The sequence below is a fragment of the Dendrobium catenatum genome, unplaced genomic scaffold, assembly GCF_001605985.2.
Source record: "Dendrobium catenatum unplaced genomic scaffold, ASM160598v2 fragScaff_scaffold_1176, whole genome shotgun sequence".
Taxonomy (NCBI): domain Eukaryota; kingdom Viridiplantae; phylum Streptophyta; class Magnoliopsida; order Asparagales; family Orchidaceae; genus Dendrobium; species Dendrobium catenatum.
In genome coordinates, this window is record NW_021319638.1 from 3,499 (window position 1) to 61,722 (window position 58,224).

At 34.5% G+C, this 58,224-nt stretch overlaps 3 protein-coding genes across 10 annotated transcripts in view; 1 reads left to right on the forward strand and 2 right to left on the reverse strand.

Moving 5' to 3' along the window:
• The first annotated feature begins 4,788 nt into the window (after positions 1 to 4,788).
• On the forward strand, positions 4,789 to 32,620 carry LOC110095906 (ubiquitin carboxyl-terminal hydrolase 17). Of its 3 annotated transcripts, XM_020821616.2 has the most exons (14): positions 4,789 to 5,310; positions 7,077 to 8,649; positions 8,741 to 8,829; positions 9,374 to 9,459; positions 9,544 to 9,706; positions 14,768 to 14,888; positions 14,966 to 15,123; positions 16,164 to 16,248; positions 16,376 to 16,588; positions 25,511 to 25,552; positions 25,650 to 25,765; positions 29,619 to 29,724; positions 32,131 to 32,184; positions 32,371 to 32,620. In XM_020821616.2, exons 1-14 carry the CDS (start codon positions 5,000 to 5,002, stop codon positions 32,527 to 32,529), a joined length of 3,276 nt encoding a protein of 1,091 aa, XP_020677275.1. In that variant the 5' UTR covers positions 4,789 to 4,999; the 3' UTR covers positions 32,530 to 32,620. The 3 variants fall into 3 exon arrangements, with proteins under 3 accessions (XP_020677275.1, XP_020677274.1, XP_020677277.1); XM_020821615.2 differs by lacking the exons at positions 25,511 to 25,552; positions 25,650 to 25,765; positions 29,619 to 29,724; positions 32,131 to 32,184; positions 32,371 to 32,620 and adding exons at positions 20,335 to 20,396; positions 20,485 to 21,166 and having other exon boundaries at positions 4,796 to 5,310; XM_020821618.2 differs by lacking the exons at positions 25,511 to 25,552; positions 25,650 to 25,765; positions 29,619 to 29,724; positions 32,131 to 32,184; positions 32,371 to 32,620 and adding exons at positions 20,335 to 20,396; positions 20,485 to 21,166 and having other exon boundaries at positions 5,174 to 5,310; positions 7,045 to 8,649.
• Positions 32,621 to 34,498: 1,878 nt separating this feature from the next.
• Positions 34,499 to 40,460, reverse strand: LOC110095904. 3 transcript variants are annotated; one of them, XM_020821606.2, is made up of 9 exons: positions 40,304 to 40,460; positions 38,117 to 38,297; positions 37,196 to 37,281; positions 37,068 to 37,110; positions 36,918 to 36,974; positions 36,755 to 36,812; positions 36,225 to 36,331; positions 35,091 to 36,050; positions 34,499 to 35,009 (listed from the first exon to the last, which is right to left on the reverse strand). In XM_020821606.2, exons 2-9 carry the CDS (start codon positions 38,261 to 38,263, stop codon positions 34,896 to 34,898), a joined length of 1,572 nt encoding a protein of 523 aa, XP_020677265.1. In that variant the 5' UTR covers positions 38,264 to 38,297; positions 40,304 to 40,460; the 3' UTR covers positions 34,499 to 34,895. The 3 variants fall into 3 exon arrangements, with proteins under 3 accessions (XP_020677265.1, XP_020677264.1, XP_020677267.1); XM_020821605.2 differs by having other exon boundaries at positions 38,117 to 38,308; XM_020821608.2 differs by having other exon boundaries at positions 40,386 to 40,428.
• Positions 40,461 to 42,147: 1,687 nt separating this feature from the next.
• LOC110095905 (GPI ethanolamine phosphate transferase 2-like) overlaps positions 42,148 to 58,224 on the reverse strand; it is a gene marked incomplete at its 5' end in the record, with an annotated part of 20,157 nt that continues 4,080 nt past the window's right edge. The window contains 7 exon segments of one of the 4 annotated variants that reach the window (XM_020821611.2): positions 42,148 to 42,528; positions 43,487 to 43,770; positions 43,891 to 43,983; positions 50,933 to 51,979; positions 52,089 to 52,182; positions 52,276 to 52,507; positions 55,617 to 55,713. In XM_020821611.2, the coding sequence (XP_020677270.2) occupies positions 42,402 to 42,528; positions 43,487 to 43,770; positions 43,891 to 43,983; positions 50,933 to 51,979; positions 52,089 to 52,182; positions 52,276 to 52,507; positions 55,617 to 55,713 (1,974 nt within the window). 4 annotated transcript variants of the gene reach the window in all.

Sequence of the window (58,224 nt, forward strand, 5' to 3'; positions counted from 1 at the left end):
CCAAGTCGACTCTTTAGGCCCGGGTCTGGGCAAAATCGAGGTCAACAATTATCTCTTTTCCTTTCCTAGATCCTTAAAATCAGAAACAAAATCACAATAAGCTACAACTCAATAGGCCATGCATTCTTTTATTAAATATTTTGTTGAATATTTAAAAGTAGTTAAATACAATCTAATAAATCAATGTAGTATTATAATAAAAGCATAATAGTAATCTAATTATTTAAATAATAATATTGACTAGATAAATAAATTGCAATGCATATCATAGAGCATTTCATATCAAATTTTTCATATCGAGATAGAATCTCAAAGAATTATGACCCCTAATGACTCCCTTTTGTACTTATAACACCATAATATGTCTGAAGGCACTAGAATATGACCACCAAAATATGCCTTAAAGGCATCATAATATTTTTTGATACAGATAAAATCTCAAAAAAATTTGGCCCCTTATAACTCTCAATAGATATAATTTAATCATATATGAACATATATCATCACATTATAACAATTAAAGAGTAATTGAGATTACAAAAATTTCAAGCACATAAGATGCCTCCGTCTCGTCTGCTAGGGTTTTCGCCCTTTTAGGGCTTTTGCCCTCGCGTCTCCTCTCTCGCCGTCTCCTTGCCGGCGGTACTTCTTTAATGGCAAAAAAAAAAAAAGCTTGATCCTGGTTTCCTTGCGGGTAAGCAACCTAAATCTTTTAAGGATGCTCTATCTGGTTCCGTTGAATCAAATGATTTTCCGGATTTTCGTATTTCTTCGAATCGGGGCATGCCATCTCTGTGGTTTTCGGAAGAGGAATTTTTGCAACTAGCCAAGCCTTTTGAGTTTGCGTTGGTGGGGAAATTTCCCCTTAAACGTCCTTCTTTAGATTCCATCCGTAGGCTTTTCTTTATCCTTAAATTATCTGGAGAGTTTTTAGTCACTTTGTTGGATCAAGCGAATGTTTTAATCAAGCTTGCCAACGATTTGGATTATGCTAGGGTTTTTGCTCACAGATCTTACTTTATTTATGGCTGTTTTATGAAAGTTATAAAGTGGTCACCGGTTCTTGATTTGTCGGAGGAATCTCCGATCGTTCCAGTTTGGCTTTCTTTACCTGGACTACGTCCCCATCTCTTTTCCTCCCGTATTCTTTTTGGTTTGGGTTCGGTTTTTGGTAGGCCGATACATACTGACAATGCTACGCCTTCTGGATCCCGTCCATCTGTTGCTCGTGTTCTTATTGAAATTGATGTTACAAAATCTTTTCCCGATTCTGTTTGGTTAGGTTCGGAGAAGCTGGGGTATGTCCATAAAGTTATTTTTGAGGGCATGCCTAGCTTCTGTTTATTTTGTAAAGCTTTAGGTCACAAGAAAATGGAATATCCTATACTTTTGTCCAAATCCTCTCCGATTGTTATCCCCAACGCCCTGGACAATCCTCCTGTCCCTGTTTCTACTGAAGTTTTGGTTATTTCTCCTGGTTGTGGTATTTCTGGGAAATTAAGTGATGTTGCCTTAGATCGAGATGTTTTAGATTGTGAAATTATAGTTAATAATATTTCTGCTGATGTGGAGGGTGTTGTTTTGCCTGATGGTGATTGTCGGGCTGCTTCGCCTGACCAGACTTTTGTTTCTCCTAATGCTGCTGTTTTAAATTGTGTTGGTGTCGATGTTGCGCGTGAAGGAGATTCAGTGAATGCTAGGGATGTTGGTGAAAGGCTGGAGAAGGATTTTGATGTTAATTTTGCTTTATCTCCTAATGCTCTGCCTTTTTTTCCACCTAAATTACAGTCTAATTGTGGTGAGGTTTTGCCCGATAATTCTGTAAAAGTGGGTGACTCTATTGGGGTAGTGCCTGGGGCAATTTCTCATGTTCTTAATTTGGAGGTGCCCCAAAAATGCATTACGGTATCTAATAATTTCATTGAAGTTCCTGTTAACGCGGTTGATACGCATTTTGTGGGTAATTTTAGGAGACAGTTCGGGACTGGACATTAGGAACCATTTGAATTGGTTGGATTCATCCGAGGGTGATCCTGGATCTGAATCTGATGGTGATGAATTGCCATCTCCTGATTTCTGTGGTGGATCTGATCCGGGATGCGATTTTACGCTTGTTAATGTTATACCATTTCTTATGTTGGAAATCGTGATAGAGCTCGTTGTAGAGGCAGGGGTCGCCGTAGGCGTTAGTTCTTACTGATGTTAATTTGTTTTGTTATGTGTGGTTTGCTGTTGTGTCGAAGATTGGGCAATGATGGGTTGGGGCTCGCATCATTGCACTTCGCTGGTGGCAACCATTGTTGTGGTTTCTTTCGGGTTTGTTCGGGTTAGCTTTTTTCTCCACCTTTTGGACGGTCCTGGTGGGGTGTTGATGGTGCTGGAAGCCTCAACCACTTACTGAGCCCGCGGCTTATTATAATTTTTCTTTCTTTCTTTTTTTCCTTGCTCTATCTTGTTGTAATGGCTTTTTCCTCTTATTAATATATGTCTCTTTTCCCAAAAAAAAATAAAATCCAATGGTAGAGGGATTGCTGTGGTTAATTTTAAGAAGAAGTGTAGAAGACATCCTGAATGTTTGATTCTAGGGGTGTCAATTCGGGTCAACCCGCCGGGTTCGGGTCGAACCCGCCCGAATGAAAATCAAAAGGCAAAAACGGATTTAATGAAAGTTTATAATGTTTAAACATATTTATATAAAAATAATAATATAATATTAATATAATTATTTAATTTATTAAATTTTAGCCTAAATTCTTTTATATCTTCAAATTCGATAATTAAAATACTACATCATATATAACCAAGTGTATCCAAAATATTCTAAAAAAATCGGTTTACAAATCGGATGCCTATCGGTCGCACAATCCTAACTTATATCGACATTTGTCAATTTTGTTAAGAAAATTTGCTAGTGCCTAAAAATTATGAAAAAAAAAATTATAGTAATTAAAGCACTATATTATATATGTTCTCATAAAGATAGTTTGTGATTTGACTTATAATGACTCTTGAAATAATTTTTTATTATTCTAAGTTAAAAAATTCTTAAAAAAATTTAAGGGTTTTCACTCTTTTCCTCACTCTTTGTGTGTTCATTCCTTAGAGTTTCCAAATGAAAATGAACTCTCCATTAAAATATGTTCTTTTCTCTTTGGACCCCTAATCTTTTATAAAATCATAGTTTAAGTTAAGAAAATCATAGTTTAAATTTAAGTTTTAGTGTTTTTGATATTTCGAGGTTTATTTTAGGATAAATTTCAATTGTTGATTGATTGTTTACAATATATTGATTAAACATTTAAAGCTTTCAATTGAATACACAGTTGTCTTCCTAAAAGGAGTCAAGTAAGGTGTATGAAAGCCTCACATGTTTTAGTATTTTATTGTTAGATTTTTTAATGATTATTTAAGTTTAATATTAATTACTTTTGTTAAATCAAGATCATGAGATTTATTTCATCCTCATTTGGGTAAGTTAATATCATTGTAAGCTTTGGTTACCCGACGATTACCTATTTATTTAAATTTGATGGCTGGCTGTTGATTTTTAATTAATTTAATTTATAGATTACCGATTTATAATATTTATAATTTAACACTTATATTCTGTAAACTCATTTATGACATTGTCACAATGGGTACAAGGACCAATACCTTCTTATGACACATAGGCACGCAGCTAGAGGTGTTCATTGATGGAGTATGAAGCATGATTGTTATTCATATGATTTAATTCATTGAGTTAATTAAATTTTGAGTTTTTTATATTTTATTGAATTTATGAATTTTCCTTGATTATTTTATTAATGAAATTTGACCAAATTTTGACTCTTTGATTTGCTTTAGTTTTTGAGGATTTTATATTTTTTTATAAATACTAGACCCATACATGAATCCAATGCTTTTAAGTTTGTGTGATTTGTTTTTTTTTATAATTAGTTATTAGTTTTACAAGTTCAACATTTTTTATGAACTAAATTTGACTAGGTGTTAATTTTATTTTATTTTACATTAAATTTTAAAGATTTAATATTTTTTATAAATATTAGACCGAGAGATGATTATTTTTCATAAGTACTAGGCCCAGAGTTGTTTAGAGCTCAGAGGAAGAAGAATTACGGCTTAGGAGGCTATGAGTAGAGCGTATTGATTGTATGAGTATTTTTGGCCTTTTCTTCCTAATTCAAATCATGGAGCCTTCACCAAAAGCTGAGACTTATTTTGAGACTTCTTGTGATGTTTGACATATGGTTGGGATCATAGAGGTCGAAAGTTATTTCGGTCTTCAAAAAGAAATCATATATAATAAATATAGAACATGATTTTAGCTTATCTTCATCAATAAAAATTTTGGTCAACATAAATAAAAACAAGCATTTCTCCCTAAGAGGAGAATTAAGGAGAAATAATTTTAACTACTCACTCATGATTATTCATGAAAATCAGAAGTCCTCGTCACCCAACCTCAACTAAACCGTTGCTTTATATATTATAAAATATAAAGTTAATAAATATTTTTTGGAACTATTTACTTAAAAATATAAAATATTTTAGTATTTTCTTAAAGAATGACCGAAAAATAAAATATTTTCACAATTTCAAAAAGTAAAATATTTTCAAATATTCTCTTCATTGTGAATTTTTTTACTTATATAAATATGTAAAATGATGCTTTTTAAAATTTGTTCGAAGTAGGAGTAGACAAAATGGCGTTAGTCGGTCAGCATTTCTTCCTGTTCTGGTTCCGTTTAGTATACAGCGTTCCTTAGGCGCATCGTAACTCGTCCGAAAACGTCTTCACCCGTTCTTTCTCTGATTCTCGCTGTCCCTCGGCATTCATCCACATTTAGCTCCGATCGATCGCGCGGGAAGGATTTCGCTCGGTACGTTCGGATGTGCGGCTTCAGGAGGAGAATCTATGAGGAGATCGCCGGCGAGAGATAAGGCGGTGGCGGTGGATCACAGGAATTTCGACGCGGCGACGAGAGGCGGGGGATAGATGCCCTACCAGTGGAATCCGGGATGGAGCGGCGCGGTGCTCGTGGTTTTCTTTGTATTTTTCCTGGTGCTTGCGCTGGTTGTTCGCCGGAAATGGAGGCTCGCGAGGATCAGGCGTATGGAGGTCATGCGCCTTGTGCGGCTCGCGGCAGCGGAAGCGGAGAGGGCCGAGAAGGAGGCGGCAGCGTTTATATTTTCGGTAGAAAAACCGGTTTCTGTGGTAGACGGAGGGGGAATTGGAATGCAGAATTGTGCTGTCTGCCATAACCCTACCACAACCCGTTGCTCACGCTGCAAGGCTGTTAAATACTGGTCAGTTATGCTATTCTTTGGTTCGTTGTTTGTTATGCGCGGAACTGGGTGTTCTTTAACGTTGATTGTCTGTTGGTGGGGGGAATTTTAAAAGAGAACGGGTGCGATAATGCTAATTAGGGTTTCGATGGGGATTCGATCTTCGGATCTTCTTCCTCGGGATCAGAACGTTGAATTGATTACAATTGGGAAAGGGTATTCTGAGTTGAAATAATCGATTGTATTTGTGGCGCTTCAGTGGTAAAAATAGTCTTTAAATTAAGAAAACTGCGTAGGATCCATATAATTTGTCAAGAGAAATTGTTGCTTCCAATAATTTTTATCTGGTGTTTATTTAGGATTGTGAATTTGACAGTTGATCAATTAATCGATCGAACTTTTTTGACATTTGGTTCTAATTGAAATTGGATCAAAATCAACAAGCAGGCTAACTAGTCATTCCTTGATCACTTGGAGCTAAGGAGCTAACTGGTGGATGAGTGGCTTCATAATTCTCATTTTCCATTTGTTTATGTTGAGCTGCTAAATAATGAGTTAAACATTGTTGAAGCGGAGTAACGCATTAGGTCTATTATGTGATAGAAAAAACCTCTCAAACTTAAGGGAAAATTTTGTAAGATTGTGGTGAGACTTGCAATGCTTTATGGTGCAGAATGTTGGCCAACAAAAGAGAAACATAAAATTAAGGTAAGTGTTGCAAAGATGAGGATGTTTAGGTGGATGAGTGGCTTTACACTTAGAGATAGAATAAGAAATGAGTACATAAGTGAATAAGTTGGAATAGCTCCAGTGGCTGGTAAAATTAGAGAGAATCATCTTAGATGGTTTGCTCACATAAAACGTTGGCCTTCCAATGACTCTATTGGGAGAGTAGATATATTAGATCCGACCTGTTCTAAGAAAGATAGTGGTAGACCTAAAAAAAACTTTGTTAGAAAGTGTTGAAAGTGTTAAAAATGACATTTTTTTAATCAGATTTAAATGAGAATTTGACTCTTAATAGGGCACAATGGAGTTATGGAGAAAAAAAAAGATTCATATAGTCGACCCCGCATAGTAGGATAAAGGCTTGTTGCTGTTGTTTATATTAAATAGATATCATTAATAATTTCTTAATATATCATTACTATTTTTACCATACATCTAACTTAAATTTCTAATCTTTGTCATGCTCAACTTAAATACTTAAATATTAATGACACTCACTCACTCACACACACACACACTATATATATATATAGATACTTTTCACATTCCTCTTAGGAATATTAAGCAAAGGATTTTTATTTTTACACCACCCAAAACCATTTCAAGTGCTACTTACACATCCTAACCTTAATATTACTATTTATTTGCCTTAAATTTGTCTATCTTAAGGGCTGTTACTCTGCAACCTTGTGCAGATTCAAGGTGGGGGCACCAAGTATTTGCTTTTACTGGTTCAGGCCTGCCCCGCTCGAAACCTTTCTTATTTTATGATTTGGGATCAAATCATTTGGAAAAAAAAAAAAAAGAAAAGAAAAAAGAAATAGGACAAAGAGCTAGAATACAAAGGGATAAATTGTAAATAAAACTTAACTCTATTATAATTGATGAATCAAATGATAACCATGTGTAATGCAGCCAAGCATCCTAGAAAGCTTTATGTATGTTTTGTTAGTTAACTGCTTGACATGCAAAAGGATGAATGCTTCTTCATTGACTACAGTTTCTAAATAAATCTGTACTATCCAGGTACTCAGTGTTTATTTCCTGAATCATTGCAGCTCTGGGACCTGCCAAATCACTCACTGGAGACAAGGACACAAGTATGAGTGCCATCCTCCGCTCATTTTTGAGCACTATAAAGGCCAACCTAATGTCTCCGATTTGAAGGGAGTGGAAAATGAAAAACCTGAAATGAGTGGAAATGGCTTGGGGATTGATGGAAATGGTCATACTGCCCATGATGGTTTTAGTATTGCTCAAAGTATTTCTAATACGGGTGTGGCGCAATCTGAACCTTCTGTCTTGATTGACAGAAGGTTGGATATGGAAGTAAAGCCAAATGATACTAAAGGCCGAGCTAATATCTCGAATTTGATGGGTGTGCAAGATGAAAAGCCTGAAATTAGTGGAAATGGCTTGGGGATTGAGGGAAAGGGTCATGCTACCAGTGGTGGTTTTTATGTTGACCAAAGTGTTTCTAATACGGTTGAGGCACCCTCTGAACCACCTGTCTTGGTTTTCAGCAGGTCAGATATTGAAGTAAAGCCAAATGATGCTAAACGTTTGGAAACATTTTCCACAATGCCCGTGTCTTCAGAATCTAATATAACTTCAAAAGTCCACAGTGAGAATGGAGAGGATGGAGAGAAGCATTTTATGAATACCTCTAAGAAAGGTTCAATAATTGATCCCTTATCTTCTAGCTTGTCCACAATTTCTGGTCGTGTGGAGATGCTTGATAATGCATCTTGTAGTGAGGGCCTCCCAAGAGGACAGCATGCTGATGCAAATGCTCATGATAGACTGGATGAAGTTTTTCCAGGTAGTTATCCTGATAGACACAAAACTTCAGTTACTGATTCTGGTCAGCCGAACCTACCGACATTTCCACATACTACAACTACTGCAGGCTCTTTGAGTTATGCATCTTTCTCAAGTGACTTACAGCCACATTTAACGCATGTAAACCATGAAACTGAGTTCAAATTGAGTGCTCCTTCAAATATGAATTCTCCTAGCCCTGATAAATCTATAGATGCTAGGATAAGCAAAAATGCTAGAGAATTTAGTCCTAGTGGCTTAGGTTCCATCAACAATAACAATTCCAAGACTTCCAAATTTTCTGAAAATTATTGTGAAGGGCGGGGAGAAACACTTGATTTGACTGCAGCTGCTGGTTCTACTGAATCACAAAGCTGTCATAACATTCATCTTCAGCTGGATTCTAGGCTGCATTTTGAGGTGGATGTCAAACTTTCTAGCATGAAATCTTGTTCTGCAGCAACTAATGGAGGAATATCTGACTTTGGAGAAACAGTGAGTTTAGTCATTGGAAACTCCGGCGAAGTTGCGAAGGAGAGTAATAATGAGCAGTTGAAATCTTCATCTCCTAACTATCTTAAGGATCATCTAGTTTCTGCAGGTCATAGTAAATCCTTTCAAAGAAGTGGATCACCAAAGGTTGAAAACATTCCTCCAGTCAGTGATAAATCATTAAAGGCTGATGGTTCCTTACCTAATGGTAAGATTACTTCGAGGAAAGCTGCTCAACTAATTTCACCATCATCTTCACTTTCAAGGCGTAGTCAATCTGGACTTTCTAACCATGGACATGGAAAGTACGACTACAAGGTGCTCATACGTTGGCTATATTATTTATTAAATATTGTTTCTTTGTTTATCTTTGCATTTTGATTGCTAGTATCATTCCATGTTGCACCAGATGCTTTTCCCTTATGATAACTTCATCAGGCTTTACAACTCTGACAAGGTGGAGATGCACCCTTGTGGGCTGGTAAACTGTGGAAATAGGTACTTGATTCTTTAATTTAAAATGTTTTTACCATGTTACTTGTGAGCGGGTGAGAACGTGGATTTAGAACACTATTTAGGTTGTCTTCTTTATGATATGGAGTTTATGGGCCCAAATCATGGAAATAGTGTCTTTGCAATGTACTGGTAATGCTACACGCTCAAACCCTTCCTGGATCTTCTATTGACTAGAGCATTTGAGATAAATATTTGCAATGCAACAATTGCACTTATTATTCTCTTCTGTTTTCATTTGTCTTCAATCAACTGTCTTTCTAAGCTGTACTTCCCTAGTGTTTCCTTTTGGTTCTGGGTTTCAATTGTTTGTGTTAACCTGTATGGTTTCTTCCAACCTCCTGCAGATATTTAATTATTATGTGTGAGAAAAATAGTTTGGAGTCTAATGTAATTATCACGATCCACCAAATTGCCAGTAATGCTTTCAAGATACTGAAAGCTATGTGGACTGATATGCTGCTTGACTAGTATCGTTTACCCGATGTAATCACTGTTGGTGCTGATGTGTGTTTTTGGTTTATTGCAGTTGTTACGCAAATGCAGTGCTCCAATGCCTTGCATTTACCCGTCCACTTGCTGCATATATGCTTGAAGGGTTCCATGCTAAGGCTTGTGAGTTTCTGCGATCTTTCTATAGTGCTTTACTTAAATTCCTATTTTTAATATTATCCTAAAACATCATCCACTTTATAATAGGTCCAAAGGTTGGTTGGTGCTTTACATGCGAGCTTGAAACTCTTTTAATTAAGGTAAAGCAAGGGAAGTCTCCGGTATCCCCAAATGGAATAATTTCTCATATACACGACATTGGAGGCAATTTTGGTCATGGGAGGGAAGAAGATGCCCACGAATTTTTAAGGTGATGTTCACAATTTAGTAGTCTGCATTCTTCCACCACAGAAATTTTTTTTTTCCATTAATGAATTCCACTATATATATACACATACAATTTATCCTCTTAAAAAGAGTGTCTATTTTTCTTGTTTTGCCATCTACTGAATTATAGAATCTTCAAACTCTAGTTTATGTTGCTGATTGTGATTTATAATATAAGATTTAAATGTGGATTGAGTTTTAGTAATTTTTCTGATGATTTAACTATTTAAATTTTTTTAGGATAATCAGATGAATTATAGAAACTTTTTAAAAATGTAATTTTAGCAATATATTTTTTGATCAAAATTATCTAATATATGCAATGTATCATTAACAACTATGCATTTGATTATGGGATATTTGAAGCCCCTTAGACCTTAAAGTAGTAATCATCTTCGTGTGCAATCTGAAATCAGAGCCATCCATTGTAAAATTTTGATGCATCCAATTGATGATCAAATAATGAATGATTTTGATCTTGCATTTGAAGATCAAATAATGAGTTCTGGTTTACCTTTCAGTGCATGACCTTTAATACTTAATTGTCATTCACTTCAGTGTGGCCATTCTTTAGAAAGCTTGCGGTTCAAATTGTCCCAGTGTTATGTTCAATGAGAAAAAAAGACTAAGTGAAGGAAACATGACATTATAATGGTGCATTATAGGCTTTTGTTCTGCTAATTCCGGTTTAGTTTTCATTTCATGGCCTTTAAAACTTGTTTGTCACTCACTTCAGTGTGCTCATTGTTGAGAAAGCTTGCAGTTCAATTTGTCCCAGTGTTATGTTCAATGAGAAAAAATGGACAAAGTGAAGGGAACATGACACTATAATGGTTGATATATGTTTGAAGCTACATATCAGAGCTGCAAATTTTTACAGTTTCTTATCATGGATTATTTGTTACTTCTCCAGTACTGAGTATATCATCTTATCGTAAAAAACCCCCAATTTTCTTAAATAATATGTATCTATAAAATTGTAACACTTTTAAATAAGTTACATAGTTATCCTAGTTTCTCAATCAGGACTTGGGTGTAAGTTTGAGAAAGGGAGAACTTAATTGACTAGAGATGTAAAGAGTTTTTATCACTTAATTATTTCATTTTTTATGAGGTTAAACGTGTTGTCTTAAATTAAGTGTATTAAGACATTAAGATGAGAGAATGAGAGGATAAAGGGGTTAGAATGGGATGATTGGGAAGGTGGGAAGATTCATTTTTTCTAAGAAGAGAGGAATTTCAGGAATGAGAGAGAGAGAGAGAGAGAGAGAGAGAGAGAGAGAGAGAGAGAGAGAGAGAGAGGACTTGTTTCTCTTTGCTAAGGAGAGCTTTGTTAATATTAATCACAATGGGAGATTTTTAGAGAAAAATGATCTACTGTTGAAGGAGAGAAAATATTAACAAATGCATGATGGAAGAGAGGAAAGTAGTGCTTCGTAGTGAAAAATAGAGGAGGAAGTGATGCCCGTATATTTAGTGACAAATTTCTTCTAGAGATGATGTTTTATTTCTCCAAATTCTGAAAGCAGCCCTAGTGAGAAGAATGCTATTGATATACACAATGAGTATCATTATGCTAGAGAAAGAGGGTAAATAAAGATAAAACGATCAACGATGCTACTTTGAAGTCTGATATAATCAAAAGTTTTATAGAGTTTGTTGGACCAAGCGGGAAATTTTTGTTTTAACCGATACATGGAACTTAACAATGGTGTAGGCATTAGAACTATAGAATAAAGTGGAAAATCAGGTAAAATTGTGTTAAATTATGGAGTAGTTAGGGTAAGCTTTGTGAAAGGTGGCATTGATAGAGACATAGAGTTGATATAGATATTATCGTAACATCGATAACATTTTTTTTATTATGAGAATAGCCAATAAAGATACACTTAATTGCATGAGAGGAAAGTTTATCACATCTTGGACATAAAGAGCATAAAAACAAATGAATTAGAAGACAATAGGAGTATGAAGAAAAATAGTGTCTGTGGATAATTGTTTAATCAACTTAAATAAAAAAAAAGAAAAGAAAAATAGTGTATGTGGATAATTAATAGAAGGGAGGAGCACTACTATGAACATTAGATGACACATGATTGGTCAAGGGTTATGAGAATGGCATCTTTCCAAAATTTTCGTGGACCATTGATGCAAAAAATTAAAGTACATGCAATATTGAGGAGATGTTCAGCTACACAATCTTGTTGTGATGCATAAGGGCAGGATGAATGAGGTTCAAAAAATTAAATTTGTATTTTGATAAAATTACTTGAATACAAATACAACTTCTGGTTGACACTTAGCATATAAACCTAGTGACCCTAGTTTAGTCATTGATAAATAAATGAAATGGTGAAATTCCGAATGAGTGGACAAAGGAGTTAGTCCTTTGGCGTTTGAATGAACAGAGTCAAAAGATGTGCTCTACACCAAGATGATGTAGAAACATGAGAGGAGGCTTGATGATGTTTGCTACATTCATAAACTTGATATTCAAATTTGAAAATAAAAGAAGGAACATGATTGAAACCTTGGATATTGCATGAGGATACCTAAACAATGATTCCACATTTAAGGTGTAGTGGATGAGGACAAGGTAGTGGAAGCAACATCAAATATGATCGTAAATTTCTCCATCAATCTTCTTCTTCTCCGTGCCGAGATACTATAAACATAATAAGAATGATAAAAAATTATGAAATAATTATGTGGATTATTAAGGGAATATATTAAACAAAGATTACAAGAGATTGTGGATCATAGAAAATATTAACTAAAGTCAAGGTGGGATGGATGTATCCTTTTCTTGAAATATGAGAGGGTGATCTGTCGAAAACAATGACAGGTAGGATGGATGCCGTGTTGAGTGATGAAAATAATTTTTGGATACCTATTATATAGGACTACACGCCATAATCTGAATCATAAGATGTATTAAAATAATTAGCTGCAGCAGAACCATAAGAGAAAATTACACGAGAGCCTAAAGTGGTCCATTATGAATTTTGTAGCAGTCGATCTTATTATTTTTCGAAAAGAGAGATCAAACTCTAGTACTAGTGAAATTAAGAGGGAAAATAGTGGAGACAAGTTGCGTTGCTGGAGGATAGCTAATGACAAGCCAGCCATGTGATTGATTATTTAACAATATTGACAAGGTGGAATAGAGTTGAGACTATGACAACAACCACTACAACCAGCATGAACATGATCACCCTGACTACCCCTTGTTCATATGACAAGATTAGTCTCATTGTGATTAGAAGAAGGCGTAGCAGGTAACTCAATGACTTGTAGAACCTTGAGAGAATAATGGAGATGTTTAATACAATAGAGTTAACCATTAATTGAGCTTGTAAACATTGATGCTGACTAGAGAGAAATTTTATGACGAGAAACTTTTTATTTTATTTTTTCAAGTGGTCATAGTGGTTGTAAAGGGGAACTATTGAAGTTCATCCCATTTACCTTTCAAAATGTTGTAATACTCTTGAATAGATTTTTCAACCTTTTTTCAAATAGAATATATTATAGTAGAGGGTGTATAACCTAGAAATGTTATTAAGCTGAAAGTTTAAAGTAGGTGAAATAAAAAAAGTGTCACATCTATTTGATAGTCTTCTAAAACATGATAGTAGAAGTAATAGCAGGTTCAAGGCTATTGAAAATCCATGTAAGATCAACATAATTAGAAACTCTCCATCTGGTGTATTTAATAATGTTGTTTATTTGATAGGTAGAGAGTCTAGATGATGAAGTTTTTCATGAAATCCTATGAAAAATAGTAGGTCCAAGGCTACAAGAGATATTTTATGCAATTGAGTTTGATACTTGTACCAATAATTGATGAGGATTTCACTTTCAAGAGAGTTGTAGAGCCATTGGTAGACACTACAAAGAGAAAAGGGGAGAATATGATAATGATTTAATCAATTGTACATCAAAGTGAAGGCATTGTGCAGTGTGAGCATAGATAGGCTTATTATGCTCATCAAGTGAAAGTAGCAAACACATTGGCACGCAAAGCAGACAAGCAGGGAGATCATATAAGCACAAAGTCGAGCGTATGAGTGAGCACTTGAATGAGTGTGTTTGTGGATGAGCAAGCGAGGGCTAACGTGGATGAAAATGAGGGTGGGTGTTTAGTGGGAAATAATGATCAGGCTAGTAGGGATGGGGGTGAGTATTGTGGCCACTGGCGGTGAGATTAAGAATGCTAGAAAGAGGGGGAGAGAGGAGGGGTTACAGTCAAGATGAGTTAATTTTTCTTTCACATCATGTTATAGAGATTTTTTTAGTATCCCATTGGCGGAATACAAGGGCCTCTATATAGACAAGTAAGAACAAAAAAGTGAAGATAATAAGAAGGATAATATTCTTAGTTTGGATGATATATTACAATTAAAAAGTAATTTGTCAATATAGCATTTTTCTATGATAATATACACCTTTCTATTTTTTCAAACTTTCCCTCCTAACCACAAAACACATTTTCCCTCGTCCACCATTCTCTCTCTCTCTCTCTCTCTCTCTCTCTCACTCTCTCTCTCTCTCTCCTAACTACACAACACTTTTGTACAATAATACAAACCTTTCTATTCTCTCAAGCCATCCCACCCTCTAACTAGACATTTCTCCCTCTTGCCATAGGCCTCGATGACTTTTACAAGACTTTAGATTTTAATTATTTCCACGACCCTCTCTCGCTTTGTGGTAAAAATCTCTTTCCCTTTACCTTTGTTATGTTCCTAAAGTTTAGATTTTAAACATCAGACCTATTGATTGCTGAGCTACTTCTTAATATCCTGGCTATCTTGAGTTTGCTCATACAATACCAGCTTTGATTACAGCAGATTACTTTCTGCGATCATTTATTTAATATGGCCAGCCCATCTCTGTTCTTGTAGGATCATCTACTTTTGCTATATGATCATGGAAAGAAAAACTTTCTTTTGATTAATATATGCCCTCTTTGTAGGTAAACTAACTCAATTATACTTTTTGAAGGCCATTGTTAATGTTTTTTGTCAATCATTTTTGGCAGATATTCGATTGATGCATTGCAGTCTGCATGTCTGAAGGAAGCTGGGGCAAGCATTGTAGGCGAGTTAGCTGAAGAAACCACACTTATACAATTAATATTTGGTGGATACCTCCGTTCTAAGGTCTAATATTTTTTTGGAATGCAAATTGTTACTATTTTGTTATTCCGGGAAAGCTTTTGATTATTATAGTCATGCAGATAAAATGCATGAGGTGTCAGGGAAAATCAGAGCAACGTGAGCGGATGATGGATCTCACTATTGATATACATGGTGATATTGGGACCCTTGAAGAAGCTCTTGCACGTTTTACAGCTAGTGAAGTTCTGGAGGGAGATAACAAGTACAAATGTGGAAGGTTTGTTTGCTCTTTTTTTTGCTCCGAATATTTATTTCATACTTTTGATTCATTTGTTTTTGAATTTTCTCATAAGCTTTTAGGATTTGAAGCGTGAATAGTTGATGAATTGACCGGTCTTTTACCACTTAGTTGGGTTTTTAACAAAAGGTTCCACCAATTGAGGATAATGTGATTTTTTTTGGTGCACATAGTCTCAATGCCATGTTGCGTTTGTAGAGAGCTTGCTCCTAAGATTTAAAATCTGTTTGCCAAGTCACCATGGAGGCAACCCAAATGTTGGACCAGGGACCAAAAATTGTTGACCCGAGCATATTTTTTTGGCTAAAATAATGTACGACAAAAGCCTTCTATTGCATAAGCTCCTCTTATGTTTTTTATCACCATGGAAACACGCTTCGAGAACAGCTCGTTCATCTTTTTATAAGTAACTGATTTTCTTTTATACATCGTATGCCAATAGCATCACAACAATGAAGAAATTCTGTTTGCTAAGAAGTGAACTTTCTCTCATTGAGAAAAGTCTGGTTATCCACAAGAAGAAATTAGTTAATGCAGTAAAATAAATTATGTTGTTAGTTCATCACTTTTTGATAAAAAGAGCACATTCATTGTCTTCCCCATGGAAATTGGACGGACTTCATTTTTTCTGAGAAAGTCTGCATAAACCACATGCCAAAAATATTCAGAAGCTTGAAAGTTGATTTTTGCATTTTGTTGATAAACAGTTATATTCGTACTTTCCATTGAAAACATAAACCAGATGTGCCTTGCTAGTGTTCATATTCTTTTTATGTAACGTTTTGGCCGCTTGTGTGAAAAAAATCCTCGTCTTTTTATGATATTTATGTACCAGTCAGCTTTTTGATTTTGTAATTTATAAAGCTGTAATTATATTCCTATGTCAGTTCCTTTAACGTTTTTATTTTATTATATCTTCTGATAAATGCACCATGTAATTGAACGACTTCACATTCTTTAGAAGTTTCACCTTCATTGAGTAGCAATTTTTTATTTTTACCCTCATCTTTGTTTATCAGATGCCAATCTTTTGAACGAGCTAAAAAGCAATTGACAATTTTGGAGGCCCCTAATGTGCTTACAATTGCTTTTAAGAGATATCAGGTACCTGGTGAATGTAAATGTACCCTTAGTCCTGATTTTTTGTTCCCTAGGACTGGATGTGATATTTGTTAGGTTAATATAAGATTGTTATTTGCCCTGACAATCTTGCCTTTCTTGTGAACTTCAGTCTGGCAAGTATGGTAAGCTGAATAGGATGGTTCGGTTCTCCGAGTACTTGAACTTGGCTCCTTATATGAGGGGTTCTGATGACAACTCTCCAGTTTATAGGCTGTATGCTGTTGTGGTTCATAGTGGTCAGGCGAATGCAACTTTCTCGGGTCATTATGTGTGCTATGTAAAGAATACACAAGGAAAGTGGTTCAAAGCTGATGATAGTGTGGTAAGTATTTTATTTTCATGCTTCTCTGTTATTCCTTGTTTAGCTTAAAAATTTTAGTTTTCTTAACTGCATACACGTGGTTAAGCAATTGCATCATTAATTTAACCCTATAAGAAAAAAGCTAAAGATGTTTGGGATATCCTCCTGTTTTCCACTCTTCGGAATATCTATTAGAAGGAATTACAGTAACTCTAGCTAGGATGATAAAAAATCTATTTCAATATTTTATCTCAAATGTAATTTTAGTAATAATAGATCTAGTGGTTGAATTGTGGCTTTGGACGATCAGGTAATTAATAAGACTACATGTTTTAGATATATTGGATCTATTATTCAGAGTGATGATGAACTAGACATGGATATTATTAGTATAATTCAAGTTGAATGGTTGAAGTTGAGGAATGCAACAGGCTTGTTGTGTGATAGGAAAGTCCCCCTCAAATTTAAGGAAATTTTTTATAAGATGGTAGTGAGATCTGCAATGCTTTATGGTGCAGAATGTTGGCCATTAAAAGAGAAGCATAATATTAACCTAAGTGTTGTAGAGATGAGGATGCTCTGCTGGATGAGTGGCTTTACTCTTTAGAGACATTATACAAAATGAGCATATATGAGAAAAGGTTGGAGTAGTTCCAGTGGAAGATAAGATTATAGAGAGCCGTCTTAGATAGTCTGGTCACATTAAACAACGATATTCTGATGACCCGATTAGGAAAATAGATATATTAGATTTGACTTTTGTTAAGAAATGTAGTGACAAACTTAAAAAGACTTGATTAGAAAATATTAGAAATGACATTTCTTTATTAGATTTAGATGAGAATTTAACTCTTAACATGACACAATGGAGAAAAATGATTCATATAGCCGACCCCATAGTATGATAAAGGCTTGTTGTTGTTGTTTTAGATTGACTCAAGGGTTCTAAATTTCCTGAAAACCCTTGTGACCTTTCTATAGTTATTATTTGATTTTCATTTTTTATTTGTTTCTCTAGATTGATTGCTATATTTGTGAATGAGAAGATTTGTTGCCTAACTTAAAAAAAAATCATCCTTTTAGGAGAATTGGTGAATTTTTTCTGACAACTTAATACTCCGGTTAGGTTGTAACCTACGGTAGGCAGCTGTGATAGTTTTTTCAGCTAGGAGCCAGTCAATGTCTTGACTAGTTGTGGTACAACACCCTAGAATTTAAGGTCCAGGATGACTTCTTGATAAAAGTTATTCCGAGTGAAAATTTATGTACCCAACATCGATTATTAGTTTTGGACTTTAAGATAAAGGGGCAGATAATAAAAAATAAAGTAAAATGATATTCTAGGATTAGATGGGGGCATTTAAAGAATATTAACAAAAATAATTTTGAGAGTAAGATTTTAGATCTTAAGATATTATCTGTGCATGAGGATGCTAATGTTATGTAGAAAAAAGTGGCTAGTGATATTAAGAATATTGTAAAAGATGTGCTTGTAGTATCAAAGGGAAAAACTCCTAATAGTAAAAATAGTTGGTGGTGGAATCCAATTGTGCAAGAAAATATTAATAATAAGAAGATATGTTATAAAAATTGGTTTAATTTTAAAAATTCTAATAATTGGGAAAGATATAAAGAGGCTCGTAAGGAATCTAATAAAGCAATATGCGATGCGAAGACCTTAGCTTTTAGTAATTTATATAATAGATTAGATACTAAGGATGTAGAAATATATATGTATAAGTTAGCCAAACATAGAGATAGGAGTAGTAAGGATTTAGTTCAAGTGAAGTGTATTAAGGATGAAGATCAAAAAATACTTTTCTTAGAAGATGATATTCAACAAAGGTGGATGAGATATTTTGCTAAACTTTTTAATGAAAATTGTGAAAATAAGATAGACTATATTTCTCAAAATCAATTTGGATTCATGCCGGGTAGGCCAACTATGGAAGCCATACATTTATTAAGAGGTTTGATGGAGAAATATAGAGAAAATAAGGAGGATCTACATTTTATCGATTTAGAAAAATCATATGATAAAGTTCCAAGAGAAGTGCTATGGAGAGTTCTTGAAAAGAAATGAGTTAATAATGCTTATATTCAAATCATTAAAGATATGTATGTAGGAGCTATTACTTGTGTTCAAACACAAGGTGGTTTGACCAAGTATTTCCCTATTTCGGTTGGGTTACATCAAGGATCTGCCTTAAGCCCATATCTTTTTGCTTTAGTCATGGATGTTCTCACTAGACATTTGCAAGAGGATGTACCTTGGTGTATGCTTTTTGCTGATGATATTCTTCTTGTTGATAAGACTAGAGAGGGAGTTGAAAGTAAACTTGAATTATGGAGGTCAACATTAGAGACTAAAGGTTTTCGCTTGAGTAGATCTAAAACGGAATATATGGAGTGTAATTTTAGTAGTAATAGACCTAGTGAGGGTATTGTGACTTTGGGCGATCAAGTCATTAATAAGAATACACGTTTTAGATATCTTGCATCTATTGTTCAGAGTGATGGTGAAATAGATGGGGATATTATCAGTAGAATTCAAGTTTGATGGTTAAAGTGGAGGAATGCATCGGGCTTGTTGTGTGATAGAAAAGTACCCCTCAAACTTAAGGTAAAATTCTATAAGATGTTAGTGAGTAGGGGTGTCAATTTTTGACACGAACCGAAACCGACCAGGAAAAATCCGGGTTCGGGTCAACCCGAACCCGAAACGGGTCGAGTTCGGGTTCAACAAATCAACCCGTTTTAAAAATCGAATCGGGTTCGTGTTGACCCAGCAACCCGAAATTGCCCCGAAAGTGACACGAAAACTCATATTTGACCCGAAAAATTCGAGATTGACCCGTTTTTTACCCGAAAATCGAAGATTGACCCGAAAACTAGCAATTTTGGGTCAACTTCGGGTCATTCGGGTCAGGTCGACCCGGACCCGAATCGGGTCGTGTTTGGGTCCGGAAACCTGACACGTTTTTAAAAATGGGTCGGGTTCGGGTTGACCCGAATATTGCCGGGTCAGTTCCGGGTTCGGCGAACTCGGAACTGACCCGTTGACCCGAATTGACACCCCTAGTAGTGAGGCCTGCAATGCTTTATGGTGCTGAATGTTGGCTATTAAAAGAGAAGCATAATACTAAGTTAAGTGTGACAGAGATGAGGATGCTCAGGTGGATGAGTGGCTTTACCCTTAGAGATAGGATACGAAATGATTATATATGTAAAAATGTTGGAGTAGCTCCAGTAGGAGATAAGATTAGAGAGAGTCGCCTTAGATGGTTTGGTCACATAAAACGACGGCCTTTGAATGACCCGGTTAGGAGAGTAGAGGTATTAGATTTGACTTATGTTAAGAAAGGTAGAGGCAGACCTAAAAAAGCTCGGTTAGAAAATATTAGGAATGAACTTTCTTTATTAGATTTAAACGAGAATTTGACCTTTAATAGGACACAATGAAGAAAAAGGATTCATGTATTCGACCCTACGTAGTGGGATAACGGCTTGATGTTGTTGTTGTTGTTGATGATGATGCCTTCTTGATAAAACATCAATTCAGCAAGTAAAGATGAATAAACCTTGGTTTATATTCAATAATTGTTGTCCCTTCTTTATGTTCCATACCACCTAAATAGTCTACTTCACTCTTGCCAAATTATATAGATTTCTGCCTTGGCAAAAATATTGATCTCCTCTGTGATTCGTTCTTCTTCCTAAAAAATGTCGTGGCTATGAACCTGTCTTCGGCCAACTTTTATTTGCAGGTAAAAGAAGTGGATCTTCAGAAAGTCTTGTCCCAGGGTGCATACCTGCTTCTCTATGCCCGGTAAACTCAGCTTCTTTTCACCGCTTTTGAAAATCAACCCACCCTTCTTACAGAGTCTGATAATAACATCAAATTAATCTTCTTTTAGGTGCTCTCCTCGTGCCCCAAGCTTACTAAGAAAAGAAATGGCGAAGAAGATCAAATCCAAGGAACTCATAGATGTTCCTAATTCCACTACGAGATCTAGCTCAATGTTCTTCCACCCAGGAAACAAAACCAACCACAATCACACTGGCCTTCATGATCTATTCGATGAAAGATTCCGGCGCCCTCCTAAGGTGGATTCGTCGAGCGACATATCGTCGCTTTTCAGCTACTCCGACGAGGGTTCTTCGTGGAGCACAGAGAGCACAAAGGACTCTGCCACCTCAGACGATTTCGCCGACTCTTCATTTAGTGAGCCGGGCTACATGAACAGTCCTCGGAGAGTTTCGGTTTCATCTGATGCAAGTTCTTTGGATTTAAAGGTGGACAGGGACGGTGGAAACGTTGGAGAAAGTGGGTCTGAGGGCAGAGAGAGCCCATCCTTTTTGTATTCCATTAAGCACTACAGAAACTTAACAGAGCAGCTTAGCAGTAGAAGCAACACTGATTGGGTTAACTCCAGTGAGAGAAAATCCAATGTATTATTTAGAAGAACCGGTGGGGATAGGACAGCCCAAACATTTTATTAATCTGTTTTGGGCATTGTAATAAGAGTAGTTGTATTAATTTTATATAGCTAGTTCAAAGTAGAAATTACAGCCATCTTTATCGTTGCATTTTCCCAACTGCAATCCAGAATTTAATCTTACAGGTTCGGCACAAATACAGCGTACAGAAAGAAAATGTCAAGCTTTTATTGTAATGGGCTGTTTGAGATGGCTCTATATGTCTTGCATGAGGTTGTTGGTGCTATATGTAAGATTAGATGCAGAATTGGTATGATAAAACTTAAGCTTACGTATGTGTCGTGGGTATAATAAATTTGACGGTAGCTTTTTTGATAGGTTTGGTTATGATATAATTTTAGGTTCGGTTGGGGATTAATTATTCTTTGCGGATGTCGAACGTTATCCGAAGATCAATTAGAATGCATCACGTCTAGGGGTGCAACCGAGCCAAGCCGACTCGGGCTCGACTCGTTAACGAGCTCGACGAACCGAGCTTATCGAGCTCGTGAGTTGAGCTCGAACATGAGTTCGAGCTCGAAAACATGGCTGCTCGACTCGATGGCTCGTCGAGTAGCTCGAACACGATCAGCGACGGACGCGGGTAGCAACAGACGGAGCAGTGACAGACGTGGGTAGCAACTTTGCCGATCAGCGATGCGAGCAACGACGGACGATCAGCGACGCGAGCTCCTCCGGCCAGCGACGCGAACACAGGGCTGCTTGACGCGACGCGAACATAGGGCTGCTGGACGAGATCAACGATTAGAGCTCCTCCGGCCTTCTCCGATCAGCGACACGAGCATCGTTGCGCGAGCAGCGACGCACGAGCAACGATGGACACAGACACGTGAGCTAGTGCTCGACGAGCTTTTTTTTTTTTCTCTGTCGAGTTGAGCTCGAGCTCGACTTTTGAGCTCGACTCGAGTTCGAGCTCGAGCTCAGCTCGACATTTGACAGACAAGCTCGGCTCGAACAACCCTCGAGCTCGACTCGACTCGACTCGTTTGCACCCCTAGTCACGTCAGCTATGTACTCGGTATCGCGGCTCGGTACCGCTTGGTACTGTAGTTTGGTGTTGTTGACATGATGTATTCTGTTTAATCTCCGATCAGCGTTATGTGAGATCTTCGCTCATAATAATTTCTCAAATCATAGTTTTCTTATCGTTTTTTAAAGTGATTTTTTAGTAAAAAAAAAATTTCAACTAAAATTTTTTCATTAGAAAATTGCATGAAAATTGTTGCAAATGAAATTTTAGTTTAATAAAATTTTAAGTAGTTAATCAGATAGGATTATGATAATTAGATTATAAAATAAAATTGTAAGGTATTACATGCACCCATAGTAGAATGGCAGTTGGAAAGGTGAACTTAGACTGGTCTTAATCGCCTAATTCATTTATGTCGGCAAGGATAAAAAATTATTATTTTTATATTATTTTGTTTATAATGAATTCAATGTTAGGTCTTGTAAATGAATTTTAAAGTTTAGATGAGTAATAAATATGTATCTTAATGATTGTGATTGTTATTAGTAAATATTTCAATTAGGGCTGTAAGTGGAACAAGCCGACTTGTGAGTCTGTTTGGACGTAACTCGATAAATAATTTGTTAATAGAGCTTGATGAGTTAACGAGTCTATTTTGAGCTAATCTTGATTTGATTAGTTAGCTTGTGAGTCATTTAAAAATATTAAAATAAAATATACTTAAAATATATAGATAATCAAAATTATATATATATATATATAATTATTAAAATATTTAAAAATCATCTTACTTTTTTATATTAAGTATTTTTTTAATCATTTTATTATAATAATTATCTAAATTATAATTATTTTTTCTCTTTCATAATAAATAAATCGACTTGTTAAAAATAAAACTGGACTCTTAATCCTAAAACCGACCAAACTATGTTAGTATATATATAGGAAATAAGAAAACATAAATCTCGGAGCATAATAGGCCACATAGTAAAGTACAAAAATGCTAGAACCGTCTCATGAAAATGGCGGTACGATTACCCGCTTGGCTCTTTTCCCCGGCGACGGCAAAAGCTGAGAGCACCGCGAAGCTTTGCATCTCTGCCGTGAGCGCCGTAGGAGAGAGAATCGTCCGAGCAATGTCATCGCCGCCTCCAGCTTCTTACACGACTCTAAAGGAAAGAGCAACTTGCGAGCGCGAGATCAAGCGAAGCAAATTCATTGCCATCGCAGCACCAATCTCCGACGAGCGTTCCGCTCATTCCTTCCTCTCCGAGGTCTTCCCTCTTCATTTCATTTCTTTAAGTCTTCATTCTTGTTATGGTTTGAGCATTCTGGAATTAGGGTTAATTTAATCGAGGACATAAGAGGACGTTGTAGCTGTTGTTTGTATAAGTGGCTAAAGCTTTTGCTTTATGTTTCACCTCATCTGACTGGGAAGAAGTGCTCCGATTATAAAGCTAAATTACTGGCATGCAAAATGTGGTTTTTTCTCTCAATTTAACTGCACGCACACAATGAAGCAAAACAAACGAAAAACAAAAAATTCCAAACATGAATTGTTTCATATTTTATGTTTAAGAATAATCATATTCTGGGATCTTAGCTCGCAAAAGAGAAGAAGGTATGTTTAATCGTCATTAAAAAATACAAGACATACTATGAAGCAGCAACAATACGAGAAATATGTTTCAGTGCCATCTACATGCCCTAATCATACCAAAAGACGTGAAAACCAAAAATAATCGGAGTGAACAACCTAATGCAACTTCTTGTTGAAGCTTGCAGGGCAGGGTAATGGATAGCAGTGTCCTGCCTTAATGTCCTATTAGAGCAAGATTAGTACTTAAAAAGTTCTTGGGCCTGAGGAGATTGCTCTTTACCTTTCAGATTTCTTAAAACTGGCACTTCGTTCTATTCATAACTGATTTAGGAGCTTGTATGGGATTTTGTAGGAGACTAAGTTAATTTAAATTTAGGGCCAGTTCGTGGAAGTTTTTCCATTTTATGGACATTTCTTCATGATTTTACTTTATTATAATTCTACCGCGTGATTGCCTGTCAGAGCTTTTGCTCATAAATCTGGTTCCATATGGTGTGTAATTATTGCATTAAAGGAAGATTTAAGTACTTAACTTTTAGGCTGCCATGTCAAGTGTTGTTTTATGGTTCGTTTGATTGGGGTTTTCACGTTACACACTAAGAGTCTTCATCTTCATGCTAGCTGCTAATCCTCAACACCACTCACACAGTGGGAAAAGAAGGAGAGATCCAAGGGGAGGCCGACCATTGAGGTTTTTAAACTCATATTTTCTTATTATTCATCTATTTATAGTAGATGGTACTTTTTTACATATAAGTCTATTACAGATTTTACAACCTACTACAACAAGATAGTGTAACTTATAATCTAAAATCGTTCTAAATTTATCATGATAATTGAAAACTTTTATATAAGCATATATAATAAAATGATCACATTATCACAACCTGAAAACCTAAGTTGGCATAGTCAAGTTCGGTCCTTACTGAGATGCATCAGTTGTGCTTTGTTATATTAGTCATTAGAAGCACTTCTGCTCTAACTGATTGATGAATGTGAAGAGGATTGGGGTGGGGCTTATGTTGTCTCGTCTTTTGCCTTTTGAAGCTCTTAATTATCTTCATAAATAATGTTTGGCCAGAAGTGTTAGCCTTGAAGGAAAGATGAAAGATGAACGTTGGGTTCTTCATGAAAGGGTGGGTTCTTCGTAATATACTTGGTGTTCCCTATGTCCGATTAAATGCTTTAGTGGTTACTAGCGTTGTGAGCACCTATTATTTGAGGTAGTAGAACCTCGTATGCAAATATCTTATTTTCTTTGCTTAAGCTCAATACTATTGACTACTAGTGAGAGAACCTTTCTTTGAGGTTTTAGGCCACTTTCTATAAACATACTGTTTTAAATGTTCGAATCTCAGTTTTTCTTTGGGTTTAATGTTTTTTTGGGTTTTCTGCTATATTACACCATTAGTTATGTGCTGTTTCTGTGCTGGTTTGGATTAATATGTTTGTTGTGGCATTTACGAAATGATCTTTAAATTTTTTATTCAAATCAAGTAAAATATGCTTATTTTACATTGGCATAGTTTCGTTTGTCATGTTTCCTGATGTGGAGGGACTTATATCAACAATTCTGGATTCTACCTTATGGTTTGGGAAAGATAAAGCCAGAGTGAATCATTAAACACTTCCAAAAGAAATTTTTGGATAGAAAATTAATTCTCCTTAAAAAATTATAGCATAAAAGAGCTTTTAAAGTAATTCTAATTGAACCGACTTTTGCTTGATATAAAGACTGGTTAATGCCATGCCTCTTTCTCTACAATTGAACCAGTTTATGCTGTTTTTGTTTATATATTCTGCTTTTGGATTCAGGAAAACTGAATGCAGTTAAAGAGATTCTGACATCCGTTACGGTTATTTTTTAACTTAGGTCCAAGATCTACGAGCTTCTCATAATTGTTGGGCGTACAAGGTTGGCTTCCTACTCCTTTCCTAGAATAATGTTTTTATTGAAGCTTAAGCCTTTTCTGTACTTCTTTCATTTTTAATGAACATGCTTGTTCACAAAGCTGGGAGATCAATATCGCAGCAATGATGATGGTGAACCATCTGGTACTGCTGGCAGACCAATATACTCAGCAATAGTCTCCTCCGGAGTTGATATGGTGATGGTTGTGGTTATCAGGTGTAGTATTTTTCTAAGTATTTTTTGTAGATATCTCCCCTATCTACATTTTAAAACAGATTAGTTTCAAGTCATTATCAATTAGGGATATTTACGTACATAACATCAAAATCTTATTTATTTGTAAAACTAGCCCCCATGTCATTACTTTGAACTACTAAATCCGTGATTTTTTTACCTAACACTTGATCGAAATAAAAAGTATGGGCTAATATCTTATTGTGAATTTTGGCATTTGGATAAGAAATGGAAAGGATGATGATGTTAGTTTCATAAATGGTCAAGATTTGAGTGTCATATGAAATTGTCTCATCAAGTATGGATAGTAATGTTGCTATTCTTTAAAATGATTGACATTTGCACATATAAAGTGTCATGCTCCATTTTGATCCCTCTCTAGTCAACCTTGAGGCGTAACATAGGCATACAATCAAGGCAGACATTTTTTTTTCATTAACATCTCTCCTGATTTTTTTTTTCAAATTAGTATCAAGTGAATAGAAAGTTAATTTGACTAAATTATCATAAAATATATCTCATCCTTTAATAGATTTATCATACTCATTAATATGAAAACATGATATTTAAATCATCAAAGTATATTATAAAGCTTCTAATAATTTCATAGAAAATTTATACATATAAAAAATCTTTAATTTACAGCATGTATATTCTTTACTGTATTACATTCCAAAATTGTATATTCATCTATGATACTAAGATACAACAAAAAGTAGGTCATCTGCCTATGGTCCCATCTATTGATTTTCTTTTCATAAAAAATGGTTATCATAATATACGAATAAAAGCCCAAAATAGTCTCACAACTTTTTGTAAATGTTAAATTTTGTTTTAGACTATCATGATGACCCAATTTAGTTCTCCAACAATTAGAAAATATCTCAATTTGATATCAAGGCCAAAAGTAATAGTTAAATTAACCTCAATAGTTAAATGTGAGAGCATTTTGAGTATTATGGTGTAGGTGAGATACTATATTTTTTGTTACTTATCATATTAAAATAAATACAAAAATTATAATGGATGTTAACCAACTAAATAACAATAGTGAATAATTAATAAATTTGATTAACTTCCATTATGATTTTTATATTTATTTTAATATGATAAACGATAAAATGTATAGAAATAATAATGTAATATCACATACATACTAATATTTAAAATGCTCTCACATTTAACTTTTGGAGTTTACTTTAATTGTTAGTCTGTTACTTTTCCTTGAGACTAAATTAAAATATTTTTAAATAATCGGGGAACTAAATTGGGGCATTATGAAATTTGATACTAAATTAGACATTTAGTAACAGTTGGGAGACTATTTTGGGCTTTTACTCTATATTATATGATGAGCTAAATGCTTAATGGGATAAATGATTTAAATATAAGGTTCAAATATACAAGAAATAAATAATAATTAGCATGCTGGTCTTCCTAATTATCATAACCATTTTTTATTATAGATAAAGCTAGTTTAGTGCAGTGATAACTTTAAATAAAAAATTGTTTTGATGCTTAAATTAAAAAAAACTTAATTCTAAGCAAGGATCATGAATATCTGTAAGAAAATAAAACGCATTTGTCAAGTGTTAAATAATGAAGTGCACTCTACTAATTAATTATTTACATCACTTCTATTTTCATTTTAATTATTACTCATTTATTTTTTTGAAATATAGTATAATACATTTAGGTTTTTTGCACATTTATATTATTAAGTTGTCACCTAACGTGTTGGCCTTAACAACCGCTGATAAAATTTGAACAATCCAACATTGCAATTATCAATGGCCCCTCGATCTCAATGTTGAACCTTATAGTATCAACTTGCAAGTATTGAAAGTCAGGAACTCTTTTTTTTTTTTTTTTAAATTTAGCCTCATCTTGTTAGAATTTTTTTCTCTTCTTGCACAGGTTATCATAGGTTCTCTATCTCACATGACATGAATTTTCGTTAGCTTCTTTCATTTAATATCATTATCAATATTTAAAATTACTTAACATTTGATATTCATTTGTTATCAATTTATCTGTTCAACATGCATCAAAGATAAACTTGATGTGGAAAAGTCAAGATCCATGTACTTAAATTAATTTTACAATTTATTAAATAATTTAATGAATTGAGTTTAAGTAAAAATATCTTAATTTATTTAAAAGTTGTTCTATTAAAATTTATTAGACTTATTAATAGTGTCATGTCATACTCAATATGAAGAAATATCTATTTGCATGCATATGTTAGTTTAATAAAATCATAGAAATTAATAAATATTAGGTCTAAGACCTCTATAATAGAAGTTGAGTATCTTATCTGAATTGTATGATCTTCTTTAGAATAAATTTCCTGATTTTCGTTGCTTTGATGTTTTGTTTTTTTATAAACAGTCTAATTACAATAACTTTCTTAATTTAATACAAAATTTAAATTAGTAACTCAAGGTTAAATCAATTAACCTTAAATAATAATCTTACCTCAGAGTTATTTCTCCCCATTCAAGCTTTAAATCCTCTCAGCTTGAATCCAAACTCAATTTACGAAAGAAATATTAAAATAATATGTTTATCTTCCGATTCTCTTTTTTTTTTTTTTTATTTGTTGTCCTTTTTTTCTTCCCTTCTCCTTTCTCTGTTTTTTTTCTTTATTATTTGTTTACCTACCCGAGCTCCCCTTATCTTCTTTTCTTTTCCACCTCCAGCCACTGTTAGGGGGAGTGGTGATAAGGATGATAGGGATATGTTAGACTGGTCCAGCCGGTCCACACGGGACCAACTCAGGCGTTTTTTTTTTTTTATTTGTTGTCCTTTTTTTCTTCCCTTCTCCTTTCTCTATTTTTTTTCTTTATTATTTGTTTACCTACCCGAGCTCCCTTATATTCTTTTCTTTTCCACCTCCAGCCACTGTTCGGGGGAGAGGTGATAAGGATGATAGGGATATGTTAGACTGGTCCAGCCGGTCCACACGGGACCAACTCAGGCGGACAGAGGCGGAACTCTTCCGCCTCTCATGTATGCCGCTAGAAACTGCCGGGTCTAAGGGAGCTTTTTGGGAAGGATTTTTTGGGGAGTTAGGAGGGAAATTTGAATGTATGGACTATTTAGAGATTTCCTTTTGAATTGTATGCATTAAATAGTTGATTTTCCTAGGGTTAGGGCATATTGAATTTGGCTGAAATTTGAGATCTTATAGGATTTCTTTGGGCTCTAGCGGCATCTAGAGATTTGGGAGAGATCGATCCTCGTCTCGAATAGAGGATCAATTGTATCTTCTTATTTTCTTCCGTAGTTTGTTTTCTTGCAATACAATTATTGTTTATCACTGATTTTTCATTGGAATCGTGGAGATTTCTCGCTGTTTTTGCTCTCTTGATAAGATTTACTTGAAATCTTCAAGTGTTTCTTATCAGGATATAGAAATAAGTATAATTTAGATTATAAGTGATAGTTATATAAATTAGTTTAATGCTGTCTTTAAGTCAGAAACCCCATTCCATCCTCCATTCATTTGCATCTCCCTGGCCGCATGTGCTGCTTATTAGAAATGGCCAAGTTGACTGGTGAATTGTATAATAATTTAGTGAACAACAACTTTAATTAAGCTTTAGGCTAAATAATTAAATGAATGAACTAATTGTATGAAAGCTATTATACTAATATCTTTATGTAAGCTTCTATATATTAAAATAGTTGATATTAAATGTAGAATACTAAAAAAATAATCTTGACTATTTTAGGACGTATGAAAAATGGGATATAATTTTTTGGGGAAATTTTAATTTTATCTATTTAAAAATTTGAGTTTTACAATTGAAATTTTGGATATTACATATAGGTATTTTGGTGGTATAAAACTTGGAACTGGTGGATTGGCTAGAGCTTATGGTGGCGTTGCTTTGGACTGTCTTAAAGGTGCTACAACTTGTTTTGTTAAGCCAAAGGTATTGACTTCATGCTCATTCTTAATTCTCAAGTTCTGCGTATGTTTCACTTCTTAAATCGTCTTATGCTCTTATTACCTAAGCTTTTCAGAGTGGCAAATGAAATCATGAAAATTTGAAGTCACAGCAAAGTTGATGTGATGAAATGGTTAAATTGTGTTAAGAAGATTGTTATGGAGTTCTAGATAAGTCTATTAATTGATTCAATTAATTATTAGTCTTGAGTGTGAAGCTCCGAAATCACATATAGCTAGAACTTTCCTTAATTATTGGTCTTGAATGTAAAAATTAGCGAAGAGAAGAGAGAAAGCTATAAATGTTATTTTGGGATATTAGTATAAATGTTATTTTAAGATATATTAATAGGGAGTGCCACTAGGAATTTTTTTCTATGAGCAAAATTGATAAAAAAAATTAAAGTTGAGATAACTATAAAGAAAGCGCCAAAAGTACAACTTTAATTTCATAAGAGATATTGATGCAGAGGCTCATAGGAGGAAGAAATAAAGTATGCGTAAATCAATGAAACAGACATTTGAGAGCAAAATATTCTTCTTCTTCATGAAATTAGGTGGTAGATCTATACTATAGGCATTGTCAATAATCTTGTGAAAAATTGGAAATGTATTCATACAACAGATTTCGCACAAGTGATATATTTCTAAAGCTTTCTTCCCCAGAGTATATTATCGGATATGCAAATTCTATAACAACAAAATTCATCTGTGGATCCATTATAGCACCAAAAGATATTAGAATGTCACATTCACATCAATCAAAAATCTAGTGAACAATAAATAAGAACCTTGCAGAAACTAGCATATATAAACTATTAAAAAGGTTCTTAATCTAACATTAATGGATCTAAAAGCTAATCAAGCTGCACAACAAACAAGATGGTCTATGCAGTGCATTTCAGGAGGATTTACAAGCAAGACAATCCAATTAAGTAGAAATGAAAGAAAATTGGAATTCAAACTGATCATATTATGTAATATTTGGAGCTTGGCAACGGCCTCATGTGTCATGAGCATGCGTTTGTGGGCACAACAGCTATCTAAAACGAGCGTTGCTCTTTCCTTCCACAGCCTCATGATTTGTTATCACATGAAAAAACAAATATAATCATTAACCCAAAAAAAAAAATCTCAAGCTGATGATAAAATAACTACTGAATCCATCTGAAGAGGGAATTCTCGCCTTGGATCATAATTGTTGTCATGATCTGAATCCGAAATATCATGAATAGAAGTTGGAGCTCTCCTAGGAATTTATCTAGGTCAGGTTGGCGCTCTTTGCGCCGTTGTAGCTGCCGAATCAGTAGGGCGGATTACTGGGTTGGTAGTCGCCTTGATATGCCATATTTCATTTCGCATTTCAGTTGAAAAATGAGAAAAACAAAGATGAGTTCATCCAGTTGTTTGGAGGTGTTTTGTTGTGTTGCCCCCTAAAGCTTTCAACCTCCGATCGTCGTCGGGCGTAAGGTGTTTGCTTCCTTCTACCATCACATCGGATTGCTAGCTCTGATATCAAATTAATGCAGAGGCTCACAGAAAGAAGAAACAAAGTATGAGCAATCAATGAAATAGTAATTTCAGAGCAAATTATTCTTCTTCTTCATGACCCGTGCTAATATATATATATATCAGTATTACTTAGTATACTAGTGATTACTTAGTAAGGAGAGTAGAAAATAAAAAGGTAAGTGCCGTGTTGTTAACAGAAAAGGAAATAAGCAGTAGTGGTAGTGGAAAGTGAATTAGTAGTATAATGCTCTGCAGGGTCATTGTAGTTCGCATCAGATGCCTATTGTGATTTAGTAAGCAATGGGCAATATTAAAGTCATATAGTTAAATGATCATTTTAATGAAATCATAAGACTCGACAGAATGCCAAATAGTCAAAGAATAAGCATTTTTCTATAATTATTTAAGATTGAAAGAGATGTTTAAGATTTTGATAATTACAATATAATTGAACTCTCAATTGTTGCGATGAAGTTATGCATTATATGATTGAACAAATGAGAAGAAAAAGCATGTTGGAATTACAGAATCAATCTGACTGAATTCTTTCATGGTGATCTATTGTGAAGTTATGCATTTGTGGAGGTGATTTTTGTGTCTTTTTTTTTTGACAGTCAGGGGATTCGAGCCCGGGTGAGAGATGGGAGGAATTTCTTCTGTCGATCACTCGGCTACAGACCCGATCTCGTTATGTCAAATTTAAACTCATGGAAAATAAAATTAACATCTCATACAATACGAAACTCAAACGAATGAAAAGGATTCATATACCAACCTCAAATCACTGGAATAAGATGGTGATGATGATAACAATGAGAGAATTTTACACAGAGCCATGATCATATTTTTTATTTTTATTATTTTATCATTCTTATCGCAGGTTCCCCTTGGCATGGAGGTGCCATTTGAATTAGTAGGACCTGTGTATCATCAGGTTTGCATCTTCTCTGATTCAGCAATGTTCAACTATTTATCAGAACTGCTTCAGAGAAAGTTTTCATTCAATTAAGATAAAAAAGTAGAAAAAGTCTAAACCTGCTTATATAATTTTTAAGATTTTGTTACAATTATTCTGCCATGTATTTCTTCTACACTCTTTATGCCATGATATATTTCACAGCTGCAGTCTTTCCATGTTGAAGATATCAAACAAGACTATGATACTGGTAAAGATGGTTTCACTATGCTTACTTTTAGAGTAGATCATGAGAAGATTGAGGATTTAGAGAATGCCATAAACTCCACATGCAGCAGGAAAATAGGCTTCTACAAACAGTAGTTCTGAAATCTACATGATTTTATTTTTTAATTGGGCATCATGTATTTTTTTAGAAGGTCGATCTGTAATAATTGATAGGTTACATGACCCATTTTATGCGAACTTTGTTATATGCAGGGGCGGAGAGAGGGGGGCCTAAGGGGCACGTGCCCCCTCCGAAATTTAGAAAAGTCTGTATCAGGCTCTTCCTGCAAGCGATTTTCAAAAAAAAAAAAAAAAAAACTTGAATGAAATTTGTAAATATATCTTCATATAGTATATTGATTCTTTATAATATATAAAAACATTAAAGTGATTGATTGAATCTAAATATAAAAATCAGTTAAAATAAGGATAAAATTGGGCCGCCCATTCAAAAGTTTTTGGCTTCTACATCGGTCATGTATGTTTTGCTGTCCCGTTTCCTTAGGCCTATGTGCAAGACAATTGTTATACTCACACAAATTTTGTTATTGTTTTAAGTATCTGAAGCTGTGCGATAAAATTAGAAAGTTTGAAGGTGTTTTGGGCATTATACATTCTTGTAGATATGACAACTTATTAAAAAAAATTGTACTAAAAGCTTGTTAAAAAAAAAAAAATTCATCCTAAATAAAGCCTTAATTACTATTGGACTAGTAAATTACTTGTTAAAAATGATATATAAAATTTATTATCAAATAAAAATGTGACTACAATCAATAAAATTAAATTATTATAGCCGTTAGGGGTGAAATTGAGTTGGGTTGATCAGGCAGGCCTAAAATTAAGAATTGGAGATTTTGATCATGACTACAGTGGAGCCCAAAGCTCATTGGAGTAAAATCAATTAATTTTATAAATTAATTACTTACCGATATTATTTATTTATTTTTTAAATTTGTGTTGTGTTCTCAATCGTCATTTTGAGTTTGCCACTCACTCATAAAATTGCTAAATTTGATGAGTTAGCCAATTACTTTAGGGATTTAGAGCCTTAAATTTCTGTTATAAGATTTCAACCATCATTATTCATTAATAATGATATCAATAACTTCATATAGTTAAATTTAGATGTATAAATTATAAAATGTGGCTTAATCTTTCTCAACAATTAAGCCCTAAAATACCTTTTAAAAGTTAGGATAAATATGGACTTATCAATTAATTATATTTTGGATATGCTAATTGAGAGTATAGCACATTTTTAATTAAGTAGAAAGATAGTCATATTTTGTAAATGTGAAAGGATTAAGACAACTAGAACAATAAAAATTAAAATTTCAGGCATAATATCCATAGCCTCGCCTCATAAAATTATATATTCCCTTTCAATTGATCTTGTAAACAAAAAAAAAAATTATAATACTCGTTTGTGTTAGCCTTCCTTCCAATGACCAGGTTAGGAAAATAAAAGTATTAAATTTGACTTATGTTAAGAAAGATAGAGATATATCTAAAAAGATTTGGTTAATCCATATTAGAAATAAGAGTTTGACTTTTAACATGATAGAACTTAGAAAAAGTCAAAAAGAATTCATGTAGTCGCCCCTATATAGTGAGAGAAAGGCTTGATGTTGTTGTTATTATTGTTGTTAAATTTAAAAGCAAATCCAAAGGTATTCAAACTCATCCTAATGCAATTTATATCAAAATATACATGCATATTTTTATTTTGTGCACATTATTAGTGTACATATAATTCATTTAAACACATTTTAATATTAAGATTCATAAAGAAATCATGAAAAGCACATTGCTTAAGATAAACTATGAAAAATAAAAAATCATGCCCATCAATCAATAATAAAAATTTCAATGCATCTGATGGTCAACCGTGTGATCTTTTATTTCATGGAAATCTTTTATTTGGCTCATTAGTAAACAATCCAAGCTTAACCAATGTTTTTCTAATCCTTAACAAACTTGGTGTCCTTTTGTGTTTGGTTTGAGCATTAATGAAAAGAACTGAACAAGATCAAAACTCAACTCATTTGCACTTACCACACAGTAAAATAGTCACCAAGCTACTTTACTCCATAAACAGAAAACTTTCTTCAGAAATAGAAATAAAAACATCTACAGACTCTATCAACCAGACTAGTTGAATCTACCTAATTAAGTTGACAGCCAGAAAATGATTCATTCAAGGTTGGCTTAAGTTCCTTGCAAGTGCCAATGCAATAAAAACAAATTTGAAGAAGACCTAATAGTCAAAAGTTTATCAGCAATTTGCAGGATCACAGGAACTTAAAACATTCATCTGGACAAAACCAGACACCAGAAATACAAAAGTCACAACCATATATGATGCAAAACCCAATACTTGGATATGATTGATCTATGATTGGAGATAATTTTGATCTGCTAACGGTTTTTAGTCAAATTTCTGTTGGTATGTCAGGAAGTCATGGCAGCAAGGACCTGATCAATCCATTTCTGCAAAATGGGGAACCTAAAGGAGCAATTAAGCCAAGACTTTGCATGACCTTCGTACATCGCGGGCTCAGGAAACATTTAGTCTGAGTAGGTTATGAAAATGAATATGGATCACAGCTGAATCATCAAGCAGAACGAGTAATGGGAAGGGAATTAGTACTTACAGTGTTAGGACTAGCCTTTTTCTCTCCTGAATCACCATGTTCGACAACTTTGCCTCTTTGATCTCCATTAATTGCCTCCTCTGTCTCACTGGGCTTCTTTGCCTCATCTTGTTTTGCAAAATTTGAAGGAGATTTCTCATCCCCGTTCATTTCCTTGAAGTAGCTCTCCGTTCGGTGCACGCCATTGATTCCTTGAATTTCATTATTTGCTCTCTCCACCACATTTGGTAATTGGATGTCAGTATCTCTTGTCCTCTCATTATTGTCACACTCAAAATCTCGAATTTTGTTGAGAGGGTCTCCATTGCTGAGTACTGTTCCATTTGGCTTTTCTACATCACTTGATCCAGCAGTTCTGTCTTGAGTATCATCTATAGCTCCATCTGTTATGTGTACCTCAGTATCTGTATTCTTCACTCTTCTTGGAACATGTCGCTTCATTTTTTTTATTACAGAAGTTTTCTTCCTAGAATTGTCTATATATTCAGTATTTTCAGGACACCTTTCCATCCCTCTACTTTTCAATGCATCGTATCTAGCCTTTTCAGCTACTTCTTTAACAATCTTTGCCACTAACTTCTTGATGTCTTTAACATCTGAAAATTCAATCTGAGCATTCTTGTTTACATCTAGATTCCTCCCGCAATCTTGTTTCACACATCTTGATTCAGATGCCTTATCAAGGACATTCAAAGTTAATTTCTCCTTGGTATCTTTATGTCCTGAACTCCTTAAATCCTTTTTATCAAATGAACTGACTGCAGAAGCCCCGCTATTTAAATTCCCTGTATAATTGGACACTTCAATCTCACTTGTTCCATCACTTCTTGCTTTAAATGTTTCACTCCTAGTCCTCCGTTTTGTGATTCCAACTTCTGACGTTTTAACAGCATTCATGCCTTCACTCTTCACAACCTTAACTTGTTTTGCAGCTTTTGGATTATTTGAAGAACCAACAAGCTGAGAGCAAGTTTTGCAATTAGGACAATTATTCCGCATTCATAACAACAAATATCATTTTGTATAGCACATTATGTGGAAAAAATAAGGTCTGACTATTTATACTGACCTCATTGGGGAGGACAATAGAATACCTAAGATAATAAGATTGAAATGAGCCAAAAGAAAACTCACAGGAGAGTTGTCTGCTATCATGGTTCTCTTTAATTTTCCTTTTCTTTGCCCTTTTCCTCCAGAAGCTTCATTTTTCTCTTTCTCTATTTCTGCAATTTCTGTAGTTTCTGCATCATTACACATCACAGTTTTTTATTTTTATCTAGGTAAAAAGATAAAAATTATTTCAAACAAACCACAACTCCTAGCCAAAATTAAATATTATCCACAGCCAAATTAATTTTCCTTGCATAGAAAAAGTTAGTGCAAGGAACTTTTCAGGAATTGTTCTCTCATCAATTTTTTTGATCATGGTAAGGCGTGCATTTAATTCCACAATTGCTGATCATAATCCATTAACACCTATCCAAAAATCATATTATAAATCAGACAAGTAACTTTACAATGAAGGAATAAAAAGCAAAATAGAACTTTATAATCATGGTATTTTTTTCTTCCACATGGAGAGAGAATATCAGAATCAATCAAAATCTATATGCACAAATAGTTAAATGTTTCTATAAAAAAAAATTACTTTTAAGATGACTGACCTTTTGATTCAGAAACTGTTGCCACAGACTGGCCACCAGATTTCATGCGAGTTATATCCTATGAGCAAGAAGTTAACCAACATTTTTGAAATAATCAGGATGCATGATCCAAACTGTAAGATGAATGGACACCTCAAATTATGAAGGAGAAATAAAGCATCACCTCCTCCAGAGTTCTCATAAATAAATCTCTGTTACTGCTCTTTTCTTGACCAAAAATCTGCAAAGCGCAATGAAATCATGCAACCAGATTAAAAAAAAACAAAGTAAAACGAAAACATGTAGATGGATGAAGAGCCTCAATTCAACTCACCTTCTCAATCTTCGAGACACAGTTTGCAGGATCCACGTACATGCTGTAGAGCAACAAATTCTTATTATGATTTAGTCTTAAAAAAATTCATCAATAAAGTGCAGCACCTAATGCAAAATGTAACTTACTGCTCAAAACTTCCATATAGCCGAACCAGAATTTCATCATTCTTTATCTTTTTGGGTTTACAAGACACACATTTCTCATCAGCCACCTTAAAAAAATGAATTTAAAAAAAAAAACTGCTAAAAGTTAATAAAAGAGATGACAAAACATCGGAAGTCTCTAAAACAAAAATGGAAGCATCACAAGATTACGCATTTTCATTGTTCCAATAGGATAGTAAATAATAATGTCACCTTTCATAGGGCACATTATGTTCAAATTTCTTTATTCATTTTCATCTAAAGCTTTATTTGAACTTGAATATGGCCTGACTTTAAACAATTTACCTGAGCTAAGCTAACCTCACCAGATAACCAAATGTTAGTCATGATTATCCATAACAAATCAACATAATTCAATTAGAATGTATAATCAATGCACTAATATTCAAATATTAACAAAATTAGAAAATAAATTAAATAGAATTAACTAACATATTCCACATAAAATACATAAGAAGAATATAGGTTTTATGCAAACATAAATTAAAATTAAATAATCTAATAAATAAGCATTAAATGAGCATTTTACAGAACTCAAATTGAGTTACTTATTAACAAAGAAATATGTTCAAAAACATAAATAAATAGCTATGCTCAAGCTAATTGATTATGTTGCTAGGCTTCTTAACTAATGTTCAAGCTTATTCGATTAAGTGAGCAAACATAAACAAGCATGATGCCCTTAGTCAAATAATTATCATTATCGAGCTTTTCATTGAGTGTATTGATTCGTCTACAGCCAGTCCTCAGCGAACAAAAAAAAAACAGAAAGTCCTTGTTTCCGTACAAAATTTGTAAAAATAAAAAACTATAGGAACTACCTTAAATAGTAAAAATCAACTAACAGAGAAGATGGCTGTAAAATCATTGACCACAGCATACCTGCAAAGGCCACCATGACCCGCCATTGATCCTACTCCATATAATATCCCCCTGCTTGAACTGTTGTACCAACAGATTAGCCATACATTCAATGGGTTCTTCACCATTGCTAGAAGGGTTACTACTACGTAAGCATCTCCCACTCATATTTCCTATTCTCAAAGCAGTCAAAAGCAGTCACCTGAAACCATCCTATCATTCAAAACTATTATAAGACATATAATAACACAACTTTGAGCAAATGAGACCAGAAGTAAAGGCTCCTTGCGTCAATTCCAATTCCATTAATGTTAGAAACAAAGATAACACCGAGTAGATACCATCAATCTGAAGAGCAGAAGGGGACCCAAGATACCTTGGCCATAAGTTATGAAAAAAGAATTGAAGAAACTAAATTTAACACCACATACAAAATACAACACAAATAAATAAAAAGAATTAATAATTGCAACTCTAAATAGTTGGAAAAACGCTAATGATTTAAGATGCTGATAGATTGAAAGAAAATCAACCAAATGCACAAGATGAAGAAAGAGGATATCTCTCCCTACAAGGTTAACGACAGAAACTACAAAATAATGGCTCAAAGAATATCTACAAATATTATATGTCATGCAATTGAATGAAGCGTTCAGCAAAAGGAAAATTATATAAGTTATCAGAAAGAAGCTTCTTAAGCATGAGCTCAAAGACATGGTTAACAGTTTCGAGTCAATCATGCCAGTTTACCAAAAGACTGGGAACAGTGAAACCAAATGTAAGGTACAGAGCTTAAAGCATTTTTGGGTCTTCTGTCAGAAACCTGATAGGCTGTTGCATTAGCTAATTATTGAATAAGAGCAGACCAATAATATAAGCTTCAAAAAGTTAATTTACTTATTTGTCGGTTTGTTTGAAGGAAAAAAAAGACTTCAACACATTAGAGATTAACCAGCTATCTCTTTTACTTGGGGAAAGTGCCGGGTAAGTATAGGTAACTGATAAACTAGCTCGGTGTGACTCTGGATTGTGCATGTTGCAAGTATGTTAAGTCACATAAAGCGGCTTGTAAAAACACAATTAAGAGCGCTATAAGGCTCAGTTCACAATAAACTGAGCGCAAACAATTTACTCTGCTCGCGATTACAAGGCTCATATATCCAAGTTAGTAATGTCACATGCATTTTGCATAGACAATAAAGATAATGTGGCCAACTGTGATAATTGTAACTGAAGGCATTTTCGATGAGGATTTGAGTATTCTATGGCTCTACATTAAATCTTATTATCCCAGATAAAATAATTTTATCCATAAAAATAGTTCTAGTGGACAAGAAATGTCTAGGTTTCTATGATTATAATGACATTTTAAGCATCAGAGGAAATGGCATTATAATGCATGCAATAATTCAATTACATATAGCAATTGAAAAAAGAAAATCCTGTGGAAAAAGGGCCAACTCACATGAAACTTGAGCAAGATCCAATTCATTATCTGTCGCTGATGAAACTCTCATCATTCTTATTTGAAATTAAGTACAGTGGTAAGAAAATTTAATTTCTGTAAATTTTCTTCACAAACTCTCATCCTTACAATATTTTGGTCGGCCCCTTTTACATGTTGTACTCAGCTATAAAACATAAGACACTTTAACTCGATCAAATCCCAAATAAATGTTATGTAAGACTTTAAGATTCCTTAACCCTCCACTCTCTCAACCACTTTCTATTGCCATATTCATTAATTGACTTGCTAATTTATGATATCTTAGAATCCAGGCTTTCCTAAACCCTAAACCATTTTGTCACTCAAAAGTCTGAACACGTGAACGAACCTAAAAACTTTTCCACCTAAAGATGCGATCGCCAAAAGCCTAAACAAAACAAGAATAAAATGAAGAAAAGATAACTTAAAAACTCGCAAGGCGCGCATTTCCCTTCCTTCCACCGTTTATATCACATGCCAAAACCTACTTCGAAAAAGAAGAAGAAGAAGAAATGTCCATAACAGATATCATTTACGGAATGAAATATAACAATTATAGAATCCAAAACCCCAAACATTTCAAAAAAATGCGAGCAGAAGTGTGGAAGAACAACAGAAAATCTGAATATAAAAAGGACAAAATAATGAAGATTTTACAAAATATCAAATACGATGAAAGGATTTAAAAAATGGATTAAGAAAATAGTAGGAATAAAGATTACCAAGAAGAATCGATTATCAAAACGTGAAAATAAAGCAGGAATTCTCAACTCTGAACGCATTTAAGAGGCGTAAGTGCGTAACTGAGCATCGGTGCTGCTCCATCCCTTCATCAGACTGGTCTCGATCATCGAGTACACTACCCGATAAACGGCTCGTTTATCTTGGGGTTTGAAAGGAAATATTTATTATTCGAATTAACTTTTTATTTTCCGAATCCGTAAAAAAAAAACGTATATTATAATAATAAATAATTAAGGGATTTAAAAATTGTAATATTTAATTATATTTAAATTTTATTATTTATATCCATAATAGCCGTTGAAAATGCTTGGCGAAGACTACATCGTCTAGATTTATGAAAGTACACAATAGATTAATATATTTTTTACAAAACTATATATTTATTATTTATTTGAAATATACCCTCACAAATTTGGACGCATTTTATGTCCGGATCCCGCACATAATAATCTTTCATTTCGTTGAGCCCATCCCTCACGCCGCCAGTATCCCTCCACCCATTGATGCTCTCATCATGAGGTCTGTCTTGTCGAGATATATTGAAGCGCTTACTATATGTTGTTATATGATTTTCTTTCTTGAACCTATTGACGCGAAAGCGCTCCAACAAAAATTCTAAACCTCGCAAGTTATGAATCCAAGAGTAAGCATTGGCTATTCCATGTGGTGCTGAAGAAGGGCCCAATCATGTGCTATACGAAATCCGACCATATTTGCTAATTCTTTGTGTAAGTTATATTTGTTGTAGATGGTAAAATTTAGTTGTAAAATATATATATGTTATTATTTCAAAATACAATTCATATAATTTTACTATTTATCTAATATAACATTGTTAGTAAAGGTTAGCAAAGTAGCTGCAAGAGGAGAGAATCATGCCGAGGGTACCGCGGTCGATACCGAGCGCCCAGTGATGTGGCGCTTTTTTATTGGTCTCTAGGCACGTTCAGTGTCTGGACACAATAATCAATCCTTCAAAGAAGATTTAAAAAAAAAAAAAATCAGATGGAGCAAACTTTATAATCATTCATTCAATCCATTATATATTTATATTGCAAGCAATTATATAAAATATTGCAAGTAAATTGAAAGAAAAAAATAATATTATTAATGATAAATAATTCTTCTGGATTTACGGAGCAGTAAGCCCCAGCCCATCAACATCAAAAATACTATTATCATGTGTCAGATAAATTTTTTTTTTTTAGTAGATTTAGGCTTCGTTTGGAACAGCTTTTTTTCTACTTCTTAAAGCATTTTTTAATAAAAAAATTAAATTTTATACTAAAAAGCTGCTTTAAGAAGCAGCAAAAAAGCTGTCTCAAACAAAACTTAGATTGTAAACTTTGGCACAACATATATAAGCTTCATATTTAAAATTTATTGATAAAAAGTTAAGCTCTCAACCAACGAACTTTTATTTGGTCTGGTGAACGTACGTAGAGCTACGTTCGGCTGGCACTAAGATCGCAGGCACAAAACGAGAAATACCGAGCAAATACCGAGCAATACCAACAATAACGAGAAATATCATTATGTGAAGACAAAATACAGAACAATACCGAGCAATACCGAAAAATACTGAGTTTTTTTAGAAAAACTCGATATTTGTTGGGATTACTCGGTATTGCTCGGTATTACTCGGTATTGGTCTTCACAGAGCGGTATTACTCGTTATTACCAAACAATACCTAGCAATACCGACCAAATATCGAGCAAAAACCGAGTAACAATCCTCTGACAGAACGTAGAGCTACGTCCGGTCAAAGGACGTAATAAAAGTTTCTCAACCAATAGACTAAGATGAGCATTGAGCTGGATATGATAATAAAATTGGGATCTATGATACCTACATCTTTTGATATTATTGGCACAGCATAGATTACAATTCAACATTATTAAATCCAATTTGCAATTTAAATGAGAAAATAGAAAACTTTGTACTGACTAGGATTAAATAGCTGCTTGATTTTCCTCCAGTCCATCCAATGTATATAAAAAAAGGCATGCAATGCTATAATAAGTGAAAAAACATTATGTATTCAAAATTGCTGTAGTGCTGCAACTGTTTGGATGCTACGAATTTCCAAATTTAAGCAGCTTTGCCCTGAAAAAGAATACAGTGCAGGTATAGACCACTGTGACTGTAACCACATATAACCCAATGTAAACACTAACTGTTCCAGCACAAACATAGAGATACCTGCAACCATTAAAGTTTCTAATTTTTAGCAAGTTACAGGACTTCCATACAGGAAATATAGAAGAAGAATGTGAAAAAAGAAATCAAATAACATCAAACCAATAACTCTATAACCAAAGGTATCAAAAGACTACAAATCTAGAACTCATAAATTGCAGGTTCTGATTCCACTAAATAGAATCAATTAATACAGCTGATGGCCGGTAGAAATGCAAGTTCTTGAGCTCAAAGTTTCTTTATATCCTATTGTTAGCTTTCAATGTAAACATTTCATCATTCTGTAGCCTAGTATTGAGGTACAGTCTATAGGGTAGTGAGCTTAATATATGTAAATGATGCATTCTTAGAAAAAATAAATGCAAATTCAATCTTAGATATACCATTCTATGGATATATTATAGTAAAAGTTTAAAATAATCCTCCGACTATTGATAAATGTGCAATTTAGTCCAAGAGTTTCGCATTGTCCCATTTTAATCCCTCAACTATTAAAAATTGAGTCAATTTAATTCCAGAGCCTAAGATAAAAGTTAAAGTTAATTCCAAATTTAATTATATAGAGTATTTTAAGTATTACAAGTGAATATGATATTACATTGCTTACATTACTCAATTTTATCATTTAATAAATTATAGTATATAGTTAATCTGGTACATAATAAAAGGTGAATAAATAAAATACATTAATGAAAGCAATATAATCTCATATTCACTTGTAATACCTAAAATATCCTTCATATTTAATTTTGGAGTTAACTTTAACTCTTATTTTAGGCTCTTGGACTAAATTAGCTCAATTTCTAATAGTTGAGAGACTAAAATGGGGCAATGCGAAACTCTGAGATTAAATTGGATATTTATCAAAATCTAATCTTCAATTAGCAATTATATAGCTCACAAGCATAATTCTACAAAGGAAAAATTGCATTAGTTCTCAAAAGAGAAGTTACCAACTTACTTGGGAGAGAATACGCTCCAAACAAACAAATGGTTTCTCATAACCAACAATATAAGGGTGAATGTCGTCAAAACAGCAGAGTTAAGGACCAAGGGAAGCAAACAAGGAAAAGCAATCATTAGGTTGAGTAGCTGGCTTAGGTCGGGTCTCTCATGCAGGGAAAGAGAAACAATGTCCTTTGTAGAAATGCACACCAACATGCTTAGATACGATAAAATTGGAGATGAAAAGGTTATAATGAACATCAGTACGCTTGGAAATATTATTGAGTAGCTTGAGATGCCCTGGCCATGGTAGAGGATGCACAGTGATCAAAATCATAGCTTGAGATGAAAATCACTTTTAGAGAAAATAGCCACAAATTGACCGCCGCTTAAAATTGAAAATAAATTGAGGTCGCTTACTATGAAAGCTCCAGCAACATCGATAGTAGCTAAAGTATTGCTATTTCCCAGATAAAAATGGCCGGCCATTCCTAAGAAGTACACGGCAGCAACCTGTGGATGATGAAATAGAACAGGCTAAATATTACAGAACTGCAAACAGTAAATGCAACAAAAGCTAACTGTAAAAGCATGTCATCATGATCACATAGATATTACACAGATGATGAAAAAAGTTGGTCAGGTATAACAAATCTAAAGGCAACATTAAAACACTAAACTTACTAGTTTTGTATAAAAATTGTGAAAAACAGATGTAAACCATTGGATTCTTCTCACTGCATACATAATTTTTTCAGCAAAATGGCCAAAATTTAGCATATAGCCATTTCACAGCCACTGGGCCTTAATTCCTCAACATGATAATCATTACTTGTTTATTGCCAAAGGACATACTTAATGTTCTAAAGAGTGTCAAGCAAATTGATGTGAAACCAAACATGCAAGGATGATTAGATTAAGGAATTTGCACGCTTAATATTTAGAGCACAATAATTATATCTTTATATTGATTTTGAACGACAATATAAAACACAAAGTGCGGTGACATAAGCTTAGGCTAAATCACATGTGTAGGAGTTAAGACCGTAAAACAATCAATTAGTCTAACATTGCATACATGGAAAGTTTCAACAAGAAATCCCTAGACTAACAATGAGATTAATACTATTAAGGATCCCTCACACAACTCTATAATTTACTAGGCTTTAGTGGAGGAATAACACAAATCTTAGTTAATCAATTAAATTCCACAATTGAAAGTAACGAGGAAAATAAAGAGTGAGGGAAAGAGTTCACCGAAGGTAGCCGGCGACGGATGGATTGGTTGACGTCCCACGATCATCCACAATCCGGTTGGAAGGTGTTCCTCAATTGACGGTGTCAACGTGAAGATGATGCGTTCAATGTAGCTTTCCACGGAGTCGTCGACGTCCAAATTGAAATCGAAGAATGGAGATCGGAGAATAACGGTCTGGTCCAGAGAATCCTCTACGAACCCATGATCAACATCCAGGTTGGCCATGCATGATTGTCTAAGAGAGAAAGTAGAGAGTGAGAGGGGTAAGTGATTGGGTAGGTTCGGCCAAGCAAAGGGGAAGAAGAAAAAAGTGTTAAATCTGAAAATAATTTCATATCTAGTGAGTAATTAGAGAGTAATTTCCTTGAAATTTGAATTTGAAACGAGTGGGAATTAGGAGGGAAAGTGGGGATGAGATTGAATTAATTAGATCATTAATTTATGAGGCCTAATTAATTAGAGAGAGGGGGGAAGGGGCCGGCCAAGAAGAGAGGACAGAGAGAGGGGTTAGGCATGAAGGAGGTGGGCCCAAGCAATTAAGGGGATTGAATACTTAAATCTGAAATTAATTTCAGATTTAGGTTAATTGGGGGGTTTTCCTAAATTAAAGGAGGAGAATTTAAGAAGAGTTTTGAAACTCAAATATTTTGAATTTGAATTTAATTCTCATCCTAAATTAGTGGGGCTAAATTAAGAAAGCATTTATGGTGGATTCGAATTCAAAAGTTTGGAGAGAATTATGTGGCCGGCGACTATTGTGGGGGAGAAGAATGTGGCCAGCGGCTTTAGGTGGTGGAGCAAGGGGCCGGCAGGTGGAGGCTTCAAGCCGGCAACCAAGGGCTTGGGCTTGGGCTAGGTAACTTAGATTCACGAATTGAGCACTTTTCTAATATGGATTATGTCAATTTAGGAAAGAATTCAAAATCAGATTTTGAGTATTTTGAGTTGGATTTCCCTCCTAAATCTTCAAGCTCCACTTTTGGAAAGAGGTAAGACAATCAATTTTGGATCCATGGGAGGGGAAGGCCAGCTGTTAGGGTTTGGGGTTTGGGTGGCGTTTGGCTGAGGAAGGGGTGTGAGTTAAGTGGAAGGGTTCTTGTTGAGGTTGACTGATGGCTTGAGGACTTGAAGTGGCTAGCGGGTGTTTGGGGAAGAAAAACTGACCGGATGTAGGGGAAAGAAAGAGACGATAAGAAAATACCACGAGTACTAACCGCGAGTCCCGAAATCTACAGGTGATTGACGGGTGATGTGTGACCCTCTTTTAGGTTTTTTCCTCTCAAGAACTCACAAAGAGATCAAGAACAATAAAGCTGAAATTTTTATTCATATTCATTATTAACCCATAATACAAGAGAACTAGCCTATAAATAGGCCTCATGAAAAGAAAAGAAACAATGACTAAAATGCCCTTCGGGCTACAATGCCACATGACCACCCCTAGGGGTAAAATGAGAAAAACAGAAATATAAAATAAACTAGTACATAAAACATATAAAAAAAAAATAAACTTCAGATCGTAGCCGCTGATCTCTGATGTCCTCATCACAAATTAATTTTAAAAAAAAATCAATTTTACTACTACTCACCAGCCCAAGTCCTATTTCACTGTTATGTTGTAGATCCTAATATTTTACCCTATATATGTAAGCAAAATTAGGTTTCGTTTTCAACTTTTGTACTAAAAAACTGTTTTAAGAAGCAGTAAAAAAGCCGTTCCAAACCAAGCCTTAGTCATGAGAATCACCAGCCTAAGTCATGTCATTTGTAGGTCATTTCACTTTTAACCAGTATTTATGTTTTTTTTTATTCAGGTGATTTTTAAAATTTAGCCTTGACTGCCATAATTTTTTTTATGAAGTGTGGGTGGGGTGCACCGTCTTTAAGTTCGTATGAAAGGAAATAGGATTGCAATTTTCTATAATCAAATCATAATAAAATCTACAGTATAGCAACATAATGCAACCATCAATTGAGAGAACCTATATAAAATCTGTGTTTTTTATATTGATCTTCTTTTTTTTTTTCTTTTTAGGGAAATAATAATGTCGAAATTAGGTACTGCCAATTACCCGAAATAAAATCATATCATGGGGCAGACCAACCCAAGTTACCTTCAAAGGACTGAAGCTTTAACGGTATGAAAATGGGAAAAATAAAGGTTATTTTCCCATAAGCTATCATCAGCGTTGCAGAATCAAAGAAACATGAATTCCCAAAAAAAGGAAAGGTAACTCAAAGTGATAATGCACTTCCCTAAAGATTCTCGTATCTTTTCCAGTCAATATTGAATATGAATTAAGCAAATGCCCTCGTATGCATCACTTCTTCTGTTAAAGGTAAAACGCTTTAACTAACTGAAGTGGATAGCAGAAGCATGTCCAGCACAAATGCATCACAACATTTAACAACGAAGTCCAGCAATATTTTCTTAGTATATCATGTTGGAAATGCTATTGTAGTCAGTGGAAATCAAATGAAGGATACAAGAAATGAAGTAAACATCTTCTTTCAATGGCATTTAATGTCAATATACAATGTACTACAGTCAGAAGAAACTATTTGCATATTGAAATAATCGTTACTAAAGGATAATATATTAGGTTATTGATGGACTGGCCGATTTGAATGAGAGGGAATTAGAAAGTTTCCTAACCAAGAGGGAGCTGTATGAAGGTTCTTAATCAAAGGAAATTAATTAGAACATGTTTCCTAATGGAAGAGAGCATATTTGGGGCTGATTTAGTGGGGATTAATTAGAAAATATTTTTTAATTGAAGATGACTGATTTAGGAGCTACTTTGGAAGGGGATTAATTATGAAATATTTCTTAATTGAAAAGGGCAGATTTGGAGGCTGATTTGGAGGGGATTAATTAGGAAATGTTTTCTAATTAAAGAGAGTAGATTTTGGGGTTGATTTTAGGGTGGATTTGGGAGGAAAATAATTATGAAAATATGAGGGAATTGGGGGAGGGCTATTTGGGTATTTGTTTTTTATTGTTTGCTTTAAGTAAGTGATTTTCCTAGGGTTAGTGGTATGTGACGTTTGCTGAAATTAAATTGTTCCTAGGGTGTTTGGGCTCTAGCCGGTGGCTATAGATTTGAGAGAGCCGAATATTCCTCTCCAATTGAAGATCCACTTGCATCTTGTCTTTTATTTCATAAAACTTTCAATAAAAAAGAATTCCTGATTTTCTAGTCATTGGTTTTTTGAAATTGTAGAAAATAGATTTCAGTCAAAGCTTTTGCTAAATTTCTGCAAGCATTTCCTTTCAAATTACTATCATAGTAGTTTCCTGGGCTAAAATAGAAGTCTTCTTCTTTGATTTCTACTATGTTTTCTTCTTCGATCTTGTTTTTTGTTTTCGGAGGCCAAATTTGCATCTAAGTTGTTTTTTTGTTGTTAGAGACTAGATCTTGGTACCCATGGCTTAAAATCTAAAATTTTGGATCTCCAAACTCAATTTTTTTATTTCAAAAGTCAAACTTCAGCCGTCCATGAGAAGATCAATGTAAAATTTTCCATCTTGGAGAAAATGTTGAAGAAGTTGCTCGAGCGCCAACCCAAAAGAGAGGATGGGGAGGTGAAAATTTTGGAGGAAAAAGAGTACATGCCAACTTTGGAACAATTCCAAGGAAGAGAAAGGGGGGAGGAGAGGGATTTTTTTGTGGAGCTGTAGAGTTTGGAAGGAGAAGAAGAGGGGGAGAAGATACCATACATGGTTCAACATCTCCTACAGCAATATCGAGAGGTGTTCTAGCCAATTCAAGGGTTGCCTCCTCCGCGGGAACACGAGCATGCCATCATTTTGAAGGAAGGAGTTTCACATATCAGTGTTCGTCCATACCATTCTCCCCAAATCCAGAATGATGAGATTAAGAGATTGATCATAAAGATGTTGTAGGTAGGGATCATTCAGACCAATGACAGTCCATCTTTTAGTCTAGTGCTATTAGTCCAGTGCTTCAGCAACAGTTTCCTTGGTTCCACCTTGAGGACAAGTTGACACTTTGGGAGGGGGTATTGACGGATGGCCAATTTCGTTGAGAGGGAATTAGAAAGTTTTCTAGTCATAAGGGAGTTGTTTAGGAAGGTTCTTAATCAAAAGAGATTAATTACAAGTGTTTCCTAATTGAAGAGAGCATATTTGGGGGCTGATTTAGAGGGGATTAATTAGAAAATATTTCCTAATTGAAGATGGCTGATTTGGAGGGAATTCATTAGGAAATATTTCTTAATGGAAAAGGGCAAATTTGGTGGTTGATTTGGAGGGGATTAATTAGGAGATGTTTCCTAATTGAAGAGGGTAGATTTGGGGGCTAATTTGAGGGCTGATTTGGGAGGAAAATAATTAAAAAATAGGAGGAAATTAAGGGAGAGCTATTTGGGTATTTATTGTTTATTGTTTGCTTTAAGTAAGTGATTTTCCTAAGGTTAGGGGTATGTGATGTTTGCTGAAATTAAATTGTTCTTAGGATATTTGAGCTCTAGCTGGTGGATAGAGATCTGGGAGAGTCGGGTCTTCCTCTCCAATTGAATATCCACTTGCATCTTATCTTTTCTTTCATCAAACTTTCAATAAAAAAGTATTCGTGTGTGTTCAATTCCTGGTTTTCTAATCGTTGGCTTTTTGAAATTGCTGAAATCAAATTTCAACCAAAGCTTTTCCTAATTTTTGCAAGTACTTCCTATCAAATTGGTATCAGAGAAGTTTCCTAGGCTAAAATAGAAGTCTTCCTCGTTGATTTCTATCGCGTTTTCCTCTTTGATCTTTTTTTTTTATGTTTGGAGGCCAAATTTGCATCTAAGTTGTTGTTTTTTGCTGTTAGAGCCTAGATCTTGGTACCCATGGCAAGAAGAAAGGTATAAGTGTTGGAGGGAGAAATCAAACAATTGAAATCTAAAATTTTGGATCTTCAAACTCAATTTTTAGAATTCAAAAGTCAAATTTCAGCCTTCTATGAGAAGATCGATAAAAAAATTTTCCGTCCTTGTGACGATGTTGAAGAAGTTGCTCAAGGGCCGACCCAAGAGAGCGGATGGGGAGGTAGAAATTTTGGAGGAAGAAGAGGAGATGCCACCTTTTGAGCCACTTCCAAGGAGGGGAAAGGGGGAAGGAGTGGGATTTTTGGTGGAACTGCAGAGTTTGGAAGGATGAGAAGATACCAAACATGGTTCAACCACTCCTACAGCAATATCAAGAGGTGTTTCAACCAGTTCAGGGGGTTTCTAGCCCCGCGGGAACAAAAGCATGCTATCATTTTGAAGGAAGAGGTTTCATATATCAGTGTTTGTCCGTACCGTTCTCCCCAACTCCAGAAGGATAAGATCGAGAGATTGATTAAAGAGATGTTGGAGGCAGGGATCATTTAAACCAGTGATAGTTTATTCTTTAGTCAAGTGTTATTAGTCAAAAGCTTCAGCAACATTTTCCTTCATTTTACCTTGAGGACAAGGTGGCACTTTGGGAGGGGAATATTGATGGGCCAGCCAATTTAATTGGGAGGGAATTAAAAAGTTTTTCAATCAAGAGGGAGCTGTTTAGGAAGGTTCTTAATCAAAGGGGATTAATTAGGAGATGTTTCCTCATTGAAGAGAAGATATTGAGGGCTGATTTAGAGGGGATTAATTATGAAACATTTTCTAATTAAAGAGGGCTACTTTGGGAGCTGATTTAGAGGTGATTAATTAGGAAATATTTCTTAATTAAAGAGGGCATATTTGGGGGCTTATTTGGGTGCAAATTTGGAGGGGATTAATTAGGAAATATTTCCTAATTGAAGAGGATAAATTTGGGAGCTGATTTGAGGGCTGATTTGGGAGGAAATAATTAGGAAATATGAGGGAATTGGGGGAGGGCTGTTTGGGTATTTGTTGTTTATAGTTTGCTTTAATTAGGTGATTTTCCAATTGGGATAGCCAGATCTTCCTCTCCAATTGAAGATCCACTTGTACCTTGTCTTTTCTTTCATAAAACTTTCAATAAAAAAGTATTCTTGTGGACTCTACTCCTGATTTTCTTATCATTGGTTTTCTAAAATTGTTGAAATAAAATTTCAGCCAAAACTTTTTTTAAATTTCTGCAAGCACTTCCTATCAGTTACATTAGCCAATTTTTAGTTTGATTCGGCTTGCATGGCAGAAAAAGTCAACATAAAGTGAGGGAGAGAGAAAGGGAAGGAGAGAGAAATCTAACCCAACCTCAACCAATTGCCGGTGATGTCCGCTAGCTGAAAAATAAATTATGCAGGCCATTGTTTGCACAAAAATCAGCAACATAGGGATAGCATTAACTGGCTGTTGCAGAAGAAGCTGTAAAATACACCAGGATGAGGCATAGATTACTCCAACCACGTAAAGTGAGTCTTGTATTCCCATTAAAACACCATCAGTTTTCACAGCACTGGAATGAGAATCTGAGTGTTCTTGAAAATTAAGAGGTAATATCCAAGGTGAAAGTATGAATGTTCCAAACACTAAAATACCAAAATTGAAATAAAATATCTGAGCAATTGAAGTGGAACGATTTACTGGCTGATTCTCAATGATATGCAGTAGAACTAGAAATCCCAACACTACAATGCCAAAAGAAGCTATAAGAACATATCTAGTCCTTGATTTTAGTAAACTAAGGGCAAACAAGCTTAGCATCATGACCAAGAGTAAAGATGTTATCTCAAAGGCCTTCATGCAGGAAGAACTGGTTTGCTCAAGCCACTTTGATATATCAGGAAGATGCGCCCAGTTTACACCTCCTTGGTGCCAACCCCGCAGAATCCTTCCACAGATCAGAACAATCAGTAAAGAATATATCCGGAAATAAGTGTGCAATGGTTTCATCAAAATCACACGGGCGGTATATTTGGCAACACTAGTATGAGTTATCTGCGACTGATGCAAATCAAGCTTTCCGTCTTTCTTCATTTCAACTGAAACCGTCTGTTGCTCCTTGAGAAAAGATAGCATGGTCATGTAGAAAAGGATCAAACACATAGTAGATGACAAGAAGTGCCATGTGTATTGCTCTTCCTCCACCATGGAGCTTGCACCAAGACTGAAAATATGAAGAAATGTTCCAACGGAAACGAAAGTCTCATCCAAATGCCAGACGCAGCTACAGTTTTTCAAGGCTGAACCAAATTTTCTTTCGGTACCATGGTCTTTGAATTGGAGTAACAGAAGGTAAAACAATAAAACAGATGACAACAGCAAAAGGACAACGCCAGACAAAATCAACTTGATAGGTTTCTGCACAAATTTAAGCCCAATTCATTTCATTCTAATATAGGTCAGAATAAGAGCATAAAAAGTTTATAGAATCGTAGAAAACTCAGAAAAAGTAGACACAGAAAATTACATCAGTTGCTCTATGTGACAACCACTCGCTCCCATATCTTAAAAAATCATAATATGATGCAACAGCATTATACGAGTTGGTGCTATTCTCTGATCTGCAAGCAAAAAAAGGAATTCTAAGATACCAAAAAGGCCGATTACAATGAAAATTTATTCATGATTATTGAAAGAGAGATGTCTTGTCATACCTCCCACTGGAGTCACGCTCACTAAGTTTCCAAAGAGTATGAGCAGCCATAGCTTTTGAGTACAAATGATGCAACTTCTCTTCGATATTATCAAAGTATTCATTAGATTGCACAACTTGGCCACCACTAGCACCTTCTCTCAGATCTCGGCAAAGTAAATGAGGCAAATGCACTTGCAGCAATCGTAGCAATTGCCAGGAATTCAGTTCTAAGGCCCGCAATTTATGCTCGTCTGTAATAAGAAAATCAACTGATGTAACATCATGTAGTTTAATATAATTAGAAAAAAAATCAACAAAAGGTATAAAATCAAAAAAGAGGAATTCAATTAACCAGTACTGATTAAGGTCCATTTGGAGTGGCCGCAACTTTTTATAAAAGTAGTCATAAAATTATGGAGAAAGCAAATTTTTTTTAAAGCTGACGTAGCCATCATAAATATTTTCTTTCTTGACAAAGTCAAATAACAGCTATCTGAATTCTGAAAGCTACCACACTACCAAACCTGGTTATAGAAAGTAACTTCCTGCCACAATTTTTTTCCGAAAAACAATAAGAAAATAATAACCAAACGAAGATGTGACAGCAGTCTCACAAACATAGAGGTGAGAAAGCTGCCTCAAATAGACTCTAGATCTCTACATTGGTATCTTTTTTCTATATGTTGTCTCCTAAAGAGTGTAATAAATTCTGATTCAACCATACTGAGGTCATTTATGACATTACTTCCTCTATTTTCAAATATGCTACACAGGCTCATTATACTCAACGGAAAAAAAAAGAGCTTTTTCAAGAGAATATGTTCAGTTATTGCTACAGCTGAACAGTTGAAAAATTATGACTCATCATTAATGAAACTAAAACATATAGTTGATGCTTTTAAATAATCATATATTTATTAACAATATTCAAGCGTTGGTCTTTTTGTCCAGTACTTGCATGAGGATTATGAACCATTACTTCTGACCTTTTCTTCGAAATTTTCTTATTGTTTATTTGGTGATATTTTAATTTACAGAAAGATTGAAGATGATCTTTTTTTTTTTCAAGATGATCATTTGATGCATCATAAGAGAGCATTTGGGGTTTTGCAATTAGGAAAAGAAGATAAGTTTTATTATGCTTCCTTTGTGATTTTTTAATATTTTATGTATCTGTAGATGAATTGTTTATTATTTTGATAAGACCAAAGTGATTAATGATTTTCCAAAATCTACTAATATGCATTATATTCAGGGTTTTTACAGTTTGACTACTTTTCCTAGACGATTACAAAAGGGTTTAGTATCATCCTAGTTCCATTTACTAATTATTTGAAGAAGGTGATATTTAGATGGACTAAATGCACTTCTTATATTTTTATTGAGATCAAAGAAAACTTGCAAATGCACATAAGCTTAAGTTGTCTGATTTTAATTAGGTGTTTGATGCTTGTTGTGATGCATTCGATATTGAAATTGGAGTTGTGCTAAGTCAGGTAAGTTAGCCCTTATTAAATTAGGAATGACGTGTGAATGCATACTTTAGTGAGAAACTAAAGGAAGATATTATCATAGAGATGTACTGATTATAAAGTTAATGATTACAAAATGTCTTGACAATGTTTCTAATTCTCTTATTTGAGAATATTCCTACAATTAATTATTTCTCATTTTATCATTTATATTTTCCTATATATAGGCACCGATTTTATTATGAGATAACCAAACCTTTTTTTTCCATCAAATATGATATCAACAAAGGGTTCCTATTTATTACAAGCTGGTCTCCACCACCCCACTCCTCACCAACAAACCCTCTCGCTCGAATCCCCTGCCACACACCACATCAGCTCCCAACACCTCTCCAATACCAATATATATGCTACGATCACATATGCTCGCACTTATGAAGCCCCTACGCGTCCCGCTTCTGCTCCATATTTCTTTTCAAATTATATTTCTCTAGAACTTTACATAAGGTCCAATGATTAATCACGTTCATTTAAAACATTGACTAAAAAAAATCAATCTAAACTATGAATCTGATTGCTACAGTTTTGGACATGGGCGGAGGGAAGGGGGGGCAAGGGGGGGCACGTGCCCCTTCTAAAAAAAAAAATAGCTTAGAACCACCTTTTACTGGACATGCAATGCTTTACTGGACGTGCAATGCTTCAGCCGTAAAAAAATGATCATCTAATAATAATTATTAAATATTAAATTATCATCCAATTATTGAATTATTTTTGCACTGCTAATGATCTAATTAATTATTGTGAATGATTTTGTTTTTCCTAGCTCTATTTGCATAATGAAAATGTTGCGGCCGCCGCGCACTCATGACAGCGCACCCAACCAAATATATATTGTGTATTATTGATTTAGCTAAAGATAAAACTGAAAGCCTAAATGGACTTAAAGTTGATTGTTTTAGTGGCTTAAAAGAGCAACAAATTCGTCAACGAGAAAACCTGCTATAATTTTTGTAATTTTTCCTTTTAAAGTTATTTATTAATCCATAGAAGCCACCAACATTATTTTTTGGACACATGAAAAGCATCAATAGTTTGTTTTCCCTTTTACTCCTCTCTCGCGATTCACGAGTCACGATCTCGAGCACGGCTTTCGTTAGGGCACCCCCTGAACAAAATTTCTGGCTCCGCCACTGGACTTTTGGATGTGGTTCTTAAATTAATGAATCTAGATACTATGCAAGCCTAAAACCTTAGAGCAATCTATCATATATTTTCTTATATATTTTTATCAAATTAGATGAGCTTTTTTAAAAAAAAAATTAACTTTCTTTAATTGCGCGTGTAATGTCGCATTCAAACAGGGATAGACATAGCTTTCATGCCATTTACTAAAATCAACACAGTGAATACATTTTAAGGATGTTTGAGGTTGTGGGATTAGTGAAGAAAGTTGGGAGAAGAAAAAATTTTGTGAGTTCTTGTAATCTTTTATTCTCTAGAAAGAGTTTCTTTTTTGTGATCAAAAATTTGGGTCCCTCCCCAAATTTTTGATTGCATCAATATTGAACCAATATAAGAAGGTAAACTATATATATGTTTCTCACCTACCAAAAAATTTAATGTGCTCTAAATATCAAATAAACGTGCATTTAATTTGAACCTTATTGAAAGACTAAACAAAATGGAGACGCAAACTATTAACATAACATTGGAACCATTCATCTAGTATTTTTTTTCTGTACGAAGAAATGATATCTAAATTCATAAAAAAAACATATTCTCTAGTTTTAATGATCTTGAAAAGTTTGGCTGGTCTGACTCTTGTTTTTAAAAGCCTAACCTTGCACTTTGAACGGAAGGAGAAATTAATATGATAAAAGAAAACCTGTAAAAGAATTAAAAGCTTCTATGAGCAATACTCCAACATTGTTCTTTGGAATTGGAACACCAAATAGAAGGGCCAAAGTCGGCGCAACATCCACCTGACCAAGATCGATAAAGTTCATACATAAGAAATTAGTTGTCACATTACAATTATGCCTTTGGTCACTTTTGTTGAAAGATGCAGTAGAATGATGAAAAGTTTCTGGACCTCTAAACCAGATGCACGTCCTAAAAAAATAACAGGCACTAATCCCAGCACATAAAATAAAACCATAAACCAAGCAAATCCAAATTCAATTGGCTAAGTTTTGATCAATTTTTCAGCAGTTGATTTCCTTTTTCTTTTACTTACTAATAGTTGTCGCTATAAACAACCGATGAAAAGACTTGACTGATTTATTTAGATACAAAAGCATATGTGATGTGCATAGGATGGCCGCATTTAGTTTGCTGTCATTGATGAATATAGCATAAGCGTGAAGTTTTCTATCGACTTTTCTTTAGTTATGTAAGTTTAATTGTTCATGTGTCATTCTTCATTTTGGTGTAGGTAGATATTGACTTTATAAGATTAAGGATTTTTTTTTATTTGTGATAAGGCCTAACAATAATAAATAGTGCCTACAGTCGTGTAAAAGTTGTTGATAAATGAAATATCTAGAATCATGGTTCAATGAGATTTAATCTCCATACGACTACTTGAGGATTCACACATCCTTTTATAAGAATTCAACAAGCCACAACAACAACATCAAGCCTTTATCCCACTACGTGGGGTCGGCTACATGAATCCTTTTTCTCCATTGTGTCCTATTAAAGGTCAAATTCTCGTTTAAATCTAATAAAGAAAGGTCATTCCTAATATTTTCTAACCAAGTCTTTTTAGGACTGCCTTTACCTTTCTTAACATAAGTCAAATCTAATACCTCTACTCTCCTAATCGGGTCATTGGAAGGCCGCCATTTTATGTGACCAAACCATCTAAGGCGACTCTCTCTAATCTTATCTTCTACTGGAGCTACTCCAACCTTTTCACGTATATGCTCAAAATTATGTGTTTCTATGTGAAAAAAAAAAGGATTTAGTTGGTCCTAACTTTTATTCTGCTTGTTTGGTGTGTTCGTTGTAGTATCATATGCTAATATTAATAATATCAGCATTTCTAATGCTTGAAACCTTCTTTCCCAATTCCCTACCCATGTTCAACAAGCTATCAAAGCTATTTCTATTAAGGAATCTTCGGTCGTTCCTCTGATTTGGCTTGATTCTGAGCAACCCAAGTCTAAAGAATTTTTGTGTAATTTTTTCCTAGATTGGCAGCAAGTTTCTTGCTATAAATTTTGGTAGCATAGACATTATGCACTTAGCTATTCATCTTATACCTGGTTGGCTTTGGCTGGAGAACTAAAAATTGTTAATAATCTCTTTCAGAGAAATATTCAAGTTCTACCTCTTCGCAATTTTTGTAATTACATGTGACTACTTTAAAACTTTATCTAATCTGATTCCTGGGATGAGCTTCAGAGAGATTATTCTGTGCGGACACCGGACGGGAGAACCGTCCAGTACCGCTTGGTACAGAGAGCGGTACCGGGTGTATCGAAGCTCGGTACTGCTTGGTACCGTGTTTGATACTGAGCGCGGTACACTTTTGAAGTGACATGACACATATTTATTTACCTTTGGATGACATCCGGACTCCGCAGAGAATAATTTGCCCCTTTCTCATGAGATCAAATTTACTAAAAGTATTTGAGTACATTTCTGGCATAGAGCATCTTCACAGTCCAAAAATAGTTTTATTATTTAGTCATTTCTCGTCTCTATATCACATCTAGAGAGAGAGAGAAATGCAAGGAGGTTTGGTACAAATTTTGACAGCATCACTACTGTTTGCTTTAAAATTAAAAAAGTTATTCGACATCAGCTTGCTGGGTGGAAACATGTGGAACTTGTGAGCTCTCTTATTGCCTGACTGTGACTATTTTTGTTGCTTCTCTCTTCTCAATTTTCATTTATGTTAGTTGGGCTCTTATGATGGGCTTTGGTGGCTGTTTTGCCGGTGGTTGGCAAGCATTTTTGACTTGTCCTGGTTTCGTTTGGATTTAGGCTGCACTGCTCATCTTTCAAAGTTTTGGTTAATCTGATGTCAACGGGACTTGGACTTTTCTTGTCTTTTGGTTTAACTAACATTCCCTGTTGGCATGAGAGGACGGTGAGGCATGGTATACATCTATTTTGCTGCCTCTTGGATGATCTTCGCGGCAACCATTATCTGCTTTTTGGCAACCTGGGGAATATCTCTACTACTTCATATTCTTATGTTGACTTATGCTTCTTTGGGACTGTTTTTTTTACTGTAAAAATTTTAATTTTATAGTAAAAATTGTTTTAAGAAGTAGTAAGAAAGCCGTCCCAAACGAAGCCTTAGATATTGTTTTTCCCATACTCAATCCTGAGTCCTATCTCTAATATTTGACTCATGCTTTTTCATAAGTTTTATCTCAATAGGTCATACTTGAGCTCTGCTGCTCGGTTTTATTGGTTGAAGGTGTCTATAAGTTTGTTTTCTTACTTTGGAAGATCTTTACTATTAGTAAATCTCCCCC

Excerpts from the sequence above, each read along its gene's own strand:
- LOC110095906 (XM_020821615.2), top strand. The coding sequence starts at position 5,000 with ATGCCCTACCAGTGGAATCCGGGATGGAGCGGCGCGGTGCTCGTGGTT. Across the intron at positions 8,650-8,740 it reads ATGGAAAGTACGACTACAAG|ATGCTTTTCCCTTATGATAA; the intron begins GTGCTCATACGT and ends ATGTTGCACCAG. Across the intron at positions 15,124-16,163 it reads AACAAGTACAAATGTGGAAG|ATGCCAATCTTTTGAACGAG; the intron begins GTTTGTTTGCTC and ends TTTGTTTATCAG.
- LOC110095904 (XM_020821606.2), bottom strand. The coding sequence starts at position 38,263 with ATGAGTGGGAGATGCTTACGTAGTAGTAACCCTTCTAGCAATGGTGAA. Across the intron at positions 36,975-37,067 it reads GTGTCTCGAAGATTGAGAAG|ATTTTTGGTCAAGAAAAGAG; the intron begins GTGAGTTGAATT and ends TGCGCTTTGCAG. Across the intron at positions 36,813-36,917 it reads TTATGAGAACTCTGGAGGAG|GATATAACTCGCATGAAATC; the intron begins GTGATGCTTTAT and ends TCTTGCTCATAG.